This window comes from Chiloscyllium punctatum, chromosome 50 (genome assembly GCF_047496795.1).
Source record: "Chiloscyllium punctatum isolate Juve2018m chromosome 50, sChiPun1.3, whole genome shotgun sequence".
Taxonomy (NCBI): Eukaryota; Metazoa; Chordata; class Chondrichthyes; order Orectolobiformes; family Hemiscylliidae; genus Chiloscyllium; species Chiloscyllium punctatum.
Genome location: NC_092788.1, coordinates 12,429,630 through 12,500,601, shown reverse-complemented (window position 1 = coordinate 12,500,601; position 70,972 = coordinate 12,429,630). Strand labels below are relative to the sequence as shown.

The window sequence follows — 70,972 nt, the reverse complement described above, 5'->3', positions numbered from 1 at the left end:
GTGGGTAACTGATGCTGGGTTACAGATCAATGCACTGGGGTGGTGTACACAGTCCTACATGCTGGGAGGGTAACTGCTCCTGGTTTACAGATCAATGTACTGGGGTGGTGTACACAGTCCTACATGCTGGGAGGGAAACTGCTCCTGGGTTACAGATCAATGCAGTGGGGCGGTGTACACAGTTCTATATGCTGGGAGGGTAACTGCTCCTGGGTTACAGATGAATGCACTGGGGTGGTGTTACACAGTCATACGTGCTGGGAGGGTAACAGCTCCTGGGTTACAGATCAATGCACTAGTGTGTGGTACACAGTCCTACAGGCTGGGAGGGTAACTGCTTCTGGGTTTGAGATCAATGTACTGGTGTGGGGTACACAGTCCTACATTCTGGGAGTGTAACTGCTCCTGGGTTTCAGATCAATGTACTGGGGTGGTGTACACAGTCCTACATGCTGGGAAGTGAACTGCTCCTGGATTGCAGATCAATGCACTGGGGTGGGTTACACAATCCTACATGCTGGGAGGGTAACTGCACCTGGTTTACAGATCAATGCACTGGGGTTGGGTACAAAGTCCGACATGCTGGAGGGTAACTGCTCCTGGGTTACAGATCAATGTACTGGGGTGGGGTACACCGTCCTACATGCTGGGAGGGTAACTGCTCCTGGTTTACAGATCAATGCACTGGCTTTGGGTACACAGTCCTACATGCTGAGAGGGTACCTGCTCCTGGGTTACAGATCAATTCACTGGGGTGGTGTACACAGTCCTACGTGCTGGGAGGGTAACTGCTCCTGATTTACAGATCAATGCACTGGGGTGGGTTACACAGTCCTACATGCTGGGAGGGTAACTGCTCCTGGTTTACAGATCAATGCACTGGGGATGGGTACACAGTCCTACATGCTGGAGGGTAACTGCTCCTGGGTTACAGATCAATGTACTGGGGTGGGGTACACCGTCCTACATGCTGGGAGGGTAACTGCTCCTGGTGTACAGATCAATGCACTGGCTTTGGGTACACAGTCCTACATGCTGGGAGGGTACCTGCTCCTGGGTTACAGATCAATTCACTGGGGTGGTGTACACAGTCCTACATGCTGGCAGAGTAACTGCTCCTGGTTTACAGATCAATACACTGGGGTGGTGTACACAATTCTACATGCTGGGAGGGTAACTGCTCCTGGGTTACAAATCAATGCACTGGGGTGGTGTACACAGTCCTACATGCTGGGCGGGAAACGGCTCCTGGGTTACAGATCAATGCACTGGGGTGGTGTAACGCAGTCCTACATGCTGGGAGGGGAACAGCTCCTGGGTTACAGATCAATGCACTAGGGTGTGGTACACAGTCCTACTGGCTGGGAGGGTAACTGCTTCTGGGTTTCAGATCAATATACTGGGGTGGGTTACACAGTCCTACATGGTGGGAGGGTAACTGCTCCTGGTTTACAGATCAATGCACTGGGGTTGGGTACACAGTCCTACATGCTGGAGGGTAACTGCTACTGGGTTACAGATCAATGTACTGGGGTGGGGTACACCGTCCTACATGCTGGGAGGGTAACTGCTCCTGGTTTACAGATCAATGCACTGGCTTTGGGTACACAGTTCTACATGCTGGGAGGATACCTGCTCCTGGGTTACATTTGAATTCACTGGGGTGGTGTACACAGTCCTGCATGCTGGGAGGGTAACTGCTCCTGGGTTACAGATCAATGCACTGGGGTGATGTACGAAGACCTACATGCTGGCAGGGTAACTGCTCCTGGTTTACAGATCAATGTACTGGGGTGTTGTACACAGTTCTACATGCTGGGAGGGTAACTGCTCCTCGGTTACAAATCAATGCACAGGGGTGGGGTACACAGTCCTACATGCTGGGAGGGAAACTGCTCCTGGGTTACAGATCAATGCACTGGGGTGGTGTAACACAGTCCTACATGCTGGGAGGGGAACAGCTCCTGGGTTACAGATCAATGCACTAGGGTGTGGTACACAGTCCTACATGCTGGGAGGGTAACTGATCCTGGGTTACAGATCAATGCACTGGGGTGGTGTACACAGTCCTACATGCTGGGAGGGAAACTGCTCCTGTGTTACAGATCAAGGCACTGGGGCGGTGTACACAGTTCTATATGCTGGGAGGGTAATTGCTCGTGGGTTACAGATCAATGCACTGGGGTGGTGTTACACAGTCCTACATGCTGTGAGGGAAACAGCTCCTGGGTTGCAGATCAATGCACTAGGGTGTGGTACACAGTCCTACAGGCTGGGAGGGTAACTGCTTCTGGGTTTCAGATCAATGTACTGGGGTGGGGTACACAGTCCTACATGCTGGGAGGGTAACTGCTCCTTGTTGACAGATCAATGCACTGGGGTGGTGCACACAATCCTACATGCTGGGAAGGGAACTGCTCCTGGATTGCAGATCAATGCACTGGGTTTGGGTACACAGTCCTACATGCTGGGAGGGTAACTGCTCCTGGTTTACAGATCAATGCACTGGCTTTGGGTACACAGTCCTACATGCCAGGAGGGTACCTGCTCATGGGTTACAGATCAATGCACTGGGGTGGTTAGACACAGTCCTACATGCTGGGAGGGTAACTGCTCCTGGGTTACAGATCAATGCACTGGGGTGATGTACGCAGTCCTACATGCTGGGAGGGTAACTGCTCCAGGTTTACAGATCAATGTACTGGGGTGGTGTACACAGTCCTACACGCTGGGAGGGCAACTGCTCCTGTGTTACAGATCAATGCACTGGGGTGGTGTACACAGTCTTACATGCTGGAAGGGAAACTGCTCCTGGGTTTCAGATCAATGCACTGGGGCGGTGTACACAGTTCTATATGCTGGGAGGGTAACTGCTCCTGGGTTACAGTTCAGTGCACTGGGGTGGTGTAACTCAGTCCTACATGCTGGGAGGGTAACTGCTCCTGGGTTACAGATCAATGCACTAGGGTGTGGTACACAGTCCTACAGGCTGGGAGCGTAACTGCTTCTGGGTTTCAGATCAATGTACTGGCTTGGTGTACACAGTCCTACATGCTGGAAGGGTAACTGCTCCTTGTTGACAGATCAATGCACTGGGGTGGTGCACACAATCCTACATGCTGGGAGGGTAACTGCTCCTGGTTTACAGATCAATGCACTGAGGTGGGTTACAGAGTCCTACATGCTAGGAGCGTAAGTGCTCCTGGTTTACAGATCAATGCACTGGGGTTGGGTACACAGTCCTACATGCTGGGAAGGGAACTGCTCCTGGATTGCAGATCAATGCACTGGGGTGGTGCACACAATCCTACATGCTGGGAGGGTAACTGCTCCTGATTTACAGATCAATGCTCTGGGGTGGGTTACACAGTCCTACATGCTGGGAGGGTAACTGCTCCTGGTTTACAGATCAATGCACTGGGGTGGTGCACACAATCCGACATGCTGGGAGGGTAACTGCTCCTGGTTTACAGATCAATGCACTGAGGTGGATTACAGAGTCCTACATGCTGGGAGCGTAAGTGCTCCTGGTTTACAGATCAATGCACTGGGGTTGGGTACACAGTCCAACATGCTGGGAAGGGAACAGCTCCTGGATTGCAGATCAATGCACTGGGGTGGTGCACACAATCCTACATGCTGGGAGGGTAACTGCTCCTGATTTACAGATCAATGCACTGGGGTGGATTACACAGTCCTACATGCTGGGAGGGTAACTGCTCCTGGTTTACAGATCAATGCACTGGGGTTGGGTAAACAGTCCTACATGCTGGAGGGTAACTGCTCCTGGGTTACAGATCAATGTACTGGTGTGGGGTACACCGTCCTACATGCTGGGAGGGTAACTGCTCCTGGTTTACAGATCAATGCACTGGCTTTGGGTACACAGTCCTACATGCTGGTAGGGTACCTGCTCCTGGGTTACAGATCAATTCATTGGGGTGGTGTACACAGTCCTACATGCTGGGAGGGTAACTGCTCCTGGGTTACAGATCAATGCACTAGGGTGTGGTACACAGTCCTACAGGCTGGGAGGGTAACTGCTTCTGGGTTTCAGATCAATGTACTGGGGTGGGGTACACAGTCCTACATGCTGGGAGGGTAACTGCTCCTTTTTGACAGATCAATGCACTGGGGTGGTGCACACAATCCTACATGCTGGGAGGGTAACTGCTCCTGGGTTACAGATCAATGCACCTGGGCGGTGTACACAGTTCTATAGGCTGGGAGGGCAACTGCTCCTGGGTTACAGATCAATGCACTGGGGTGGTGTAACACAGTTCTACATGCTGGGAGGGTAACAGCTCCTGGCTTACAGATCAATGCACTAGGGTGTGGTACACAGTCCTACAGGCTGGGAGGGTAACTGCTTCTGGGTTTCAGATCAATGTACTGGGGTGGGGTACACAGCCTGACATGCTGGAAGGGTAACTGCACGTTGTTGACAGATCAATGCACTGGGGTGGTGCACACAATCCTACATGCTGGGAGGGTAACTGCTCCTGGTTTACAGATCAATGCACTGGGGTGGGTTACACAGTCCTACATGCTGGGAGGGTAACTGCTCCTGGTTGACAGATCAATGCACTGGGGTGGTGTACATAGTCCTACATGCTGGGAGGGTAACTGCTCCTGGGTTACAGATCAATGTGCTGGGGTGGTGTACAAAGTCCTACATGCTGGGTGGGTAACTGATCCTGGGTTACAGATCAATGCACTGGGGTGGTGTACACAGTCCTACATGCTGGGAGGGAAACTGCTCCTGGGTTACAGATCAATGCACTAGGGCGGTGTACACAGTTCTATATGCTGGGAGGGTAACTGCTCCTGGGTTACAGATCAATGCACTGGGGTGGTGTTACACAGTCATACGTGCTGGGAGGGTAACAGCTCCTGGGTTACAGATCAATGCACTAGTGTGTGGTACACAGTCCTACAGGCTGGGAGGGTAACTGCTTCTGGGTTTGAGATCAATGTACTGGTGTGGGGTACACAGTCCTACATTCTGGGAGTGTAACTGCTCCTGGGTTTCAGATCAATGTACTGGGGTGGTGTACACAATCCTACATGCTGGGAGGGTAACTGCTCCTGGGTTACAGATCAATGCACTGGGGTGGTGTAACACAGTTCTACATGCTGGGAGGGTAACAGCTCCTGGCTTACAAATCAATGCACTAGGGTGTGGTACACAGTCCTACAGGCTGGGAGGGTAACTGCTTCTGGGTTTCAGATCAATGTACTGGGGTGGGGTACACAGCCTGACATGCTGGAAGGGTAACTGCACGTTGTTGACAGATCAATGCACTGGGGTGGTGCACACAATCCTACATGCTGGGAGGGTAACTGCTCCTGGTTTACAGATCAATGCACTGGGGTGGGTTACACAGTCCTACATGCTGGGAGGGTAACTGCTCCTGGTTGACAGATCAATGCACTGGGGTGCTGTACATAGTCCTACATGCTGGGAGGGTAACTGCTCCCGGTTTACAGGACAATGCACTGGGGTGGTGTACACAGTCCTACAGGCTGGAAGGGTAACTGCTCCTGGGTTACAGATCAATGTACTGGGGTGGTGTACACAGTCCTACATGCTGGGTGGGTAACTGATCCTGGGTTACAGATCAATGCACTGGGGTGGTGTACACAGTCCTACATGCTGGGAGGGTAACTGCTCCTGGTTTACAGATCAATGTACTGGGGTGGTGTACACAGTCCTACATGCTGGGAGGGAAACTGCTCCTGGGTTACAGATCAATGCACTGGGGCGGTGTACACAGTTCTATATGCTGGGAGGGTAACTGCTCCTGGGTTACAGATCAATGCACTGGGGTGGTGTTACACAGTCATACGTCCTGGGAGGGTAACAGCTCCTGGGTTACAGATCAATGCACTAGTGTGTGGTACACAGTCCTACAGGCTGGGAGGGTAACTGCTTCTGGGTTTGAGATCAATGTACTGGTGTGGGGTACACAGTCCTACATGCTGGGAAGTGAACTGCTCCTGGATTGCAGATCAATGCACTGGGGTGGGGTACACCGTCCTACATGCTGGGAGGGTAACTGCTCCTGGTTTACAGATCAATGCACTGGCTTTGGGTACACAGTCCTACATGCTGGGAGGGTACCTGCTCCTGGGTTACAGATCAATTCACTGGGGTGGTGTACACAGTCCTACGTGCTGGGAGGGTAACTGCTCCTGATTTACAGATCAATGCACTGGGGTGGGTTACACAGTCCTACATGCTGGGAGGGTAACTGCTCCTGGTTTACAGATCAATGCACTGGGGTTGGGTACACAGTCCTACATGCTGGAGGGTAACTGCTCCTGGGTTACAGATCAATGTACTGGGGTGGGGTACACCGTCCTACATGCTGGGAGGGTAACTGCTCCTGGTGTACAGATCAATGCACTGGGTTTGGGTACACAGTCCTACATGCTGGGAGGGTACCTGCTCCTGGGTTACAGATCAAATCACTGGGGTGGTGTACACAGTCCTACATGCTGGCAGAGTAACTGCTCCTGGTTTACAGATCAATACACTGGGGTGGTGTACACAATTCTACATGCTGGGAGGGTAACTGCTCCTGGGTTACAAATCAATGCACTGGGGTGGGGTACACAGTCCTACATGCTGGGAGGGAAACGGCTCCTGGGTTACAGATCAATGCACTGGGGTGGTGTAACGCAGTCCTACATGCTGGGAGGGGAACAGCTCCTGGGTTACAGATCAATGCACTAGGGTGTGGTACACAGTCCTACTGGCTGGGAGGGTAACTGCTTCTGGGTTTCAGATCAATATACTGGGGTGGGTTACACAGTCCTACATGGTGGGAGGGTAACTGCTCCTGGTTTACAGATCAATGCACTTGGGTTGGTTACACAGTCCTACATGCTGGAGGGTAACTGCTAGTGGGTTACAGATCAATGTACTGGGGTGGGGTACACCGTCCTACATGCTGGGAGGGCAACTGCTCCTGGTTTACAGATCAATGCACTGGCTTTGGGTACACAGTTCTACATGCTGGGAGGATACCTGCTCCTGGGTTCCATTTGAATTCACTGGGGTGGTGTACACAGTCCTGCATGCTGGGAGGGTAACTGCTCCTGGGTTACAGATCAATGCACTGGGGTGATGTACGAAGACCTACATGCTGGCAGGGTAACTGCTCCTGGTTTACAGATCAATGTACTGGGGTGTTGTACACAGTTCTACATGCTGGGAGGGTAACTGCTCCTCGGTTACAAATCAATGCACTGGGGTGGGGTACACAATCCTACATGCTGGGTGGGAAACTGCTCCTGGGTTACAGATCAATGCACTGGGGTGGTGTAACACAGTCCTACATGCTGGGAGGGGAACAGCTCCTGGGTTACAGATCAATGCACTAGGGTGTGGTACACAGTCCTACAGGCTGGGAGGGTAACTGCTTCTGGGTTTCAGATCAATATACTGGGGTGGTGCACACAGTACTACATGCTGGGAGGGTAACTGCTCGTGGTTTACAGATCAATGTACTGGGGTGGTGTACGCTGTCCTACATGCTGCGAGGGTAACTGCTCCTGGGTTACAAATCAATGCACTGGGGTGGGGTACATAGTCCTACATGCTGGGAGGGAAACTGCTCCTGGGTTACAGATCAATGCACTGGGGCGGTGTACACAGTTCTATAGGCTGGGAGGGTAACTGCTCCTGGGATTACAGATCAATGCACTGGGGTGGTGTAACACAGTCCTACATGCTGGGAGGGTAACAGCTCCTGGGTTACAGATCAATGCACTAGGGTGTGGTACACAGTCCTACATGCTGGGAGGGTAACTGCTCCTTGTTGACAGATCAATGCACTGGGGTGGTGCACACAATTCTACATGCTGGGAGGGTAACTGCTCCTGGTTGACAGATCAATGCACTGAGGTTGGGTACGCAGTCCTACATGCTGGGAGGGTAACTGCTCCCGGTTTACAGATCAATGCACTGGGGTTGGGTACACAGTCCTACAGGCTGGAAGGGTAACTGCTCCTGGTTTACAGTTCAATGCACTGGGGTTGGGTACACCGTCCTACATGCTGGGAGGGTAACTGCTCCTGGTTTACAGATCAATGCACTGGCTTTGGGTACACAGTCCCACATGCTGGGAGGGTACCTGCTCCTGGGTTACAGATCAATTCACTGGGGTGGTGTACACAGTCCTGCATGCTGGGAGGGTAACTGCTCCTGGGTTACAGATCAATGCACTGGGGTGATATACGAAGTCCTACATGCTGGGAGGGTAACTGCTCCAGGTTTACAGATCAATGTACTGGGGTGGTGTGCACAGTTCTACATGCTGGGAGGGTATCTGCTCCTCGGTTACAAATCAATGCACTGGGGTGGGGTACACAGTCCTACATGCTGGGAGGGAAGCTGCTCCTGGGTTACAGATCAATGCACTGGGGCGGTGTACACAGTTCTATAGGCTGGGAGGGTAACTGCTCCTGGGATTACAGATCAATGCACTGGGGTGGTGTAACACAGTCCTACATGCTGGGAGGGTAACAGCTCCTGGGTTACAGATCAATGCACGAGGGTGTGGTACACAGTCCTACATGCTGGGAGGTTAACTGCTTCAGGGTTTCAGATCAATGTACTGGGGTGGTGTACACAGTCTTACATGCTGGGAGGGTAACTTCTCCTGGTTGACAGATCAATGCACTGGGGTGGTGCACACAATCCTACATGCTGGGAGGGTAACTGCTCCTGGTTGACAGATCAATGCACTGGTGTCGGTTACACAGTCCTACATGCTGGGAAGGGAACTGCTCCTGGATTGCAGATCAATGCACTGGGGTTGGGTACACAGTCCTACATGCTGGGAGGGTAACTGCTCCTGGGTTACAGATCAATGCACTGGGGTGGGGTACACAGTACTACGTGCTGGGAGGGTAGCTGCTCCTGGGTTACAGATCAATGCACTGGGGTGTTGTACACAGTCCTCCATGCTGGGAGGGTAACTCCTCCTGGGTTACAGATCAATGTACTGGGGTTGGGTACATAGTCCTGCATGCTGGGAGGGTAACTGCTCCTGGTTTACAGATCAATGCACTGGGGTAGGATGCACAGTGCAACATGCTGGGAGGTTAACTGCTCCTGGGTTACAGATCAATGCACTGGGTTGGGGTACACAGTCCTACATGCTGGGAGGGTAACTGCTCCTTGTTTACAGATCAATGCACTGGGGTGTGGTACACAGTCCTACATGCTGGGAGGGTAACTGCTCCTGGGTTACAGTACAATGCACTGGGGTGGGGTACACAGTCCTACATGCTGGGGGTGTAACTGCTCCTGGGGAACAGATCAATGTACTGGGGTGGGGTACACAGTCCTACAAGCTGGGAGGGTAACTGCTCCTGGGTTACAGAGCAATGTACTGGGGTGGGGTACACAGTCCAACATGCTGGGCGGGTAACTGCTCCTGGTTTACAGATCAATGTACTGGGGTGGAGTACACAGTCCTACATGCTGGGAAGGGTACTGCTCCTGGATTGCACATCAATGCACTGGGGTGGTGCACACAATCCTACATGCTGGGAGGGTAACTGCACCTGGTTTACAGATCAATGCACTGGGGTGGGTTACACAGTCCTACATGCTGGGAGGGTAACTGCTCCTGGTTTACAGATCAATGCACTGGGGTTGGGTACACAGTCCTACATGCTGGAGGGTAACTGCTCCTGGGTTACAGATCAATGTACTGGGGTGGGGTACACTGTCCTACATGCTGGGAGGGTAACTGCTCCTGGTTTACAGATCAATGCACTGGCTTTGGGTACACAATCCTACATGCTGGGAGGGTACCTGCTCCTGGTTTACAGATCAATGTACTGGGGTGGGGTACACAGTCCTACATGCTGGGAGGGTAACTGCTCCTGCGTTACAGATCAATGCACTGGGGTGATGTACGCAGTCTTACATGCTGGGAGGGTAACTGCTCCTGGTTTACAGAACAATGTACTGGGGTGGGGTACACTGTCCTACATGCTGGGAGGGTAACTGCTCCTGGTTTACAGATCAATGTACTGGGGTGGTGCACACAGTCCTACATGCTGGGAGGGGAACTGCTCCTGCGTTACAGATCAATGCAGTGGGGCGGTGTACACAGTCCTACATGCTGGGAGGGTAACTGCTAGTTGGTTACAGATCAATGCACTGGGGTGGTGTAACACAGTCCTACATGCTGGGAGGGTAACAGCTCCTGGGTTACAGATTAATGCACTAGGGTGTGGTACACAGTCCTACAGGCTGGGAGGGTAACTGCTTCTGGGTTTCAGATCAATGTACTGGGGTGGGGTACACAGTCCTTCATGCTGGGAGGGTAACTGCTCCTTCTGTCAGATCAATGCACTGGGGTGGTGCACACAATCCTACATGCTGGGAGGGCAAGTGCTCCTGGTTTACAGATCAATGCACTGGGGTGGGTTACACAGTTCTACATGCTGGGAGGGTAACTGCTCCTGGTTGACAGATCAGTGCACTGGGGTGGTGTACACAGTCCTACATGCTGGGAAGGGAACTGCTCCTGGATTGCAGATCAATGCACTGGCTTTGGGTACAGAGTCCTACATGCTGGGTTTGTAACTGCTCCTGGTTTTCAGATCAATGTACTGGGGTGGGGTACACAGTCCTACATGCTGGGAGGGTAACTGCTCCCGGTTTACAGATCAATGCACTGGGGTTGGGTACACAGTCCTACAGACTGGAAGGGTAACTGCTGCTGGGTTACAGATCAATGCACTGGGGTGAAGTACGCTGTCCTACATGCTGGGAGGGTAACTGCTCCTGGTTTACAGATCAATGTACTGGGGTGGTGTACACAGTCCTACATGCTGGGAGGGAAACTACTCCTGGGTTACAGATCAATGCACTGGGGCGGTTTACACAGTTCTATAGGCTGGGAGGGTAACTGCTCCTGGGTTACAGATCAATGCACTGGGATGGTGTAACACAGTTCTACATGCTGGGAGGGTAACAGCTCCTGACTTACAGATCAATGCACTAGGGTGTGGTACACAGTCCTACAGTCTGGGAGGGTAACTGCTTCAGGGTTTCAGATCAATGTTCTGGGGTGGGGTACACAGTCCTACAGGCTGGAAGGGTAACTGCTCCTGGGTTACAGATCAATGTACTGGGGTGGTGTACACAGTCCTACATGCTGGGAGGGTAACTGATCCTGGGTTACAGATCAATGCACTGGGGTGGTGTACACAGTCCTACATGCTGGGAGGGTAACTGCTCCTGGTTTACAGATCAATGTACTGGGGTGGTGTACACAGTCCTACATGCTGGGAGGGTAACTGCTCCTGGGTTACAGATCAATGCAGTGGGGCGGTGTACACAGTTCTATAGACTGGGAGGGTAACTGCTCCTGGGTTGCAGATCAATGCACTGGGGTGGTGTTACACAGTCCTACATGCTGGGAGGGTAACAGTTCCTGTGTTACAGATCAATGCACTAGGGTGTGGTACACAGTCCTACAGCCTGGGATGGTAACTGCTTCTGGGTTTCAGATCAATATACTTGGGTGGTGTACACAGTCCTACATGCTGGGAGGGTAACTGCTCCTGGGTTAGAAATCAATGCACTGGGGTGGGGTGCACAGTCCTACATGCTGGGAGGGAAACTGCTCCTGGGTTACAGATCAATGCACTGGGGCGGTGTACACAGTTCTATAGGCTGGGAGTGTAACTGCTCCTGCGATTACAGATCAATGCACTGGGGTGGTGTAACACAGTCCTACATGCTGGGCGGGTAACAGCTCCTGGGTTACAGATGAATGCACTAGGGTGTGTTACACAGTCCTACAGGCTGGGAGGGCAACTGCTTCTGGGTTTCAGATCAATGCACTGGGGTTGGGTACACAGTCCTACAGGCTGGAAGGGAAACTGCTCCTGATTTTCACTTCAATGCACTGGGGTGGGGTACACAGTACTACGAGCTGGGAAGGTAGCGGTTCTTGGTTTACAGATCAATGCACTGGGGTGGGGTACACAGTTCTACATGCTGGGAGAGTAACTGCTCCTGGTTTACAGATCAATGCACTGGGGTTGGGTACACAGTCCTACATTTTGGAGGGTAACTGCTCCTGGGTTACAGATCAATGCACTGGGGTGGGGTACAGAGTCCTACACGCTGGGAGGGTAACTCCTCCTGGGTTACAGATCAATGTACTCGGGTTGGGTACATAGTCCTACATGCTGGGAGGGTAACTGCTCTTGGTCTACAGATCAATGTACTGGGGTGGGGTACACAGTCCTACATGCTGGGAGGGGAACCGCTCCTGGTTTACAGATCAATGTACTGGGGTGGTGTACACAGTCCTACATGCTGGGAGGGAAACTGCTCCTGGGTTACAGATCAATGCACTGGGGCGGTGTGCACAGTTCTATATGCTGGGAGGGTAACTGCTCCTTGGTTACAGATCAATGCACTGGGGTGGTGTAACACAGTCCTACATGCTGGGAGGGTAACAGCTCCTGGGTTACAGATCAATGCACTAGGGTGTGGTACACAGTCCTACATGCTGGGAGGGTAACTGCTCCTGGTTTACAGATCAATGCACTGGGGTGGGTTACACAGTCCTACATGCTGGGAGGGTAACTGCTCCTGGTTGACAGATCAATGCACTGGGGTGGTGTACACAGTCCTACATGCTGGGAAGGGAACTGCTCCTGGGTGACAGATCAATGCACTGGGGTGGGGTACACAGTCCTACATGCTGGGAGGGTAACTGCTTCTGGTTTACAGTTCAATGCACTGGGGTGGGGTACACAGTCCTACATGCTGGAAGGGTAACTGCTCCTTGTTGACAGATCAATGCACTGGGGTGGTGCACACAATCCTACATGCTGGGAGGGTAACTGCTCCTGGTTTACAGTTCATTGCACTGGGGTGGGTTACACATTCCTACATGCTGGGGGGGTAACTGCTCCTGGGTTACAGATCAATGTACTGGGGTGGGGTACATAGTCCTGCATGCTGGGAGTGTAACTGCTCCTGTTTTACAGATCAATGCACTGGGGTGGGGTGCACAGTGCTACATGCTGGGAGGTTAACTGCTCCTGGGTTACAGATCAATGCACTGAGGTGGGGTACAAAATCCAACATGCTGGAAGGGTATCTGCTCCTGGGTTACAGATCAATGCACTGGGGTGGTGTGCACAATCCTACATGCTGGGATTGTAACAGCTCCTGGGTTACAGATCAATGCACTGGAGTAGTGTACTCAGTCCTACATGCTGGGAGGGTACCTGCTCCTGGTTTACAGATCAATGTAGTGGGGTGTGGTACACAGACCTTCATGTTGGGAGGGTAACTGATCCTTGTTTACAGATCAATGCACTGGGGTGGTGTACACAATCCTACATGCTGGAATGGTAACTGCTCCTGGGTTACAGATCAATGCACTGGGGTGGTGTACTCAGTCCTACATGCTGGAAGGGTAACTGCTCCTGGTTTACAGATCAATGTACTGGGGTGGCGTACACAGTCCTACATTCTGGGAGGGTAACTGCTCCTGGGTTACAGATCAATGCACTGGGGTGCTGTACACAGTCCTACATGCTGGGATGGTAACTGCTCCTGGGTTACAGATCAGTGCACTGGGGCGGTGTACAGAGTCCTACATGCTGGGAGGGTAACTGCTCCTCTTTTACAGATTAATTCACGGTGATTACTGCATTGTTCGCTGTGGTGGTCAGACTTACTGGTTAAGGTTCATAGATAATGAAATTGTGTAGTCCGTGCATCTCCACATACTGGATGGTTATTTCTTTCAGGTTCACATCTTAATGCACTGCTGTGGTCTGTACAGCTTCACGTCCTGGACAGATATCTAGTCCGGGTTTATAGATCAATGCACTGCTGTGGTCTGCACAGCTCCCCGTATTGCTGTGTAGCAGCTTTGAAATGCTGAATGTTCCCTTCCATTTCCTGTGTAACAGGTATGAGAGATTAATAGATCTACTCCAATCGCTGAGGACCAGCCTCCAATGGCCAAATGACCTCATTCTGTTCCTGTTTAAACTCTTGATGGGCTGAATAGCCTGCTTCAGTATCGGTGCAGTTGTGAGTGGTGCTGAATATTTTGAAACCATCAGTGAATAGCCCACTTCTGACTTTATGATGGAGGGAAGGCCATTGATGCTGCGGCTGTTACTAGCCCACAGTGCCTCATGGATGGCCAGTTTCCATGTGCTCAGCCCTTTCGAAGTATGTCCTACTTCACAGGAGGGAGTGCCACATCACACAGTGAGCAGTACGCTTAATATGATTTATCTCTCCATCCCGGAGGCTCGCAGTCTCATTCGTGATGAAGGTCTGCTGCCCGAAACGGTGATTTTCCTGCTCCTCGGATGCTGCCTGACCTGCTGTGCTTTTCCAGCAACACACTAATCTTGAGTATGTCAAATATGGGGCTGAGACTTTCCCTCCACCAGGACTGTGTGCTGGCTGCTCCTACAGATACTGTCAGGGACAGATCCATTTGGGACATGGAGTTTGGTGAGAATGTTTCCCCCAGTCTGGCTGTTGTGTGTTGAAGCCTGTCCCTGCTCAGGCAGCGGTGGGACTGTGGGGGCACTCTTAGTGATGGACATTGAAGTCCCACACCCAGAGGATGGTCTGAGTCCTTATCACTCTCAGTGCTTCCTCTGATTTGTTTCCAAGAGGATGGGTGGGGGGGCAGGCGATAACCATCCTCAGGCGACTTCTTTGACCATGATCTGCTACCTTGAGATTTCCTGGGTTTTGGAATCAAAGTTGGGGATATGCAGGGTAACTCCTTCCCTAACCATCCCAGGGTGTCCCCACTACTGGTGGGTCTGTCCTGCCGGTGGGACAGGATATACCCAGGGATGGTGATGGGGCTTCATGAAACATTATTGGTGAGCACGGTGGCACAGTGGTTAGCACTGTTGCCTCACAGCGCCAGAGACCCGGGTTCAATTCCAGTCTCAGGTGACTGTCTGTGTGGAGTTTGCACATTCTCCCCATGTCTGCGTGGTTTTCGTCTGGGTGGTCTGGTTTCCTCCCATAGTCCAAAGATGTGCAGGTTAGGTGAATTGGCGATGGGAAATTGTCCGTAGTGTTGGTGAAGGGGTAAATGTAGGGGAATGGGTCTGGGTGGGTTGCTCTTCGGCGGGTCAGTGTGGACTTGTTGGGCTGAACGGCCTGTTTCCACACTGTAAGTAATCTAATCTAATCTAAATTACCCATCAGGCCTGATCCTGTGAGTATGACGGTGTCAGACTGTTTCCTGACTGGGAGTGTGGTGCTGGAAAAGCACAGCAGGTCAGGCAGCATCCGAGGAGCAGGGGAATGAACGTTTCAGGCATAATCCCTTCATCAGGAATGAGGCTTGTGGGCCGGGGAGCTGAGAGATAAATGGGAGGGTGCTGGGGCTGGGGCTGGGGCTGGGGCTGGGGTAAGGGAGCTGGGAATGTGATCGGGAGACGGAGGTGGGGGAGAGGTGATAGGTCAGAGAGGATGGGGGAAGGTCATGGACAGGTCAAGGAGTTCCCCGGAACGTTCTGTCCCTGACATTCTATAACAGCCATTTCCTGGAACGTTCTGTCCCTGACATTCCATAACTAACATTCCCCGGAACGTTCTGTCCCTGACATTCCATAACTAACATTCCCCGGAACGTTCTGTCCCTGACATTCCATAACTAACATTCCCCGGAATGTTCTGTCCCTGACATTGTTTGTGAACGGCCGGACGTCAGTGAATTGAACAAACAATGAGATCCCGTTCCAGGGAGAAGGAGACACTGTTCCGAAGGACCCTCAGGCAGTTAAAGGGGTGAATACGTTTTCCCTGCGTTTACCTTTCTCCAAGACACAGGATCGACCACAATTTAGACCAAAATACAGAAATTCTCAAACTCCGTTTGTCTTCAGGAAACTGGGAGAGAATCCTTCAGGACAGCAACGTTCCCACCCTCCGTATTAGGAACTGGGAAGGAGTGACCTGTGTCTGTTCGCGAGTGAGTGAGAGTGTGGGAATGTTCTAGAAACCATCTGTCCTTATGGATGTGTCTCTGTGTGTTCGAGGAGGGAGGATTTCTTGTGGTTTATGTCACATTTTTGTCAGTAATTCCGACATTCCCATTTGTTATTCCAGCTCCAATTATTTTAATAAATCCCTGAATACAGGGACACATTTGAAAATCTCACTGGGTCCCCGATCAAACGGGTCCCTTTGCCTCCAGGCTGATGGATAATGGGTTTGTTTTCCTTCCTCACAGTTAACGGAGTGACCATCTACGTCCTGCTTTATAAAGATTGTGGATTGTCTCCATGTGTCAGACGTTACCTGGGGGCCATGGCAGCGGCGGATCTCCTGGTCATTATCCTCGACCTGATCCTGAGACACATTCCCATTGTTTATGATGAACAGTTTTATTTCCTGTACTCCGTCCCCGTGTGTAATATCCACGCCGTCCTGCTATATGCAGCCACTGACTGCTCTGTCTGGTTCACCGTCACTTTCACCTTTGATCGGTTTGTGGCCATTTGTTGCCAGAAGCTGAAAAGTAAATATTGCAGTGAGAAAACGGCGGCTGTGGTTCTGGGAGCAGTGACTGTGCTGAGCTGTTTAAAGAACATTTTCTGGTACTTTATGTTCATGGCTCGGTATCGGCTGATGAACGAGCCCTGGTTTTGTGATGCAACATTCGCTGTTCTATCCTCCAGTGTCTGGGTCACAATCGAGTTCCTCCACCACATTCTAACCCCGTGTGTCCCATTTCTCCTGATTCTGCTGCTCAATGTTCTCACCGTCAGACACATTTTAGTGACCAGCAGAGCCCGCAGGAGACTCCGCGCTCACACCAATGGGGACGCTCAGTCTGACACTGAAATGAGAAACCGAAAAAAATCCATCATTTTACTGTTTGTGATCTCGGCCAATTTCATCCTGTTATGGTCAACGTTAATGCTGTTTTCTATATGGACCCGGATGTATGAAATTGGGTATCAGTCTGTGTATCTCGATGCCTTTGTTCAGGAATTGGGCTTCATGCTGCAGCTCCTCAGTTGCTGCACAAACACCGCGATTTATGCCGTGACCCAGACTAAGTTCAGGCAGCAGCTGAAGAATGTGCTGAAATATCCCTTCACCCGAATCCATCCATCAATCAAATTCCCTCATTAATCACACCATCCGGGATTTTCTCATTTCAGTTCAGTGTTTCAGCGATGGAGCAGCCTGTCGCTATGGTAACAGACTGAGGGTAGCGCTGGTTTGTCCATCCTTATCCCACAGGGGGGTTACAGGGAAACATTTCAATGTTTCTCACAACTCAGGGGCCAGTGAGAAAAGGCACCATCCCACTGACTGGATCCATCACTTCCATTTGTAACCAATAACAATGTTGATTAAATCGTGCCGAGCAGCAGAGTGACCGATGTTGTTGTGTGTCTTTGTGTTGGAGAAGCTGAGCTGGAGAGAGACAGACTCAGCCCCAAGTCCTGGTCCTCAGGGAAGGGGAGGGCACCACGCCCTGAGCTCAGGAGCTGGGTTTAACTCCCTCTGTCCCCACACTGCAGCCTGGCCTCCCCATTTCCTCACCCCCACTTTTCCTCCTCAATTCTCTCCCTCTCTCTCTTTCTGCACACTCTCTCTTTCTCACCACCTCTCCCTTTCACTCTCCCTGGTCCCCTCTCAGACATCCCCCCCAACCCCGGTTTCTCCACCTGCCTCCACTATTCTTTCTGCTTCACTCTCCCCTTTCTCTCACACCCCCAACATGAATTTCTCCACCTGCCTCCATTCTTCTCTCTCCCCCTCACCCTCACTCTCTCTCTCCTGCCGTCTCTGTCTCCCTCCTGCAATTCCGTCTCTACCCCCATTTTCCCCGAACTCCTACATCCCGCATCTCTCTATCGTCTCACCCCCACCCCCCACACGCAGCCTCAACACCACCCCCAGTCTCTGGGTCAGAGTAAGAGGGAAGGACCAGGGAGATCGGACTATGTCAGATCTAGAAGAAGGGTGGGAGAGAGATTCAGTCAAAGAGAAACGATGGGAGGTGGGGAGAGAGAGAGAAACGGAATTCAGGGGATCGAGAGTAAGAGAAGGTGGAGAAAGAGTGAAGGAACAGGGAGAGAGAGAGCAAGAGAGAAATAGGGTGAGAGGGGGAGAGAGAGAGAGAGAGAGAGAGGGGAAGAGATAATAAAGAGGGGCGAGAGAGCAGGGGAGAGAGAGTGGCCAGAGAGAGTGGGTAGAGAGAGTGCGGAGAGAGAAAGTGGGGGAGAGAAAGAGGTGAAGGAGAGAGAGGGGAGAGAGAAAGGGGAGAGAGCGCGGAGAGAGAGAGGGAAGAGAGAGCAGATAAAGGGAGAGGGAAATGAGCGAGAGGGGAGAGAGAGTGGGAGAGAGAGGAGGGAAGAAAGAGGAGGGGGAGAGTGGAGGGGACAGGAGGGCGTGAGAGAGGAGTGGGGGTAGAGAGAAGAGGGTAGAGAGAGGGGGTTAGAGAGAGGGTGAGGAGAGAGTGGGGTAGAGAAAGGGGCATAGAGGGAGGGGCATAGAGAGAGGGGGTAGAGAGAAAGGAGAAGACGGGGGAGAGAGTGAGATGGGCAAAGAGAGGGCTGGGGAGAGAGACAGGGGAGGGAGAGGATGGGGGAGAGAGAGAGGGTGGGAGAGAGAGGGGAGGCCGAGGGAGTGGAGGGTGAGAGAGGGGGCGGGAGAGAGAGGGGGAGGGAGAGTAAGATGGGAGGGAGAGTAAGAGGGGAGGGCGAGAGAGGGGATGGAGAGAGAGGGGAGGGACAGGGAGAGGGGAGGGAGAGTGAGAGGGGAGGGAGATTAAGGGGAGGGAGAGTGAGAGGGGATGGAGAGTGAGAGGGGAGGGCGAAAGAGGGGAGGGAGAGAGAGGGGAGTGGGTGAGAGGGGAGGAAGAGTGAGAGGGGAGGGAGAGTGAGAGGGGAGGGCAGGAGAGAGGAGAGGGAGAGAGAAAGGAGGGAGAGAGAGTGGAGGGGAAGGCGAGAGTGAGGGGAGGCGAAAGAGAGAGGGGAGGGCGAGATAGAGGGTAGGGCAGGGGTGAGGGTGAGAGGGGGGAGGGCGAGAGAGGGGGAGGGAGAAAGAGAGCGGAGGGTGAGAGAGAGGGGAGGGAGAGTGAGAGGGGAGGGAGAGTAAGAGGGAAGGGAGAGTAAGGGAAGGGAGAGTGAGAGGGGAGGGAGAGTGAGAGGGGAGGGTGAGAGGGGGAGGGAGAGCGAGAGAAGAGCGAGAAAGAGAGGGGAGAGAGAGTGAGAGGAGAGGGAGGGTGAGGGGGAGGGAGAATAAGAGGGGAGGGAGAGTAAGAGGGGAGGGCGAGAGAGGGGATGGAGAGAGAGGGGAGTGGGAGAGAGTGGAGGGAGAGTGACAGGGTGGGGAGAGTGAGAGGGGATGGAGAAAGAGAGGGGAGGGTGAGTAAGAGGGAAGGGAGTGTGAGAGGGGAGAGAGAGTGAGAGGGGAGGGCGAGAGGGAGGGAGAGTGAGAGGAGAGGGTGAGAGACAGGAGGGAGGGAGGAGGGAGGTAGAGAGTGGAGAGCGAGAGTGAGAGGGGAGAGAGCGGGTGGGATGGAGACGGGAAGGAGAGGGGGGAGAGTGAGAGGAGGGTGAGAGAGGGGAGGGAGAGTGAGAGGGGAGAGCGAGAGAATGGAGGGGAGGGTGAGAGAGATTAGAGGGAGAGTGAGAGGGGATGGAGAGAGGTGAGGGCCAGAGAGGGGAGGGTGGTAGAGCGGATGGTGAGAGTGGGGAGGACGAGAGAGGGGAGGGAGAGAAAGGGGAGGGCGAGAGAGGGGAGGGAGAGAGAGGGGAGGGAGAGAGAGGGGAAGGAGAGAGAGGGGAGGGAGAGAGAGGAGAGGGAGAGTGAGGGGAGGGAGAGAGAGGAGAGGGAGAGAGAGGGGAAGGAGAGAGAGGGGAGGGAGAGAGAGGAGAGGGAGAGTGAGGGGAGGGAGAGAGAGGAGAGGGAGAGTGAGAGGGGAAGAAGAGTGAGAGGGGAGGGAGAGAGAGAGGGGAGGGAGAGAGAGGGGAGGGAGAGAGAGGGGAAGGAGAGAGAGGAGAGGGAGAGTGAGAGGGGAAGAAGAGTGAGAGGGGAGGGAGAGAGAGAGGGGAGGGCGAGAGAGATGCAAGGAGAGAGAGAGGGGAGGGAGAGAGAGAGGGGAGGTCGACAGAGCGGAGGGAGAAAGAGGGATGAGAGAGTGAGAGGAGAGGGAGAGTGAGTGGGAGGCAGAGTAAGAGGGGAGGGAGAGTGAGAGGGGAGGGAGAGTGAGAGGGGAGGGAGAGAGGGGAGGGATGGAGACGGTAGGGAGGGAGAGAGAGGGGAGGAGGAGTGAGGGGAGGGTGATCAATGAGAGGGTGAGAGAGATGGAGGGAGAGTGAGAGGGAAGGGAGAGAGAGGGGAGGGAGGGTGAGATGGGAGGGCAAGAGCGAGGGGAGAGAGAGTGAGAGGGGAGGGCAAGAGAGGGGAGGGAGAGTGAGAGGGGAAGGAGAGTGAGAAGGGAGGGTGAGAGAGGGGAGGGAGAGAGAGATGGGAGGGCGAGAGAGGGGAGGGATAATGAGCGGGAGAGTGAGAGATGGGTGGGAGGGAGACAGGTGGGAGACAGAGGGGAGGGAAAGTGAGAGGGGAGGGAGAGAGGGTAGGGATGGAGACAGGAGGGAGAGAGAGGGGAGGAAGAGTGAGGGGAGGGTGAGAGATGAGAGGGTGAGAGAGAGGGAGGGAGAGTGAGAGGGGAAGGACAGTGAGAGGGGAGGGCCAGAGCGAGGGGAGGGAGAGAGAGAGGCGAAGGTGAGAGAGGAGAGGGAGAGAGAGAGGGGAAGGAGAGTGAGAGATGGAGGGAAAGAGAGAGGGGAGGGCGAGAGAGATGGAGGGAGAGAGAGGGGAGGGAGAGAGAGGGGAGGGAGAGAGGGGAGGGATGGAGACGGTAGGGAGGGAGAGAGAGGGGAGGGAGAGAGAGGGGAGGGTGATCAATGAGAGGGTGAGAGAGAGGGATGGAGAGTGAGAGGGAAGGGAGACAGAGGGGAGGGAGGGTGAGATGGGAGGGCAAGAGCAATGGGAGAGAGAGTGTGAGGGGAGGGAGATTGAGAGGGGAAGGACAGTGAGAGGGAAGGGCCAGAGCGAGTGGAGGGAGAGAGAGAGGCGAAGGAGAGAGAGGGGAGGGAGAGTGAGAGGGGAAGGAGAGTGAGACTTGGAGGGAAAGAGAGAGGGGAGGGAGAGAGAGGGGAGGGAGAGAGGGGAGGGAGCTTGAGAGGGGAAGGACAGTGAGAGGGGAGGGCCAGAGCGAGGGGAGGGAGAGAGAGAGGCGAAGGAGAGAGAGGAGAGGGAGAGTGAGAGGGGAAGGAGAGTGAGAGGGGAGGGAGAGAGAGAGGGGAGGGAGAGAGAGATGGAGGGAGAGAGAGAGGGGAGGGAGAGAGAGGGGAGGGAGAGAGGGGAGGGATGGAGACGGTAGGGAGGGAGAGAGAGGGGAGGAGGAGTGAGGGGAGGGTGAGAAATGAGAGGGTGAGAGAGAGGGATGGAGAGTGAGAGGGAAGGGAGAGAGAAGGGAGGGAGATTGAGATGGGAGGGCAAGGGCGAGGGGAGGGAGAGTGAGACGGGAAGGAGAGTGAGGAGGGAGGGTGAGAGAGAGGAGGGAGAGTGAGTGGGGGAGGGGAGGGCCATAGCGAGGGGAGGGAGTGAGAGGGGAGGGTGAAAGAGGGGAGGGAGAGAGAGTGGGGAGCGCGAGAGAGAGGGGACGGAGAGTGAGAGGGGAAGGAGAGTGAGAGGGGAGGAAGAGTGAGAGTGAAGGGCGAAAAGAGGGGAGGGCGAGAGTTGGGGGAGGGAGAGAGAGTGGGGAGCGCGAGAGAGAGGGGAGGGAGAGTGTGAGGGGAAGGAGAGTGAGAGGGGAGGAAGAGTGAGAGGGGAGGGCGAGAGAGAGGGGGAGGGCGAGAGAGGGGGAGGGGAGAGTGAGGGGAGGAAGAGTGAGAGGGGAGGGGCGAGAGAGAGGGGAGGGAGAGTGAGAGGGGAGGGAGAGAGGGTAGGGATGGAGACGGGAAGGACAGAGAGAGGAGGGAGAGTGAGGGGAGGGCGAGAGAGGAGAGGGTAAGAGAGAGGGTAGGGAGAGTGAGAGGGGAGGGAAAGTGAGAGGGGAGGGGCGCGAGCAAGGGGAGAGCGAGAGAGGGGAGGGACAGTGAGAGGGGAAGGAGAGTGAGAGGGGGAGGGGAGAGAGAGTAAGGGGAGGGAGAGTAAGGGGGAGGGAGAGTGAGAGGGGAGGGAGAGTGAGAGGGGAGGGCGAGAGCAAGGGGAGGGGTGGGAGAGGGGAGGGACAGTGAGAGGGGAAGGAGAGTGAGAGGAGGAGGGAGAGTGAGTGGAGGGGAGGGCGAGAGAGAGGGGAGGGAGAGTGAGTGGGGAAGGAGAATGAGAGTGGAGGCAGAGAGAGGGGAGGTTGATAGAGGGGAGGGTGAGAGAGGGAAGGGCAAGAGATGGAGGGGGAGAGAAGGGAGGGCGAGAGAGAGAGAGGTGAGCGAGAGAGGGGGTTGAAAGAGAGGGGAGGGGTGAGAGAGAGGGTAGGGAGAGTGAGAGGGGGAGGGAGAGAGGGAGGGATGGAGACGCGGGACGGAGAGAGAGGGGAGGAAGAGTGAGGGGAGGGCGAGAGAGGGGAGGGAGTGCGAGAGGGGAGGGCAAGAGCGATGGGAGGGAGAGTGAGAGGGGAGGGAGAATGAGAGGGGGAGGGCGAGTGACACAGGAGGGATAGTGAGAGGGGAGAGTGAGAGAGGGGAGGGAGGGAGACGGGAGGGAGAGAGAGAGGAGGGAGAGTGAGAGGGAAGGGAGAGTGAGAGGGGGAGGGCCAGAGCGAGGGGAGGGTGAGAGAGGGGAGGGCGAGAGAGGGGAGGGCGAGAGAGAGAGAGGTGAGTGAGAGAGGCGGTTGAAAGAGAGGGGAGAGTGAGAGAAGGGAGGGAGGGAGACGGGAGGGAGAGAGAGAGGAGGGAGAGTGAGAGGGGAAGAGAGAGTGAGAGGGGAGGGCCAGAGTGAGGGGAGGGTGAGAGAGGGGAGGGCGAGAGAGGGAGGGCGAGGAGAGAGAGAGGTGAGGCGAGAGAGGCGGTTGAAAGAGAGGGGAGGGTGAGAGAGAGGGAGGGAGAGTGAGAGGGGAGGGAGAGTGAGAGAGGAGGGATTGAGACGGGAGGGAGAGAGGTGAGGGCCAGAGAGGGAGGGTGGTAGAGCGGATGGCGAGAGTGGGGAAGGCGAGAGAAGGGAGGGAGAGTGATGGGGAGGGATAGTGAGGGGGAGGGAGAGTGAGAGGGGAGGGATAGTAAGAGGGAAGAGTGCGAGAAGGGAGGGAGGGAGACAGGAGGGAGAGAGAGGGGAGGGAGAGTGAGAGGGGAGGGAGAGAGGGGAGGGATGGAGACGGGAGGGAGAGAGGGAGGGAGGGAGAGTGAGAGGGGAGGGCAAGAGAGCGGACAGAGGTGCGAGAGGGGAGGGCAAGAGCGAGGGAGGGAGAGTGAGAGGGGAGGGAGAATGAGAGGGGAGGGCGAGTGACACGGGAGGGATAGTGAGAGGGGAGAATGAAAGAAGGGAGGGAGGGAGAGAGAGAGGAGGGAGAGTGAGAGGGGAGGGCCAGAGCGAGGGGAGGGTGAGAGAGGGGAGGGCGAGAGAGAGGGGAGGGTGAGAGAAAGGGGAGCGTGGGAGAGGGGAGGGCGAGAGATGGGAGGGTGAGAGAGAGGGGAGGGAGAGAGAGGGGGAGGGTTAGAGAGGGGGATGGAGAGTGAGAAGGGAGGGCGAGAGAGGGGCGGGCGAGAGAGATTGGAGTGAATAGAGAGGGGAGGGCGAAAGAGGGCAGGGAGAGAGAGAGGGGAGGTAGAATGAGAGTGGAGGGAGAGTGACAGGGGAGGGAGAGAGATTGGAGGGCGAGAGAGAGGGGAAGGCGAGAGAGAGGGGAGGGCGAGAGAGAGAGGGGAGGGGTGAGAGAGAGGGGAGGGTGAAAGAGAGAGGGGAGGGTGAGAGAGGGGAGGGCGAGAGAGAGGGGAGGGCGAGAGAGAGAGGAGGGTGAGAGAGAGGGGAGGGTGAAAGAGAGAGGGGAGGGTGAGCGAGAGGGGAGGGTGAAAGAGAGAGGGGAGAGTGAGAGTGCGGAGTGCGAGAGAGCGGAGTGTGAGAGCGCGAGTGGAGGATGAGAGAGGGGGAGGGCGAGACAGAGGGGTGAACGAGAGAGGGGGTGAGAGAGAGGGGAGGGCGAGAGAGAGATGGAGTGCGAGAGAGAGGGGAGGGCAAGAGAGAGCGACAGGGAGAGAGAGAGGGAGGGCGAGAGAAGGCGACAGGGAGAGAGATGAGAGAGAAAAGGGTGCAAGAGCGTGATTGAGAGGGTATGAGAGATCGAATGAGGGAGAGAGTTTACGATAGAGATGGGGGAGCAAGGGGGAAGACTGAGAGAGAGGGAGGGGATAATTGAGTGACAGAGACAAGAGACAGAGAGACAGAGAGAGGTGGGGGTGGGAGAGAGAGGGGTGTAGAGAGAGACAGAGAGAGGGGAGTAGAGAGAGAGAGGAGGGGGATAGAGAGAGGGAGAGAGGGAGAGAGGGGACAGATACGAGAGAGTGTCTGACAGAGAGAGAGAAAGAGAGACAGTGAGCGAGCAAGAGAGATGGTTGAGAGAGAGAGAGAGAGAGAGAGAGACCGGGATAGAGAGAGAGAGAGAGAGAGAGAGAGAGAGAGAGAGAGAGGACTGCAGAGAAAGAGAGGTGGGAGAGTGAGAGAGAGAGGCTGTGAGAGAGAGAGAGAGTGAGAGAAGGGAGAGCAAGATAGAGAGACGGGCCAAGTGAGAGGTAGAGAGTTGAGAGAGGGGCGAAAGAGAGAGAGGTCGCAAGAGGCGGAGGGAAGGCCGAGAGAGACAAAGACAGACCGAGACAGAGGGGTGAGAGATGAAGAGAGGGTGCGAGAGCGATGAGGCAAGAGCGAACGGGGGAGAGAGGTGGCGAGAGAGAAAGAGAGAGGCAAGAGAGAGAAGCAAGAGAGAGAGGCGAGAGAGAGAGCGAAACTGATGGGAGAAAGACAAGAGCGAGACAGATTGAGAGAGGAGAGAGAGGCGGGTGATAGAGGGAGGGATAGAGAGAGAGAGGGAGAGAGTGACTGAGAGTGGGGTGAGACAAGGGTAAGAAAGAGTGAAAAAGAGAGAGAGAGAAAACGAGACAGAGAGGGAGAGAGGTGAGAGTGAGAGAGCAAGAGAAAGGACAAAGGCAAGGGTGGGAGAGAGGGAGAGTGTATATGGAAGAGAGGGTGAGGGAGAGAGGGAGAAAATGAGTGAGAGAGAGCAAGAGAGGGACGACAGAGGGGCGAGAGAGGTGCGACAGAGAGAGAAAGGGGGAGAGAGAGGAGTGAGAGAGAGAGAGAAAGAGGAGAGAGGGGGAGAGAGAGGGACAGAAACTGCGAGGGGGAATAGAGAGAGGGATAGAGAGAGAGCACAAGCGAGCGAGGGGGACCAAGCAAGTGAAAGAGAGACGGGGAGAGCGAGAGAGAGGAGGACAGAGAGAGAGAGATGGGGACAAGCGAGAGACAGAGTAATGAGAGAGAGGGGTGCAAGAGAGAGGAGGAGGTGGGGGGGGAGGACTGAGAGAGAGAGAGAGAGAGAGAGAGACGGAGAGAGAGAGCAACAGACAGAGAGAGAGAGAGAGAGAGAGAAAGAGCAAGAGTGAGAGAGAAGAGTTGAAAGAGGGAGGGAGGGCAGAGAGAGGGAGACAGAGAGACAGACAGACAGACAGAGCACAAGCAATAGAGAGAGAGCACGAGTGAGAGAGAGCGAGCAAGAGAGAGAGTGAGATGAGACAGAGAGGGAGGCAAGAGAGAGGGAGAGAAGGAGGGAGAGAGAGACCGTGAGAGCGTAAGGGAGGGTGAGAGGGTGAGAAAGAGCGAGCGAGATGAAGAGAGCGAGAGGAAGAGTGAGAGAGAGAGAGGGGCAAAGAGAGGGATAGAGATAGAGCGGGAGAGAGAGAGAGGAAGAACAAGAGAGAGAGGATGCGAGCGAGGGACAGAGGGATGAGAGAGAGAGAGGGCACAAGAGCGAGACAGAGGCAGGTGAGAAAGGGAGGGAGAGCTGAGAGAGCTGAGAGAGACAGAGAGACAGAGAGACAGACGGTGTGAGAGAGATAGAGGGGGCGAGAGAGAGATAGAGGGATGAGAGAGAGGGAGAGAGGGGCAAAAGACACAGACAGAGGCAGCAAGAGAGGGAGGGAGAGCTGAGAGAGCGAGAGTCCGGGAGACAAAGAGACAAAGTGAGAGAGAAAGAGGGGCGGTGGGGGCGGAGGCAAGAGGGGGATGGAGAGGGGGAGGGAGCGGGAAGGGGGCAAGCGAGATGGCAGAGAGAGAGGGCAGAGAGAGTGGGGGAGAGAGAGGGGAGAGAGAGGGGAGAGAGAGGGGAAAGAAAGAGGGGGAGATTGGTAGAGAGAGTGGGGGAGAGAGAGGGGGAGAGAGAGGGGAGAGAGAGGGGAAAGAAAGAGGGGGAGAGAGGGTAGAGAGAGTGGGGAGAGAGGGGGAGAGAGAGGGTGAGAGAGAGGGGAGAGAACGGGTGTAGAGCGGGAGTGAGATTTTGGGGAGAGGGTGGGGGAGAGACAAGGAGAGAGAGGGGGAGAGAGAGGGGAGGAGAAGGGGGAGAGAGAAGTGGAGAGAGGGGTGAAAGAGAGGGGGAGAGAGAGACGGGGAGAGGGAAGGGGAGAGAGAGGGGAGAGAAAGGGTGTAGAGAGGGAGTGAGAGTTTGGGGAGAGAGTGGTGGAGCGACAGGGAGAGAGTGGGAGAGAGAGAGGGGAGGAGAGAGATAGGCGTGAGAGAGCGAGGGTGAGAAAGAGAGAGAGTGAGTGAGAAAGAGAGCGTGGGTGAGAGAGAGGAGGGTGAGAGAGGGGTTGGGGGTGAGAGGGGTGTGAGAGAGAAGGGGTGAGAGACAGAGGGGGGTGGGACAGAGAGAGAGAGAGAGAGACAGTGTGGTGAGAGAGTGACATGGGAGACAGAGAGGGTGAGAGAGAGAGAAAGAGAAGGTAAGAGAGAGAGAGGGGTGAGAAAGAGGGAGAGTGAGTGAAACAGAGAGAGTTTAAGTGAGACAGAAAGAGCGTGAGTGAGAAAGAGAGAGCTGGTGAGAGAGAGGAGTTTGAGAGAGAGGGGGGGTGGGGGTGAGATGGGGATGAGAGATAATGGGTGATGGAGAGAGTGAAAGTGGGGAGGGGGAATAGGGAGAGTGGAGTGAGAAGGAGAGGGTGTGAGAGAGAGTGGGGTGAGCGAGAGGGGTGAGCGAGAGGGGTGAGAGGGGGAGGAGTTAGAGAGAGAGCGCGGGGTAAGAGAGAAAGGGTGTGAGAGGCGATGAGAGAGAGGGGTGAGAGTGAGGGCGTGAGAGATTGAGGGTGTGAGAGAGTGAGGGGCTGAGAGAGTGAGGGGGTTTGAGAGAGAGAAGGGGGTGAGAGAGAGTGAGGGGTTGAGAGAGTGGTGTGAGAGAGGGGGCCGAGAAAGGAGGGGAGAGAGGAGGGGAGAGAGCGGGAGAGGGGGCAGAGGGAGAGTGAGAGGGGGAGGATTGGGGGCAGAGAGAGAGGGCGCAGAGAGAGGGGAGAGAGATGGGGAAGAGAGAGGGGAGAGAAGGGTGAGAGAGAGGGAGGGAGAGAGAGGGGGAGAGAGGGGGGAGAGAGATGGGAGAAGAGGAGGAGAGAATGGAGGAGATGGGGAGAGGGAGAGAGAGGGGAGAGAGGGGGGTGAGAGAGAGTTGTTGAGAGAGAGTGTGTGAGAGAGAGGAAGTCCAGAAAAGAGCGGGTGAGAAACAGGGGTGTGAGAGAGAGAAGGGGGTGTGAGAGAGAAGGGGTGTGAGACAGAGGGAGTGGGAGAGAGAGGGAGATGTCGGCTAAGAGAGAGAGAGAGAGTGGGGTGAGAGAGTGAGATGGGAGTGATAGAGAGAGGGTGTGAAAAACAGGGGGAGAGAGGGTGTAGAGAGTGGGGTCAAGAGAGGGGGTAGAGAGAGGGGAGAGAGAGAAGGGAGAGAGTGTGGGAGAGAGAGGGGGTGAGAGAGAGGGGGTGAGAGAGAGTGGGTGAGAAAGAGAGAGAATGTGAAAAAGAGAGTGGGAGAGAGAGAGGTGTTGAGAGAGAAGGGTGGGTGAGGGGGTGAAAGAGAGAGAGTGAGAGAAAAAGAGAGAGAGTGAGAGAAAAAGAGAGAGAGTGTTGAGAAAGAGAGAGTGTGAGTGAGAAAGAGAGAGCAGGTGAGAGAGAGGGGGTGAGAGAGGGGTGTGGGGTGAGAGGGGGTGAGAGACAGAGGGGGTTGGACAGAGAGAGAGAAACTGTGGTGAGAGAGAGAAGGTGAGAGAGTGAGATGGGAGTTAGAGGGGATGTGAGATAGGGCAAAGAGAGAGAGGGAGTGAGAGACAGGGAGTGTGAGAGAGCGGGGTGAGAGAGCGAGGGGTGAGAGAGAGAGAGAGAAGGATGAGAGAGAGAGGATTGAGTGAGAGGGAGGTGGGAGAGACTGGGGTGTGAGAGAGAGAGGGGTGAGAGGGTGAGAAGGTGGAAGGGAGGGGGTGTGAGATAGAAGGGGGTGTGAGAGAGAGAGGGGGTGAGAGACAGTGGGTGTGAGAGAGACGGGGATGTGAAAGAGAGTGAAGGAGATGGGGAGAGAGGGGGTGAGAGAGAGGGGAGAGAGGGGTAGGGAGAGGGGGAGAGAGGGGGGTGAGAGAGAGTTGGTGAGAGAGATTTGTTGAGAGAGAGGGTTGTGAGAAAGGGGGTGAGAAACAGGGGTGTGGGAGAGAGAAGGGGTGTGAGAGATAATGGGTGTGAGACAGAGGGGGTGAGAGAGAGAGAGAGATGACGGTTAAGTGAGAGAGAGAGTGGGGTGAGAGAGTGGGGGGTGTGAGACACAGGGGGAGAGAGGGAGTAAAGAGTGGGGTGCAAGGGAGGGAGGGGAGGGAGAGAGTGGGAGAGAGAGGAGTTGAGAGAGAGGGGGTGAGAAAGAGGGGGTGAGAAAGAGAGAGTGAATGAAAAAGAGAGAGAGTGTAAGTGAGAAAGAGAGAGCGTGAATGAGAAAGAGAGAGTGGGTGAGAGAGAGGGGGTGAGAGAGGGGGGTGGGGTGAGCGGGGTATGAGAGAGAAGGGGTGTGAAACAGAGGGAGTGGGACTGAGAGAGAGAGAGTGTGGTGAGAGAGAGAGGTGAGAGAGTGAGATGGGAGTGACGGGGGTGTGAGAGAGGGCTAAGAGAGAGAGGCAGTGAGAGAGATGGAGTGTGAGAGATAGAGGTGAAAGAGCGAGGAATGAGAGAGAGGGGTTGAGAGAGGGGTTGAGAGAGGGGGGTGAGAGAGAGGGAGCGAGAAGGAGAGAGAAGGGAAGAGAAAGAGGCAGAGAGATGGTGGGAGAGAGGGAGGGGGTGAGAGAGCGAGGATGTGTAAGAGTGTGTGTGAGAGAGAGGGGGATGTGAAAGAGATTGGGGTGGGGGAGAGAGGGGTGATGGAGAGAGAAAGGAGAGAGAAAGAGGAGGTGAGAGAGAGATGGATGTGAGAGAGAGGGGGGTGAGAGAGAGAGGGGTGAGAGAGTGGTTGAGAGAGAGGGGTTGAGAGAGAGAAGGGGTGTGAGAGAGAGTAGGAAGGTGAGAGAGAGGGGAGTGAGAGAGACGGGGGTGAGAGAGAGAGGGGTGAGAGAGAGTTGACGAGAGAGAGGGTTTGAATTAGAGGGGGGAGAGAGGATGAGAGAGAGAGGGGTTGAGAAAGATGGGTTGAAACAGAGAGGAGGTGAGGGGGAGGACTAAGAGAGAGAGATGGAGATAGAGCGACAGACAGAGAGAGATATAGAGCAAGAGTGAGAGAGAAGAGGTGTGAGAGGTATGGTGGACTGAGAGAGATGGAGGGAAAGAGACAGACAGAAAGAGCATGAGCAACAGAGAGAGAGAGCGAGCACGAGCGAGAGAGAGTGAGCGAGAGAGCGTGAGATAAGAGAGGGAGGAAGGCAAGAGGAAGGGAGAGAGGCAGGGAGAGAGAGAGAGCGTGAGAAGAGGGTGAGAGAGTGAGAGAGAGAGAGCACGAGGAAGAGAGCGAGTGGAAGAGTGAGAGAGAGAGGATGCGCGAGAGAGAGAGGGGGTGAGAGAGTGGTGCGAGAGAGGCAGGCGAGAGAGGAGGGGAGAGAGGGGGCGAGGGAGCGGGAGGGAGAGGGGCGGGATTGGGGCAGAGAGACGGCACAGAGAGGGGGGAGACAGATAGGGAAGAGAGAGGGGGAAAGGAGGGGGAGAGTGGGGGAGTGAGATGGGGAGGAGAGGGGGAGAGAGTGAAGGAGATGGGGGAGAGAGGGAGTATGAGAGAGCCGAAGAGCGAGAGGGTGAGAGAGGGGGGTGAGAAACAGGGGTGTGAGTGAGAGAAGGGGTGTAAGAGAGAATGCGTGAGAGACAGAGGGGGTGGGAGAGAGAGAGAGACGATGGCTGAGAGAGAGAGAGTGGGGTGAGAGAGTGAGAGTGGGGTGTGAGAGAGGAGGTGTGAGAGACAGGGGGAGAGAGGGGGTAAAGAGTGGTGGGCAAGAGAGAGGGTAGAGAGAGGGGAGGGAAAGAGTGGGAGAGAAAAAGGAGTTGAGAGAGCGGGGGTGAGAGAGAGAGGGGGTGAGAAAGAGAGAGAGGGTGAGAGGGGGTGAGAGAGGGGGGTGGGGTGAGAGGGGGGTGAGAGAGAAGGGGTGAGAGACAGAGGGGTTGGGACAGAGAGAGAGACTGTGGTGAGAGAGAGAGTGAGATGGGAGTGAGAGGGGGTGTAAGAGAGGGCTACGAGAGAGAGAGTAAGAGAGAGGGAGTGTAAGAGAGAGGGGTGAGAGATGGAGGGGTGATAGAGAGTGGTTGAGAGAGAAGGTTGAAAGAGAGAAGGGGTGAGAGAGAAGGAGGGTGAGAGAGAGGGGAGTGAGAGAGAGGGGGGTGAGAGAGAGAGACGGTGGAAGAGAGGGGGTGTGGGAGAGAGAGGGGGGGAGAGAGCTGGGTGAGAGGGTAGTGAGAGGGAGAGGTGGGAGTGAGTGACAGAGAAGGGGTGCGAGAGAGAGGGGTGATAGAGAGAGGGGATGAGAGAGGGAGCGAGAAGGAGAGAAAGGGGATGAGAAAGAGGCAGAGAGTTGGTGGGAGAGAGGGAGGGGCTGAGAGAGCGAGGGTGTGTGAGAGTATGTGTGAGAGTGTGTGTGAGAGAGGGGATGTGAAAGAGATTAGGGTGGGAGAGAGAGGGGTGACGGAGAGAGAGGGGAGAGACAGAGGGTGTGAGAGAGGGATGGATGTGAGAGAGAGAGACAGGGGTTGAGAGGGGGTGGTGAGAGAGAGAGGGGGTGTGAGAGAGAGGGGGTTAGAGAGAGAGGGGAGAGAGAAGGGTTGAGAAAGATGGGCTGAAAGAGAGAGGAGGTGAGGGGGAGGACAGTGAGAGGGAGAGAGAGAGAGCGACAGACAGAGAGAGAGAGATAGAGCAAGACTGAGAGAGAAGAGGTGAGAGTGGTAGGTTGGACTGAGAGAGAGAGAGAGTGAGACAGACAGAGAGAGCATGAGCGACAGAGAGAGAGAGAGCACGAGCGAGAGTGAGCGCGAGTGAGACAGACCATGAGATGAGAGCGAGAGGGTGACAAGAGAGAGTGAAAGAGGCAGGGAGAGAGAGAGAGAGCGTGAGAAGAGGGTGAGAGAGTGAGAGAGACCGCAAGAGGAAGAGAGAGAGCGGAAGAGTGACAGAGAGAGGATGCGAGAGAGAGGGGTGTAAGAGAGAGGTGCGAGAGAGGGGGCTGAGAGAGGAGGGGAGAGAGGAGGGGAGACAGGGGGCGAGGGAGGGTGAGTGGGTGGGATTGGGGGCAGAGAGACAGCACAGAGAGGGAGGAGAGAGGGGGCAGAGAGGGGGGAGAGAAAGGTGAGTGAACTGGAGAGAGAGGAGGAGAGAGACGAGGGAGAGAGAGGGGGAGAGAGAGAGGGGGGAGAGAGGGTTTGAGAGAGAGGTGTTGAGGGAGAGGGGGTGAGAGAGAGGAAGTGAGGGAGAGGGGTGAGGAAGAGAGGTGTGAGAGAGAGAGAGAAGGGGTGTGAGACAGAGGGGGTGGGAGAGAGAGAGACGTGGGGTGAGAAAGAGAGTGAGTTGAGAGAGTGAGAGTGGGGTGAGAGAGTGAGATGGGAGTCAGAGAGGGGGGGTTTGAGAGACAGGGAAGAGAGGGGGTAGAGATTGGGGACAAGAGAGGGGGTAGAGAGAGGGGAGAGAGAGAGGGCAGGAGAGAGGGGAGAGAGAAGGGAGAGAGGGGAGAGAGAGAGAGGGTTTGAGAGAGAGGGGGTGAGAGAGAGGGCGTGAGAAAGAGAGAGAGTGAGTGAAAAAGAGAGAGAGTGTAAGTGATAAATAGCGAGCATGAGTGAGAAAGAGAGCGGGTGAGAGAGAGGGGGTGAGACAGAGGGGGGGATGAGAGGGGGTTGAGAGAGGAGGGGTGCGAGACAAGGGGGGGGACAAAGAGAGAGAGACTGTGGTGAGAGAGAGGGGATGTGAGAGAAGGCTAAGAGAGAGAGAGAGGGAGTGAGAGAGGGGTTGAGAGAGTGGGGTGAGAGAGCGAGGGGGATTGAGAGAGAGGGTTGGTGGTGGGAGCGAGAGGGGTGAGGGAGAGAAAGGGTTTAGAGAGAGGGAGGTGGGAGAGAGAGGGGGTGAGAGAGAGAGCTGGCTGAGAGGGCAGTGTGATGGAGAGGTGGGAGTGAGATGAGAGAGGTAGGGTGAGAGAGAGGGGTGTGAGAGGGGTAGAGAGGGGGAGAGAGAGAAGGGGAGAGAGAGGGTGGAGAGAGAGGGGAGAGAGAGGGGGAGAGAGTTAGAGTGGTGAGAGAGAGAGGGATGAAAGAGAGAGTGGGTTGAGTGAGGGGGTGAAAGAGGAGGGTGAGGGAGGGGGAAGAGGGAGGGGAGTGAGAGGGGGCGGTGTGTGAGGGAATGTGTGGGGGATGGGGGTGGGAGAGGGGGTGGGAGAGGGGGATGAGGGAGGTGAGGGGGAAGATAGAGGGGCTGTGAAAGGGGGATGGGAGAGAGAGAGAGGTGTGTGAGAAAGAGCTGGGTGAGAGGGTGGTGAGGGGGTGCTGAAAGAAAGGTGGGTGAGAGAGAGAGTGGGGTTGAGAGAGAGACGTTGGTGAGAGGGGGGATGAGAGAGAGGGGAGGGTGAGAGAGAGGGGTATTGAGAGAGAGAGAGAGATGGGAGTGAGAGAGAGAGGGTGTGAGAGAGGGGAAGAGAGAGAGAGAGGGTGAGAATGAGGGGGGTGAGAGAGAGAGGGGGTTAGAGAGATGGAGTCAGAAGGAGAGAGAGGGAATGAGAAAGGGATAGAGAGAAGGTGGGAGAGAGGGTGGGGGTGAGGGAGCGAGGGTGTGTGTGAGTGTGTGTGAGAGAGAGAGAGTGAGAGAGGGGGGTGAGAGAGAGGGGGAGAGAGGGAGGGTTTGAGAGTGGGAGGGTGTGAGAGAGGGACGGGATGAGAGAGGGAGTGTGTGAGAGAGAAGGGTGTGAGAGAGAGGTGAGAGAAAGGGTGAGAGAGAGAGGTGGGGGAGAGAGAGGGGAAGAGAGAGTGGGAGAGAAGGTTAGAGAGTTAGTGTGGTGAGAGGGAGAGGGATGACAGAGAGAGGAGGTTGAGGGGGTGTAAGAGGAGGGTGAGGGGGGTGAGTGGGGGAGGTGCGTGAGGGAGTGTGTGGAGGATGGGGTGGAAGTGGGGGGTGAGAGAGGGGGGTGAGGGAGGTGGGGGGGGAGATAGCGGGGTTTTGAGAGGGAGATGGGAGAAAGAGAGGTGTGTGAGAGAGCTGGGTGAGAGGGCGGTGAGGGGGGGGCTGAGAGAGAGAGAGGTGGATGAGAAAGAGAGTGGGGGTGAGAGAGAGAAGTTGGTGAGAGAGGGGGGATGAGAGAGAGCGGAGGGTGTGAGAGAGGGAGATGGGAGTGAGAAAGAGGGTGGTAGAGAGAGGGGAAGAGAGAGAGAGAGGTTGAGAACGAGGGGGGTGAGAGAGAGAGGGGGTGAGAGAGAGGGAGTCAGAAAGAGAGAGGGGATGAGAAAGAGAGTGGGGGTGAGAGAGAGAAGTTGGTGAGAGAGGGGGGATGAGAGAGCGCGGAGGGTGTGAGAGAGGGAGATGGGAGTGAGAAAGAGGGTGGTAGAGAGAGGGGAAGAGAGAGAGGTTGAGAACGAGGGGGGTGAGAGAGGGGGTGAGAGAGAGGGAGTCAGAAAGAGAGAGGGGATGAGAAAGAGATAGAGAGAGGGTTGGAGAGAGGGAGGGAATGAGAGAGAGAAGGGTAGGAGAGAGAGATGGTGTGAGAGAGCGGGTGAGGGGGTAAGAGAGCGCGGAGGTTTGAGAGAGAGAGGTTGAGAGAGGGTTTGAGAGAGAGAAGAGGGGTGTGAGAGAGAGAGTGAGAGAGAGAGGTGTGAGAGAGGGGATGTGAGAGACATTGGGGTGGGAGAGAGAGGTGGTGACAGAGAGAGAGAGAGAGAGAGTGTGAAGGGTTGAGAGGGGGAGTGAACGAGGGGTGTTGAGAGGTGAGGGTTGAGAGAAGGTGGTGAGAGAGAGGGGTTGAGCGAGGGGGTGAGAGAGAGGGTGAGACAGAGGGTGTGAGAAAGAGAAGGGTGAGAGAGAGGGGTGAGGGAGAGAGGGGTTGTGAGGGGGGGTGAGAACGAGGGATGTGAGGGGGGGTTGAGAGAGAGGTGTGAGAGAGAGAGGGTTCGTGAGAGAGGGAGAGAGAGGGGGTGGGACAGATGGGGAATGGAGAAAAATGGGGTGGGAGAGAGAGGGAGAGAGAGAGAAGGGTGAGAGGGAGAGTGAGTGAGAAAGAGGGGAAGTGGAAGAGAGAGAGGGGTGGGAGAGAGAGTGGGGTGAGAGAGAGTGGGGTGAGGGAGAGAGTGGGGTGTCAGAAAAAGGGGGAGAGACAAAGTGGGAGTGAGAGTGGGTCAGAGAAAGAGTGGAGGTAAGACAGAGAAGGGGTGGGAGAGAGGGCGTGGGAGAGAAAGGGGTGGGAGAGAGACGGTGAGAGGGAGATGGGGTAAGAGAGAGAGGAATGAGAAACAGACAGAGAGAGGGTGGGAGAGAGGGAGGGAATGAGTGAGAGAAGGATAGGAGAGAGAGAGATGGTGTGAGAGAGCGGGTGAGGGGGTAAGAGAGCGCGGAGGTTTGAGAGAGAGAGGGGTTGAGAGAGGGTTTGAGAGAGAGAAGACGGGTGAGAAACAGAAGGGGTGAGAGAGGGGGGTGGGAGAGAGAGTGGTTGAGAGAGAGGGGTGGAGAGAGGAGGCGTGAGAGCGAGGGGTGTGAAGGGGGTGAGAGCGAGGGGTGAGAGGGAGAGGGTTCGAGAGAGAGGGAGAGAGAGAGAGATGGGGATGGGAGAGAGAGGGGTGAGAGAGAGAGAGAAGGGTGAGAGAGAGAGACGGTGAGAGTGAGATGGGGTAAGAGAGGGAGTGAGAAGGAGAGAGGGGGTGAGAAAGAGACTGGGAGAGAGGGTGGGAGTGAGAGAAAGAGAAAGGTAAGAGAGAGGGGGTGTGAGAGAGAGTGGGTGAGGGTTTAAGAGAGAGAGGAGGTTTGAGAGAGAGAGACGGGTGAGAGACAGTGCGGGTGAGGGGGCGAGAGGGGGTGAGATATGGGGTTGATCGAGAGAAGGGGGGTGAGAGAGCGGGGGGCTGAGAAAGATAGAGAGGGAGGGTGAGAGAGAGAGGGGGTTTGAGAGAGCGAAAGAGAGCGGGCGAGAGAGAGAGAGGGGATGAGGGGGTGAGAGAGAGTGTGAGAGAGAGAGGGTGAGAGAGAGGGAAGGGGGTGAGAGAGTGGGTGAGAGAAGGGTGAGAAAGAGAGAAGGGGAGAGAGAGAGAGGGCTGAGAAAGAGAGAGAAGGGGAGAAAGAGAGGGGGTCAGAGAAAGAGTGGATGTGAGGGGTGTGGGAGTAGGGGTGAGAGAGAGGTGGTGAGAGAGCGGGGATGAAAGAGGGCAGGGGGAGGGAGAGGGGGGCTGAGAGAGAGAGAGGGTGAGAGAGAGAAAGGGTGAGAGAGAGAGGGGTTGAGAGAGAGGGGTTGAGAAGAGGGGTTGAGAGAGAGGGGATGAGAGAGAGAGGGGGTTTGAGAGTGAGAGGGATTGAGAGAGAGGGGAGTAAGAGAGGGGGTTGAGAGAGAGGGTGTGAGAGAGAAAGGGGTTCGAGAGAGACGGGATGGGGGAAGAGATGGGGATGGGAGAGAGACGGGTGAGAGAGAGAGAGGGGTTGAGAGAGAGGGGTTGAGGGAGGGGTTGAGAGAGGGGTGAGAGCGAGGAGTGAGAGAGAGAGGGTTCGAGAGAGAGGTTTTGAGAAAGAGTGGTTGAGATGAAGAGGGGGTGGGAGAGAAATGGGGATGGGAGAGGGGGTGAGAGAGAGAGTGGGGTGAGAGAGAGAGTGGGGTGAGAGAGAGAGGGGGTGAGAGGGAGAGGGAGTGAGAAAGAGAGGGAGTGGAAGAGAAAGAGAGAGGGTGAGAAACAGGTGGTGGAAGAGAGAGAGGTGCCGGAGAGAGAGTGGGGTGAGAGAGAGAGTGGGGTGAGAGAGAGAGAGGGGGTGAGTGAGGTGAGGGAGAAAGGGGGACAGACAAAGTGGGATCGAGAGTGGGTGAGAGAAAGAGTGGAGGTGAGACAGAGAGGGGGTGGGAGAGAGGGGGTGGGAGAGAGGGGGTGGGAGAGAGGGGGTGGGAGAGAGAGAGGGGGGTGGGAGAGAGGGGGTGGGAGAGAGAGGGGGTGGGAGAGAGGGGGTGGGAGAGAGGGGGTGGGAGAGAGAGAGGGGGAGAGAGAGAGGGGGTGGGAGAGAGAGGGGGTGGGAGAGAGGGGGTGGGAGAGAGAGAGGGGGAGAGAGAGAAATGGGAGAGAGAGAGAGGGGGAGAGAGAGAGAAATGGGAGTGAGATGGAGTAAGAGAGAGAGGGATGAAAACTAGACAGAGAGAGGGTAGGAGAGAGGGAGTGAGTGAGAGAGAGAAGGGTATGAGGGAGAGGCAGTGTGAGAGAGAGCGGGTGAGGGGGTGAGAGAGAGCATGTTTGAGAGTGAGAGGGGTTGAGAGAGAGGTGTTGAGAGAGAGAAGAGGGGTGAGAAAGAGAAGGGGTGAGAGAGAGGGGTGAGAGAGAGGGGGATTGAGAGTAGGGGTTGAGAGCGAGGGGTGTGTGGGGGGTTGAGAGCGAGGGGTGAGAGGGAGAGGGGTTGAGAGTAGGGGTTGAGAGCGAGAAGAGGGGTGAGAAAGAGAAGGGGTGAGAGAGAGGGGTGAGAGAGAGGGGGATTGAGAGTAGGGGTTGAGAGCGAGGGGTGTGAGGGGGGGTGAGAGCGAGGGGTGAGAGGGAGAGGGGTTGAGAGAGAGGTGTTGAGAGAGAGAAGAGGGGTGAGAAAGAGAAGGGGTGAGAGAGAGGGGTGAGAGAGAGGGGGATTGAGAGTAGGGGTTGAGCGCGAGGGGTGTGAGGGAGAGGGGTTGAGAGTAGGGGTTGAGAGAGAGAAGAGGGGTGAGAAAGAGAAGGGGTGAGAGAGAGGGGTGAGAGAGAGGGGGATTGAGAGTAGGGGTTGAGAGCGAGGGGTGTGAGGGGGGGCGAGAGCGAGGGGTGAGAGGGAGAGGATTCGAGCAAGAAGGGGAGAGAGAGAGATGGGGATGGGAGAGAGAGGGGTGAGAGAGAGAGAAGGGTGAGAGTCAGAGACGGTGAGAGTGAGATGGGGTAAGAGAGGGAGTGAGAAGGAGAGAGAGGGGATGAGAAAGAGACTGGGAGAGGGTGGGAAAGAAGGAGTGACTGAGAGAAAGAGAAGGCTAAGAGAGAGAGGGGGCGTGAGAGAGAGCGGGTGAGGGCTTAAGAGAGAGAGGAGGTTTGAGAGAGAGAGGGGGGTGAGAGACAGAGCGGGTGAAGGGGCGAAAGGGGGGTGAGATATGGAGTTGAGAGAGATAGAGAAGGGGGATGAGAGAGAGGGCCTGAGAAAGAGAGAGAGGAATGAGAGAGAGAGGGTGAGAGAGAGAGAGGGATAAGGGGGGTGAGAGAGAGGGTAAGAGAGAGAGAGTGAGAGAGAGAATGGGGTGAGTGAGAGAGCGGGTGAATGAGAGAGAGGGGATGAGGGAATGAGAGAAAGGGTGAGAGAGAGAGAGACGGGGGTGAGAGAGAGGGTGAGAGAGAGAGAGTGGGGTGAGAGAGAGTGGGTGAGTGAGAGAGAGGGTTGTGACAGAGAGAGGACGATGTGAGGGGGTGTGAGAGAGAAAGGGGGAGAGAGAAAGGGGAGGAGAGACAAAGGGGGAGACAGAGTGGGTCAGAGAAAGAGTGGAAGTGAGACAGAGAAGGGGTGGGAGAGAAGATGTGGGGGAGAGAGAGAGATTGAGAGAGAGGGTGAGAGTGAATTGGGGTGAGAGCGAGAGGGAGTGAGAAAGAGAGAGGGGAGGAGAAAGAGAGAAGGTGGGAAAGAGGGAAGGAGTGAGAGAGAGAGGGTAAGAGAGAGAGATGGGCTGAGAAAGAGAGAGGGAGTGAGAGAGAGGGGGTGAGAGAGAGGGGGATTTGATGGAGTGAGAGAGCGGGTGAGAGAGAGGGGATGAGGAGGTGTGTGAGAGAGAGGGTGAGATGAGAGGGTATGAGAGAGAAGAGGGTGAGAGAGAGAGGAGGTGAGAGAGTGGGTGAGAGAGAGAGGGGTGAGAAAGGGAGAGAAGGGTGAGAAAGAGAGAGGAGGAGAGAGAGAGGGCTGAGAAAGAGAGAGGTGGTAGAAAGAGAGGGGGTCAGAGAAAGAGTGGATGTGTGGGGGGGTGAGAGAGGGGGTGTGGGAGAGGGAGTGGGAGAGAGGGAGAGTGGGGGTGAGAGAGAGGTTGGTAAGAGAGCAGGGATGAGACAGAGGAGGGTGAGACAGAGTGGGGATGAGAGAGAGAGATGGGAGTGAGAGAGAGGGGGGTGAGAGAGAGGGGAGTGAGAGAGAGGGGGGTGAGAGAGAGGGGAGTGAGAGAGAGGGGGGTGAGAGAGAGGGGAGTTGAGAGAGAGGGTGTGAGAGAGAAAAGGGTTCGAGAGAGACAGGGTGGGAGAGAGATGGGGATGGGAGAGAGAGGTGTGTGAGAGAGAGAGAGAAGGGTGAGAGAGAGAGTGGTGAGAGAGAGGGGGGTGAGATAGAGAGGGAGGGGTGGGAGAGAGAGTGGAGTGAGAAAGAGAGTGGGCTGAGAGTGACAGCGGGTGAGTGAGAAAGAGGGATGAGAGATGGGAAAGAGAGAGGGGTGAAAGAGAAAGAGAGAGGGGAGAGAGAGATATGGTTTGGAAGAGCGAGAGAGAGCAGGTGAGAGATAGAGGGGATGAGGGAGGTGAGAAAGAGGGTGAGATGAGAGGGTGAGAGAGAGAAGGGGTGAGAGGGAGAGCGGGTGATGTGAGGGGGGTGAGAGAAAGGGAGAGACAAAGGGGAGAGAAAGAGTAGAGTTAGAGAGGGGGGGAGAGAGGGTGTGGGATTGAGAGAGAGGGGGTAAGAGAGAGAGGTGGTTTGAGAGAGCGAGAGAGAGCAGGTGAGAGAGAGAGGGGTGAGGGGGGATCAAAGAGAGAGAGTGAGAGAGAGGGGTGTGAGAGAGAGGGGAATAAGAATAAGAGAGATTGGGGTGGGAGAGAGAGGGGGTGACAGAGAGAGGAGTGAGTTGGGAGAAAGTGAGGGGTTGAGAGATGGGGGTTGAGAGAGGGGGATGAGAGAGAGGGGGGTTGAGAGAGGAGGGTGAGGGAGAGAGGTGGTGAGGCAGAGGGTGTGAGAGAGAGAGAGAGGGGTGAGAGAGGGGCAGTGAGAGAGATGGGGTTTGGGAGAGAGGGGGTGAGAGAGAGAGGGGGTAAGAGAGAGAGGGGGTGAGAGAGAGAGGGGGTGAGAGAGAGGGGTGTGAGAAAGGGTAGTGAGAGAGAGGGGATGAGAGAGAGAAGGAGTGAGAGAGAGGGGTGTGAGAAAGGGGTAGTGAGAGAGAGGGGGGTGAGAGAGGGGGTGGTGAGAGAGAGCGGGGTGAGAGAGAGGGGGAGAGAGAGAGGGTGAGAGAGAGTAGAGGTGAGAGAGAGAGTGGGTATGAGAGAGGGGGGAGTGAGAGAGAGGGGGTTGAGAGAGAGGGGCAGTGTGAGAGAAGGGTGAGAGAGAGAGGGAATGAGAAAGAGAGAGGGTGGGAAGAGGGGGAGAGAGGGGGTGAGAGATGGGGTGAGAGAGAGAGGGGAGAGAGTGACGGGTTGAGAGAGAGTGATGGGTTGAGAGAGAGAAGAGGGTGAGAGAGAGAAGGAGTGAAAGCGAGGGTTGAGATGGAGAGGGGTTGAGAGGGAGGGGGGTGAGAGAGAGGGGCTTTGAGAGAGAGGGTGTGAGAGACAAAGTGGTTCGAGAGAGACAGGGTGGGAGAGAGATGGGGATGGGAGAGAGAGGAGTGAGAGAGAGAAGGGTGAGAGAGAAGTGGTGTGAGAGAGAGAGTGGTGAGAGAGAGGGGGTGGGAGAAGGAGAGGGGTGAGAGAGTGGACTGAGAGAGAGTGGGGTGAGAGAGACAGCGGGTGAGTGAGAAAGAGGGGTGAGAGAGAGGGGTGTGAGAGAGAGGGGTGAGAGAGAGATCGGGTGAGAGAGAGACAGGCTGAGAGAGAGAGAGAGGGTGAAAGAGAGTGGGTGAGAGAGAAGGGGTGAGAGAAAAGGGGTGAGAGAGAGGTGAGAGATAGTGAGGGGTGAAAGAGAGAGAGGGGTTAGAGAGAGAAGGCCTGAGAGAGAGGAGGTGAGAGAGACTGGGTGACAGAGAACTGGTGAGAGAGAGGGAGAGAGAGAGATTTGTGTTAGAGAGAGGGATAAGAGAGAGAGGGGTGAGAGAGAGAGAGAGGGATGAGAGAGAGGGGTGCGGTAGAGAGAGTGGTGGAAGTGAGAGCGGGTGAGAAAGAGACAGGGGGTGACAGAGATACAGGCTGAGAGAGGGGGGAGGGAGAGAGTGGGTGAGAGAGAGGGGGTGAGAGAGAGAGGAGTGAGGGAGAAAGAGGGGTGGAAGAGAGAGCGGGTGAGAAAGAGACAGTGGGTGACAGAGAGACAGGCTGAGAAAGAGAGGAGGTGAGAGAGAGAGAGGGCCTGAGGGAGAGGGGGTGAGTGAGAGGGGGTGACAGAGAAGGGGTGAGAGAGAGAGGTGTGTGTGAGAGAGAGGGGTGAGAGAGGGGGTGTGTGAGAGAGATCAGGGTGGGAGAGACTGGGGAGAGAGAGGGGGCTGAGAGAGAGAGAGGGCTGAGAGAGAGGGGGTGAGAGAGAGGGGTGTGAGAGAGATCGGAGTGGAAGAGAGAGCGGGTGAGAAAGGGGGGGTGAGAGAGAGACAGACTGAGAGAGGGTGAGAGAGAAGGTGAGAGAGAGGCGTGAGAGAGAGGGGATGAGAGAGGGGGTAAGAGAGAGTGAGTGGAAAGAGAGTGAGGGGTGAGAGGGTGAGGGTGAGAGGGGCGATGAGAGAGATCGGGGTGGAAGAGAGAGCGGGTGAGAAAGAGAGAGGGGGTGAGAGAGAGTGGAGGAGTGAGAGTGGGTGAGAGAGGGGTGTAGAGAGTGGGAGAGTTGGGGAGTGATGGAGAGATGGGGAGGGGTGAGAAAGGGGTGAGAGAGGGGTGTGAGAGAGAGGTGAGAGAGAGGGGGGAGAGAGAGGGGGGAGAGAGAGGGGTGGGGAGGGGAATGAGAGAGGGGTGTGAGAGAGGGGTGAGAGAGAGTGGAAGAGAGAGAGGGGGAGAAGGGGGAGATAGAGGGAGGTGAGAGAAAGTGGGTGAGAGAGAGGCGGAAGAGAGAGGGGGAGAGAGACAGGGGGAGGGAGAGGGGTGAAAGAGAGGGTGAGAGAGAGTGGGAGAGGGGGAGAGAGAAAGGGGGTGAGAGAGGGGGTAAAGAGAGGGGGGGAGAGAGGAGGGAGAGAAAGGGGAGAGGGTGAAAGGGGGAATGAAGCGATAGGGTGAGAGAAAGGGGGTGAGAGGGGGAAGAGAGCACGAGAGGGGCAGAGAGAGAGGGTAAGAGAGTGAGAGGCGGGAGAGAAACAGGGTGAGAGAGATGGGTTGAGAGTGCGAGGGGGTGTGAGCGAGAGAGAGAGGGGGGCAAGAGAGAGAGAAAGGTGCAAATGAGCAGGAGGGAGGGGATGGAAATGAGACAGAGAGTTTGAGAGCGAGAGAGCGCACGAGAAGGGGACAAAGAGAGAGAGAGCGAGCGAGAGAGAGAGAGAGATAGCGAGGAGGCAGAGCGTGATAGGGAGAGATAGAGGGCGATCCAGTGACAGAGGGATGAGAGAGAGAGGGATGGGAGGGGAGAGAGATGTCGGGTGAGAGAGAGAGTTTGGGTGGAGAGTGAGTGAGGGGGTGAGAGAGAAAGAGAGGGTGAGAAAGAGAGAATGAGAGTGAGGGGGTGAGAGAGAGAGAGTCAGAGAGAGATGTCTCAGGGAGGACCAGTCCAGCAGAGGTGAAAGCAGGTCCCTCACAAGATGATGTGAATGAAGCCTAGAATGTAGCTGTTCCTTCCCCAGCTCTGTGTCCATGTCCTGTCTTCCAGGTCTGAATACAGAAGGTCACTAACCCCTCCCTGTGCTCTTCACTGTGAGTGATCTTACCGACTGCAGGATTTACTGAAGGCTCCAGACCTCCCTCTTCATGTCTCTCTGACTGACCAACCGTCTTTGATGTGGTTATGGACGAGACAAGAGTTAGGAATTCGGCTGAGACAGGAACATCCAGATGACCTACAGGAGAAAGAGAAACAGACAGAATGGGAAATTAGACTGATGCAGTGAAGGTTACACATGGAGAATGGCACTGAGTCCACAGAGATCTGGAAAATCCCTGTCTCCATCCCTGGCCTGTGCTGCTGTGTCTCTCTGGAGTGGAGAATTCTGTTGGCTCAGGATCTGGAGTAGCTGCAAGAGTGAGAGACGCTGACAGAGGCAGCAATCAGACCCACACAGTGAGGGATACCACATGGAGAGAGACTGAGTGATATCACCAGAGTGCAGGAATGTATCAGGATCACACAATGGTCATGATAAAAGGGTTGTGATTCATGGTGCACGGGGATCAGTACTCAGTGACGGTTGACCTACGAGTGGGACAGGTGATGGCCTCGTACTATTCTCACCCGACTGTTCATCCAGATGTTAATGCCAGTGTCCAGTATAACCCATCTAACTGCTTAATATCCTTTTAGGAAGGAAATCTATTGTAGACAGCGGGTCTGGCCTACACATGATCCAGACCCAGAGCGATGGGGTTGACTCTAAACTGCTCTCTGTAATGATCCAGCAAGGCACTCAGCTCAAGGGCAGCTCGGGGTGGGCATGCGATGCTGGCCAGCAAGAGACAGCAACATCCCATGAGTGAATTAAACACAACACTGCTGGGAGCAGTGTCCTGGTCAATCATGTCGCTAAGCTTATGGGCAGGACTTTAAACTGACAGAGAGGATGCAGGGCCAGGGTTCAGGTGAAAGGAGCTTTCCAAATTCAAACGGAAAAGGCAATGTAGCTGAAGACAAGCAGAAAGGAACAGAAAGAGACAGAGTTTAACTGAAACTGTACATCAGTGAATTGGACTGTGACAAGAAATTGTGGAAAGAGTCAATTGTAATGTTCTTTTTTGGACTGGATAAAGTCTCTGCAATAAGGTGGATGGACTGGGGCACAGAGATAAATGAGATTTAGTGGTGACAGGGTGAACAAAAGGTGGAACATGAATATTCTATTGTCCACCTCCTTGAGGGATGTCAGGGAGTGCAGGATGGGTAACCCTGACAGTAATGGGGAACAAAGGCATTACAGAGAAAGCATTGGGCCTCAGATGATGAAGCTGAATCAGTCTGAATGCAGATTCTGGGTAACACGTGTTAAAAACACAAGCAGGAGAACAGTTTAGAGGCTGCCTAACAGCATTTCATTGCTCAACCCTGTTACACATTCCAATGAATTCCTGTGTAATACAAAGGCACTGTGATAATTCTGGGAGACTTCAGTCTTTGTATAATCTGGGACAGTCACATCGGCAAAAGGGATGTTCTCCGAACTCCTCTTTGGATGTTTCTGTCAGTGTTTCTTTGAATAACACATTGTGCAAACGGCCAGGGAGGTGACTATGTCAGACCGTTGGGTGATGACGCTGAGGGAAGGAGTAATGTCCCACTGAGATATCCTCTGGGAAATTGTAGTGTCGTGGAATTCAGTGAGATGAAGAATTGTTAAAGTGACCATAAAGCACATCCTGCAATCACAACCAAAGCCATTGACATGTGTTTGAGAGGAGAACTGACCAAGGTAAACAGGGGAAACAGTGAAGTGTATGGCTGGTAATGGACAGTGGAAAACATTCACAGTCAGAGAGATGGACAGCACAGAAACAGGGCCTTCGGTCCAACTCATCCACACCACCCACATATCCTAACATAATCTCATCACATTTGCCAGCACTTGGCCCAAATCCCTCTCAACCCTTCCTGTTCGTACACCCATCCAGATGCCTTTTAAATGCAGTAATTGTACCAGTCTCCACCACTTCATCTGGCAGGTCATTCCATACACGCAACACCCTCCACATCAAAACGTTGTCCCTTAGGTTCCTTTTATATCTTTCCCCACTCATCCTGAACCTAGGCCCTCCAGTTCTGGACTACCCCACCCCAGGGAAAAGACCTTGTCTGTTAAACCTAACCATGCCTCTCATGGTTTTATAAACCTCAATATGGGTTACCCCTCGGCCTCAGACATTCCAGGGAAAACATCCCCAGACCATTTCACCTCTCCCTTTAGCTCAAATCCTCCAATCCTGTCAGCGTTTGTGCAAATCTTTTCTGAACCCTTTCAATTTACACAACATCATTCCAATAGGGAGGAGACTAGAATTGCACGCAATATGCCAAAAGTGACTTATCCAATGTCCTGTACAGTCACAACATGACCTCCCAACTCCTCTACTCAATGCACTGATCAGTAAACACAAGCATAACAAACTCCTTCTTCACTATCCTATCAACCCACGATTCTCCTTTCAAGGAACAATGAACTTGCACTCCAAGGTCTCTTTGTTCAGAAACACTCCCTGGGACCTTACCATTAAGTGGATCAGTCCTGCGAAGAGTTGCTTTCCCAAAATGCAGCACCTCCCATTTATCTAAATGAAGCTCCATCTCCCACCCCTCAGCCCATTGGCCCATCAGTTCACCATCCCGTTGTAATGTGAAGTAACATTCTTCACTGTCCACTACCCCTCCAATTTTGGTGTCATCTGCAAACTTAGTAACTATACCTGCTGTGTTCACATTCAAATCATTTATATAATTAATGGAAAGTAGTGGACGCAGCACCGATCCTTGTGGCACTCCACTGGTCACAGGTCTCCAGTCTGAAAAAAACACCCTCCACAACCACCCTCTGTGCCAGTTCTGTATCCAAATGGCTGGTTTTCCCTGTATTCGGTGAGATCTATCCTTGCTCTCCAATCTCCCATGTGGAAACATTTCGAATACCTTACTGAATTCCATGTCGCTCACATCCACCTCTATGCCCTCATCAATCCTTTTGTTACTTCTTCAAAAAATATCTTGAGCCATGATTTCCCACGTACAAAGCAATGCTGACTATCCCCAATTAGACATTGCCTTTCTGAACACATGTAATTCCTGTCCCTCATGTATCCGTCTCTCAAGTGCCCACGACTGACGACAGGCGAACCAGTCTGTAGTTCCCTGGCTTGTCCTTACCACCCTTCTTAAACAGTGGCACCATGTTAGCCCAACCTGCAGTCTTCTGGTACCTCACCTGTGAATATCGATGATACAAATATTTCAGTAAGAGGCCCAGCAATCACTTCTCTAGCTTCCCACAGAGATCGAGATTACACCTGATAAGGTCCTGGGGATTTATCCACCTTTAACCATTTCAAGACATCCAGCACCTCCTCCTCTGTAATGTGGACATTTTGCAAGATGACATCATCTCTTTCCCAATGCTACTTCTCAAACCATCATTCTATTCGATATCTTCCATGTCCTTCTCTACAGGAAATACTTGTTCAGTTCCTCCCCCATCTCCTGCAGCTACACGTGCAGGCTGTCTTGATCATTGAGGGGCCCTATTCTCTCCCTAGTAACCCTTTTGTCCTTTTTGGATTTATAAAAACATTTTGGATTCTCCTTAAATCTATTTGCCAAAGCAATCTCATGGCCCCTTTTTGCCCTCCTGATTTCCCTCTATCCCTAAACAACACTGCACTCACCCCCTCCCTGACTGATCCCTACCCAACACTGCAATCTCCCCCTCCCTGACTGATCCCTACCCAACACTGCAATCTCCCCATCCCTGACTGATCCCAGCCAACACTGCATTCTCCCCCACGACTGATCCCAACCCAACCCTGCAATCTCCCCCTCCCTGATTGATCCCTACCCAACACTGCACTCACCCCCTCCCTGACTGATCCCTACCCAACACTGTAATCACCCCTTCCCTGACTGATCCCTGCCCAACACTGCACTCACCCCCTCCCTGACTGATCCCTGCCCAACACTGCAATCTCCCCCTCCCTGACTGATCCCTACCCAACACTGCAATCTCCCCCTCCCTGACTGATCCCTACCCAACACTGCAATCTCCCCCTCCCTGAATGATCCCTACCCAACACTGCAATCTCCCCCTCCCTGACTGATCCCTACCCAACACTGCAATCTCCCCATCCCTGACTGATCCCAGCCAACACTGCAATCTCCCCCACGACTGATCCCAACCCAACCCTGCAATCTCCCCCTCCCTGATTGATCCCTACCCAACACTGCACTCACCCCCTCCCTGACTGATCCCTACCCAACACTGTAATCACCCCCTCCCTGACTGATCCCTGCCCAACACTGCACTCACCCCCTCCCTGACTGATCCCTGCCCAACACTGCAATCTCCCCTCCCTGACTGATCCCTACCCAACACTGCAATATCCCCCTCCCTGACTGATCCCTACCCAACACTGCAATATCCCCCTCCCTGACTGATCCCTACCCAACACTGCAATCACCCCCTCCCTGACTGATCCCTACCCAACACTGCAATATCCCCCCTGACTGATCCTTACCCAGCACTGCAATCACCCCCTCCCACGGAAAAAAAATAACTAGAGAGAAAATAGGACCCTTCAAGGACCAAAGTGGACGTGTGTGCAGAATCAGAGGAATTATTTCCCCTCTGTGTTGACCTTGGAGAAGGACATAGAGGCTTGGGAACTTGGGCAAGTTAGTGATGATCTCTTGGTGTCAGTCCATATCACAGGAGAGGATGTGTTGAATGCATTAGAATGTATGAAGTTGGATAAATCTCCTGGACCTGACCAAACATATCCAACAGCACCTCAAGAGGCGAGGGAAGTTCTTGTGGAGTCCCTGCTGATCTTTTTGCCTCACTGTTAGCCACGGGTGAGGTCCCGGAAGACTGGAGGACAGCATATGTTGCGCCCTTATTCAAGAATGGCTGCAAAGATAAACCTGGGAACTATAGATCAGTAAACCTAACATCCGTGGTAAGTAAGTTACTTGAGAAGATGCTGAGAGATTAGATAGACATGCATTTGGAAATACAACATTTGATTGGGAGTAGTCAGCAAAGCCTTGTGCATGGGAGACCATGCCTCACAAATTAGTCAGCGTTCTTTATTGAAGTGATCAGGAAGTTTGACGAGGGCAGGCCAGTACATCTTGACTCTACAGATTTCAGGAAGGCCTTTGATAAGGTTCCACATGGTACCTTGCTCTGGAAGGTTAGATCGCATGGAATCTAGGGGGCGTTGGCAAGCTGGGTACACAATTGGCTTGATGGTAGGAAGCAGAGGGTAACAGTCAGACTGGAGGCCTGTGACTCGTGGTGTGCCTCAGCGGTCATAGAATCATAGAATCCCTCCTCTGTGGAAACAGGCCCTTTGGCCCAACAAGCCCACTGGCCCTCTGAAGATTATTTCACTCAAACCCATTCACCTACTTTATTACTCTGCATTTACCCCTGACTAATGCAACTTACTTACACATCCATGAACATTCTCGGCAATTGAGCATTGCCAATTTACTTGACCTGCAGATCTTCGGATTGTGGGAGGAAACCGGTGCACCCAGAGGAAATCCACGCAGACATGGGGAGAACATACAAACTCAGTTGGTGTGGCATGGTGGCTCAGTGGTTGGCACTGCTTCCTCACAGCGCCAGGTACCCAGGTTCGACCCCAGCCTCGGGTGACTGTGTGGAGTTTGCACATTCTCCCTGTGTCTGTGTGGGTTTCCTTTGGGTGCTCCGGTTTTCTCCCCATTCCAAAGATGCGCAGGTCAGATGAATTGGCCAGGCGAAATTGCCCATATTGCTAGGTGCATTTGTTAAGGGTAAATGTTGGGTAGGGAGAATGGATCTGGGTGGGTTACTCTTCAGCAGGTCGGTGTGGTTTGTTGGGCCAAATGGCCTGTTTCCATACTGTAGGAAATCTAACCCTAACAGAATCTAACCCACACAGACCATCCAGTGAGGTTTGGAATTGAATCCAGATCCACGTTGCTGTGAGGCAGCAGTGCTAACCACTGAGCCATTGTGCCGCGCAGCTGGTCAGTGCTAGGCCCATTGCTGTTTGTCATCTATATCAATGATTTGGATGAGGATGTTTAAGGCATGATTAGAAAGTTTTCAGATTACACTAAAATAAGTGAGGAAGGTTCTCAGCAATTGAACATGACCTTGATCAGCTGGGGAATTGGGCTGAGAAATGACAAATGGAGTTTAATACTGACAAGGGCGAGATCTTACATTTTGGAATGTCACATCAAGACAGGGGTTTCATGGGGAATGGTAGGGCCTGAAGGAGTGCAGTGGAACAGAGGGTCCTTGGATTCCAGGAGCACGGCTCTCTGAACTCAGGGAGACAGGGCAGTGAAGAAGGCTTTTGGCACACTGGGCCCTTCACCAGTCAGGGCATGGAATATCGAAGTTAGGAAGTTCTGTTGTAGTTGTGCAGGATGTTGGTGAGGCCGCACTTGGAATATTGTGTTCAGTTTTACCCACCTTGCTATAGGAAGGATGTTATTGTACTAGAAAGAGGACAGAAAAAATTTACAAGGATGTTGCCAAAACTCAACTAGACAGATAAAGAGAGAGGTTGGACAAGCAAGGACATTTTCTTTCGTGTGTAGGAGACTGAGGGGTATCCTTATAGAGGTGTATAAGGTCATGGGAGGCATGGATAGGGTGAATGCACTCAGTCTTTATCCAAGGCTTGGGGAATCAAGGATGATAGGGCATCAGTTTAAGGTGAAAGGGGAAGATGAAAAGGGAACCTGAGGGACAATGCTTTTACCCAGGGGGTGGTACACATACGGAATGAACTACCAGTGCAAGTGGTCGAGGAGGATACATTTAAGAACAATTAAAATGCACTTGGACAAATACATAGAGAGGAACGTATTGGAAGGATTTGGTTCAAGTGCATGGAAACGGGGTTAGTCTAGATGGACCAGTTTGGGCCAAAGAGCCTGTCTCCATGCTGTAGAACTCTATGACTCTATGAGTATACCCAGGTGTCCCATAATACAGAAGCGACCAAAGCAATAGGAACACGAGCCGGGACAAATGTGAAACAGTCCTGCAGAATTTCACAGGAAGCCAGCTTGGCCTTGCAGTGAAGGGTTCCTGGTACAGGAGCTGTGGTGAGATGCCCATAGAGAACCGGGGAAGGAAGCTGGAAAGCTCACTCCACTGCCGATAGCCTGGAGGACCCCCAGCTGGGATAAGGGAGCTGGGATCCGGTCACCCCAGGGAAACCTACAGGCTGTGACAGAGCTTGGTCTCTGACACAATGAGCAGGACAGAAGGTTGCAGGAACATGGGACTACTCCAGTTCCAATTGGGAAGAGCCCAATCCAGTGAAAGGAGGGTCTCTGGGGATGGGGAGGCAGCCTCAGGTTACATTGACAATCTGGAAGGACAGTGTATGAGTTCCAAACAGCTGCATGGGTCCTGTACACCTACAACACGGAGCAACACACATCAGGCCCTAGTAGGGGGTGTCAGGAGCAAATACAATCCCTAGGGAACTAGGAACCATCCCAGAATGGGATAATGTGTGCCTTTGGGGTTCTACCTCCCCAGGGAGATAATGACAGTCCCCACACTGACACATCCACACCCGCTCACAGATGGGGACTCCCACTGCCTTGTTCTCAGGTAACTGCATCTTTTGCCCCCAGCCCTGACCCACAGACGGACCCAGATTCCATGAATCATGTGGTTACCCAGTGTAAAGCAGCTTATGGTCTCACTCCGTACACAACAGCCATTCCAGGCACCCAGCTGGTGGGCAGCACTAAAAAGGCCACTCTCTTTGATCCTGTCACAAACCCAGATACATTTTTGGATGAGATAGACCGACAGTCTGTCATACACGGACTGGATGCTGACAAACAAACTAAATTAATCACCATGTGACTTTATCCACCAGGCCATTCAGCCCTCCCTGAGGGACAACAGTGAGGGAGGGACATCCATGATGAAATGAAGGCAGCAGTCCTCACTGCTCGAGAAAAGTCCCATCCCGGATTAGTGACAAACAGCGTAAATATTTGTTCCAGGAGAACACCCACACTAACATGTCTCACTGTCAGTTACAGCAGCTCACCAAGGGCTGGGTTAATGACAGCTGTAAGGACACTTTCGGTGGGGCACTGGGCCGGGTGCGAGGGATTCCAGTTATCCCAAGTGATAATGTTAGGATGGGGATCTTTGAAGACGAACGTATCGGAATTATATTAAAAAAGGTACTTGGATGGGTTATCATGATTCCCTCCCACATGCTGTGGAGATAGAGGGGACATTGACAGGGACCACACTTACGTAAATAGAGAATAGACAATAGACAATAGACAATAGATGCAGGAGTAGGCCATTCAGCCCTTCAAGCCTGCACCGCCATTCAATATGATCATGGCTGATCATTCCCAATCAGTATCCTGTTCCAGCCTTATCTCCATACCCCTTGACTCCACTATATTTGAGAGCTCTATCCAATTCTTTCTTAAATGAATCCAGAGACTGGGCCTCCACTGCCCTCTGGGGCAGAGCATTCCACACAGCCACCACTCTCTGGGTGAAGTAGTTTCTCCTCATCTCTGTCCTAAATGGTCTACCCCGTATTTTAAAGTTGTGTCCTCTGGTTCGGCACTCCCCCATCAGCGGAAATATGTTTCCTCCTGCCAGAGTGTCCAATCCTTTCATAATCCTATACGTTTCAATCAGATCCCCTCTCAGTCTTCTAAACTCAAGGGTATACAAGCCCAGTCGCTTCAGTCTTTCCGTGTAAGGCAATCCTGCCATTCCAGGAATTGACCTCGTCAACCTACGCTGCACTCCCTCAATAGCCAGAATGTCTTTCCTCAAATTTGGAGACGAGAATTGTACACAGTACTCCAGGTGTGGTCTCACCAGGGCCCTGTACAGCTGCAGAAGCACCTCTTTGCTTCTATACTCAATTCCTCTTGTTATGAAGGCCAGCATGCTATTAGCCTTCTTCACGACCTGCTGTACCTGCATGCTTGCCTTCATTGACTGGTGGACAAGAACACCCAGATCTCTCTGAACAGCCCCTTTACCTAATTTGATACCATTGAGGTAGTAATCTGCCTTCCTGTTCTTGCCACCAAAGTGGATAACCAGACATTTATCCACATTAAACTGCATCTGCCATGCATCTGCCCACTCACCTAACTTGTCCAGGTCATCCTGTAATCTCCTAACATCCTCATCACATTTCACCCTACCACCCAGCTTTGTATCATCAGCAAATTTGCTAATGTTATTGCTGATACCATCTTCTATATCATTTACATATATTGTAAAAAGCTGCGGTCCCAGCATGATCCCTGCGGTACCCCACTGGTCACTGCCTGCCATTCTGAAATGGAGCCGTTAATCACTACCCTTTGTTTCCTATTAGCCAACCAATTCTCTATCCAATCTAGTACTTTGCCCCCAATACCGTGCGCCCTAATTTTACTCACTAACCTCTTGTGTGGAGGAACAGGCCAGACCATGGCATTCCCATCGCCTGTCATTAACGAATTCGGCTCCTCTCACATCAAGCTGTGGTCCTAACCACACTCACCTTGATATATCTCGGGATACCGGTGGTTAGGATTGCAGGCTGTAACAGATGGGTACGATCATGGTGAATAATGCCTGGATACACCCCCAGGGACTGGAAGGTAGATGGAACTCCCCGGGTGATCACCTTAGTTTCCTTCATTTGCAGTGTTTGAGTGTTCCTGGCTGGGCCCAGTATTGATTGCCTGTCCGTAGCTGCTCGGGAGCTGGTTTTGGTGGTGAGCTGCACATTGAACTGTTGCAGGTGGTGGACCCACACTGTCCTTCGGGAAGGAATTCCTGGAGTTTGAGCCAGGAGGTCCCATTCCCTTGCATTTATTCTGCTCACCGGATGTTGGCTATGCATCACAATTCTGTATGGATTCTCAGAACAGAATATGTTTTGTCGAAACAGTTAGGAGAGCCACAGTCACTCAGTGGTGAGCACTGTCACCTCACATCGCCAGAGACCTGGGTTTGATTCCACTCCTGAGCGACTGTCTGTGTGGAGTTTGTACATTCTCCCTACATCTGTATGGGTTTTCTCCCACTGTTCAATGGTGGGCATTTTTGCCAGATTGCCCGTAGTGTCGAGGGATATTCAGGTTAGCTGGAATAGCCATGGGAAATGTAGGGTTTCACAGATATCATCAGGGGATAGATCTGAGTTGGATTCTCTTCAGAGGGTCATTGTGGTCTCGATGGGCTGAAGGGCCTGTTTCTGTTCTGTAGGGATTCTATGATATCACTTCTCAGCCATATGATAATCGGTTTGACCAATGTACAAAATGGCTTTCGCTCAAACAGCAGGCTACTCTGACAACAAACATAACCAGCTTTTAAAATTAGGTTTGTAATTCATTGTATAAGCTTCTTTCTATTCAAAAGACTGGGTGGGGGAGGGGGAATGGGTGAAATGTTGCTGCCTCCTTGCTAAAACACAGGTAGACAGACAAGAGATGCTGGGTATATTGGACAAGTTATACTCCCAAATCACAAAAGCCAGACAGCAGCCAGATGGTTATCCCATCAGCATAATGTCAAAGGCAACAGTTCCCCTGGGCAGATATATCCCTAACAACGTCTCCACCAAATAAAGGAGGGCGCAGACAGGAAGGTACCGGGTCCTGCTACACAAAGAAACTAACAGGAACAAGCCATCCAAATGATTAGCAACTCTTCAAACTATGAACTGATTCTCCGAATTGGCCAGAAGTATAGAAAGTTCTGGGAAACCATCCAGAAATGAACAAAACCAGGGATCACCTGCGGACTGATCTCTTGAATTTTCTGGAGGCTTTCTGAGGTGACCAACATGGCAAGGGACAGAGACCAGCTCACCATCCAGAGAGAGGGAGAGAGAGAGGGAGAGAGAGACAAGCTGAAGGAAACCTCAGGAGCATGGGAGAGAGGGAGTGTGAAAAACCATTGAGAGAGAGAGAGCTGGAACCAACTGGAATACTGAGTGTCACCCCTTCAGTCTGTCCATGCTTCAACGCCTGTTTGTCTCAGTCTGACTTCCCCTTCTCTCTTTGTCCTTCTCTCTCCCTGTCTGTCTCTTTCTCTCAATCTGCCTTTCTCTCACACCCTCCCTCTCACTGTCTGTCTCTGCCCCATCTTTCTCTCATCCCCCTTCTCCATCCCCACTCGCTCTACCTCTCTCTCTTTTTCTCACCCTCCCTTTCTCTTTTTCTTCATTTCAGACCTGAAGGTGCCCACCCAATTTTGACCCCGCTAAAAACATTTGCCCCTCATTTTAACTCTCCTCCCAAATTTATTCCCTTCCCCAAATACCTTCCCTCCCAAATGTCTACTGTGCCCCCCTCAAATATTTCGCTGCCCCCACTCCCTGAGGCAGAGGGAGTTGAGTGGAAAATTTTGGAGCTGGAAAAGCCCAGCAGGTCAGGCCTGAACCATCGACTCTCCTGGCTGACCCGCTGTGCTTCCCCAGCTCCACACTTTGTAACTCTGACTCTCCAGCATCTGCAGTCCTCACTTTCTCACACAGGTAAATGAGTCTGGGTTGACTGACTCGCCTGAGACGATTTTAATGTACAGCAAGATCCCAGTCCGAGAATTACAGAAGGTTTACATCACAGATGGAGTCCTTTCTGCCCATCATCCCCCCTCACCCATTAAATGATCCTGGTCCTGTTCAGGATCCTCAGGATTGGCCCCTGAATGGCCTCATTGACTATCCTTCCTGTGGAGACCTCTTCACAACCCTGTCTCAGATTTTGCATCACATGCTATCTCTCCCTCCATCTCTCTCTGACAACAGCCCCTCCTTTCTCCACCAACCCCAAAACTCCATCAAACCCTCCCCCTGTCTCTGGCTGTCCCACTTCCTCCTTGTCTCCCACTCTCCCCCTTCCAATGCAGACTCACAGCCCCTGGGCTGGAGGACATAGTGCAGAGGCTAACTCACATTTTGACTGACTGCAGTAATGCACAGCAAGATCCCACTCTGAAACCATCACCAAGTACACACACTGTCCTTCTCCCTCCATATACGTCCTTCTCACTCTCTCTCTCCCTGTCTCTCTCACTCTGTCCTTTTCTCACGCCACCTCCTTGACTCTCACTGCCCATCTCTCTCTCCACTTTCTCCATCTCCAATCTCTCCATGTCTCTCTCTCTTTTTGTCACTCTCCCTTTCTCTTTCTCTTTTTCTCTCTTCCAGACGCATTCAGAAAAGTACTTCATGTTCGTCCCCTACTGTGGGGGTAAAACCTGGGAGAGAGCAGGCACTGAGGCAAGTTCTTCCCAATGCCCCTTCCTCCAGTCACTGGGACAGAGCAGAGGGGTCCAGGGAGAAAGAGGGAGAGAAACTACAGGAGAGAAAGAGAGATGGATGGACAGACAGTGAGAGGGAGGGAGAGAACAAGAGAAAGACAGGCAGGCAGAGGGGGGTAGAGGAAGTGAGAAGAACTGAGAAAGAGCAGGACAGAGACAGACAGAGAGAGAGAGAGAGAGAGAGAGTGAAACTCCAGGAAGAGAAATACAATGTCAGACAGATACAAGGTGAAAATGGGGAGAGAAAGACAGGGAGAGAATTTCAGGCAGACAGCAAGACCGAAATCCCAGGGAGAGATATAGGACAGAGAGAGAGAGGAGTAACAACAGCAGAGAGATAGAGCTGAGAGAGTGGGGTGGTAGTGGGGGCTGTGATGTGGCTAGGATGATGTACAGACAGCAATAGCAAGATCCCACAGAGCTGACAGACAGATGCAGAGGGAGATGAGCAAGGTGTTAGTTTTGTGAAAGACTGAATGATTAAGCATTCCTGAAAAACCTGGTGAGGTGACAAAGGAGGAAGGGAATCTACTGGGAAATGTAAACAGGACAGAGATGTGAAGGATGGTGAGAGAGAGGGATTGAAGGAAAGATGTGAAAGAACGCAGAAATAGACATGAGAGCTGCAGAGAGAGAGGGAAGCAGTGAAATCTGTGGGAACAGATCCCTCTCTAGCATTTTGCTCCTTTGTCTCTCCCCGTTCCCACAAACAGCCTCAATCCCACAATTCGTGTGTGTGTGTGTGTGTGTGCTCTCGTCTGATGATTCCTCATGGTAGAATAATTTGATGGTCTGTCTCTATGTTGTCCTAATTTCAGCTCCCAAATCAAATGTTGAATCATCCACGATCCTATTGAATAGTAGAGCAGGCTCGATGGGCTGAATGGTCTCCTCCTGTTCCTATTTCAGATGGTCTTATGTCCTTAACACCACCTCCCAGCTCTTGGCCCCCACACTGGAGGTTATGATTCCACAAGGCCCTGATCTGTAGAGTGCTGCACTCTTCCGTGAGTCTCGGAGGGAACCAGCCTGATTTGGATTGGAGTTGCAGCCTCTCAGTGAGAAGTGAAATCTCCTGGAGATTCCCCTCAGTCTCTCACTGTAAGGTGGAGCAGGCCAGTCCCGGGGAAGCAAACAGCAGGCCAGGTCTGCCCTGTCCTCCAGCTCCATTTCAGAAGGCCACATGGGAGGGGCTTGGTTCCTTCATCAGCTTCCCGTACTCTCACTTCTGGGTTAGGGTGGGGGCCGAATGGCCTTGCTCCTGGATCCTATTGAGGTGCAGGCTGGCTATGATTGGGTTATACAGGGCATGTCCCTGGAGTGAAGTCAGTTAGGTCAGTTGGCAGGTCAGTTGGTTTATAATGTAGAGTAAAACCAATAGCGTGTGTTCAATTCCCACACCAGCTGGGGTTACCCTGAAGGACTCTCCTTCCCAACCTCTCCCCTCAGTTGGGCCATGGTGACCCTCTGATTAAATCCCCACCAGACCCCACTCTGTACTGAGGAGCTGTCCCATGCTCTGGTAAGACTACGGTGACATTACATTGGTTTGTACCTGGGGCACTGTGTTCAGGACTAGTCACTGCATTGCCAGAGGGATGTTAGTGTGTGGGGAAGGTTTACTGGATGAATCCCCACTGGAATGAACAGCACTCTCTTTCCCCCAGTTAATTCACTCTTGTAGCCTTTGTGTCTTTGGAGACACGAGGACCAATTCACCTGAAACAGCAGCTGGATTTTATATTCATAAGATTGGCTAGCACACACACACACACACACACACACACACACATACACACACACACACACACACACACACACACACACTCCCTCAAACACACACACATACACACACACACACACTCTCACATGAACATGCACTTTCTCTCTCGCGCACACATATACAGACACACAGTGATATATATGCATCCACTCTTTCACACACACAAACACGGGCAGTCTCTCTCTCTCTATCTCTCTCTGTCTCTCTCTCTCTCTCACCCACACACAAACACATACATACACACAGCTGTCAAGGCATGGTTGAGGTATTGCTGGAGAAATGATTTCTCTGACGACTGAGCCCTGATCTCACATGATGACTGCTCCAGGGGGACAGACAGCAGCTACAGATGGACTTGTTGGATCTTCCTGTGCACCACCTCTTGCATCGACAGCATTAGTCTGTTTGGGTGCCTGCTTTTCTAAAACGTCTCCAAGCAACAAGTGACAATAGATTGATGAAAGTTTTCCTCCAAACCATGTTTCAGACACATGCTGCTGTTATTTTTCACCGATTGTTTAAAATGATCTGAATCTTCTGAAATGGGGAGTGGCTTCCATTTCAAATTACAACACCAGAGTGCCTCGGGGACCCTGAGGAAATGATCAGGAAATTGCATCTGTTCCTTTCTATCCTCTGCACTCTGTACCACGAGATAGTGCTCCCTCAGTACCTCAGATAGTGCTCCCTGAATAACCCAGATAGTTTTACCTCAATACGTCAGATAGTGCTCCCTCAATGCCTCAGATAGTGCTCGCTCAGTACCTCAGACAGTGCTCCCTCAGTACCTCAGATAGTGCTCCCTCATTACCTCAGATAGTTCTCCCTCAATACCTCAGGAAGTGCTCCCTCAATACCTCAGATATGTTTCCCTCAGTACCTCAGATATTGCTCCCTCAATACCTCAGAAAGTGCTCCCTCAATACCTCAGATAGTTCTCCTTGAATACCCCAGATAGTTCTCCCTCAATACATCAGATAGTGCTCCCTCAGTACCTCAGATTGTCCTCGCATAATACCTCAGATAGTTCTCCATCAGTACCTGAGATAGTTCTCCTTCAATCCCTCAGAAAGTGCTCCCTCAATATTTCAGATAGTTCACCCTCTATACCTCAGATAGTGCTCCCCCAGTACCTCAGATAGTACTCCCTAAATACCTAAGAAATTGCTCCCTCAATAGCTCAGATAGTTCTCGCTCAGTAGATCTAATAATGCTCCCTCAATTCCTCAGATATTTCTCCCTCAATATCTCAGAAAGTGCTCCCTCAATACCTAAGAAAGCGTCACTTTGTTGTGTTTAACACCCAAAGCCCCTTAGACAGTAGCTCCACAAAACATTCACATCCTCAACATTTCAGGATGCAGCCCAGCTCCCCCCTCAGATTGCGTTCAAACCCCTTCAGACTGGAAGGACCCACATCCACCCCTGTCCAAGGTTGGAGCCCAGGTCCCCAGAACATTACTTGTCTCTCTGGATTAATTTTAGAATTCCTACAGTGTAGAAGCAAGCCATTCGGTCCATTGGCTCCACACTGACTGAACAGCATCCCACCCAGACTCACATCCTCTACTCTATCCCTGTAATGCTGCATTTCCCATGGCATCTTTGGGCGGTGGGAGGAAACTGGATCACCTGGAGGGAACCCGCACAGATACAGAGAGAATGTGTAAACTCCACACAGACAGTCACCAGGAGTGAGAATCAATCCACTGAGACACTGTGCTGTCCTCTCTCCTTGGATGCCATGTCATCTAACCTGTTACTAAGCAGTCTCCCATGTGAAACCTTCACATCTGTCTCCTTGGTCATCCCTTCAAAAGCTCTATCAAGTTGGACACATCATTTCCACAAACAAAGCCAAGGTGACCATCCCTAATCAATCCTTGCTTTTCCAAATGCATGCAAATTGTCTCTCAGATTGCCCTCCAACAGCTTACCCACCACTGACCTCAGGCTCACAGCTCCATAGGTCAATGGCTGTCTGTCTGTGTGGAGTTTACACATTCTCTCTGTATCTGTGCGGGTTCCCTCCAGGTGATCCAGTTTCCTCCCACCGCCCAAAGATGCCATGGGAAATGCAGCCTTACTTCAATAATGGCCCATCATTAATCACCCTCCAGTCTTCAGGCACCTCACCCGTTGCCACTGATCGGTCCATCTGACAAGGCCATCTCCATCCTTCTGTAATCTCAGGCTATCATCCTCAGTATTTATCACCCAACCAATCTTCATATCATTCATGAACCCAATGATTAACACTCCACCATTCAAATCTAAATCTTTTCGATCAACCACATCAGCAAGACCCCAACAGTGAGACATGAACAGACAGAGATTTCTAACTGGGCCATCACTGTCTGCTTCCTGTCACTCAGCATTCTGCGCCAAATTCCTTGGATCTTGAGTTTTTATGTTCACTATCAGTTTCCAATATGGATCCTGATAAAAGCCTTACTGACCTCCAAGCAGATGACAGGAAAGTATTGCCCTTATTTACACACGGGGCCACCTCCTTAAAAAGTGCAATCCCATTGGTCAGACCTGACCCCTCCTTAACACAACCATTCTGACTGGTCTTCATGAACTCCAGTCTCTTTAAATGCTGATTAATTCTCTCTCCCAAAATTGCTTCCAACAGACGTCCCACCCACGATATTAGCCTGACTGGCCTGTAGCTGGCTGATATATCTCATGCCCCTTCTTGAATAACAGTACCACATGGTCAGTCCGACGACACCTCTCCTGTGGCCAGACGGGATTTGAAAATGTTTGCAAGTGTACCTGCTCCTTCCTCCATCACCTCATTCGGTAAACTGAGATACATTTCCACCGTCTTTGGAGATTTATTGGGTTGGAAGAAGGCCAGACCACTCAGAACCATCTCTCTCTATATATATATGCTAATTCATTTAATTGTATCACAGAGCATCTCCACGATTTCATATCAACCCTGTCCCAATGAGCTTTGACAAAATGAATCCATTCACTGTAGCCTCTGGGTCCATGCAGAAATTCGCACTGTGTTCCACAAACTACTCCTTCTGTCATTATCAATTCACCCTTAATGACACTGTAAAGTCCTTTCAGATATTTATTTCCTCTCTTAGCATCCCTCTCTCCCAGGCAATTAGCCTGCGATATGATTCGGAGGAGTGTGGATTAGCATTGGGAAGCTCAGAAATAAGGAACACACGACTGTGCTAAGTGTGGGGCAGTGGGATTCATTTGGGATGAGCACATGGAAGCTGAGGAATAAACCTCAGTCCTGCAGCATGAAAATATCCCTTTGAGCTGGCATGTCAGTCACACAAAACAAAAACCCCAACACTGGGAAAAGAGGGTGGTAACCAAATGAAGGCGGTCTGTTTGAACACAGTCTCTGGAATCTGAACGTGGGAATCATTGCTGAGCAGGGTATGTAGGAAGCAGAGGCAGAAATATACTGAACAATTTCTGATACTCCTCTTAGACCACAAGACATGGGAGCAGAAATTAGGCCATTCAGCCCATCTGATAGTGTGGCACTCACTCAGTCCTGACTCTCTTACAATGCAGGTATCCCCCAGACTGACCCTCTGACAGTGCAGCGCTCCCTCAGTAATGATCCTCTGACAGTGAAGCACTCCCTCAGTACTGACTCTCTGACACTGCAGCACTCCCTCAGTACTGACTCTGTGTCAGTGCAAAACTCCCTCAGAACTGACCTTCTCACAGTGCAGCACTGCCCCCAGATTGATCCTCTAACATTGCGGCAATCCCCCATTACTAACCCCCCTGATAGCGCAGCACTCCCTCAGTACTGATCCTCTGACAGTGCAGCACTCACTCAGTACTCACCCTCTCACAGTGCAGCCCTCCCTCAGGAATGACCATTTGACAGTTCAGCGCTCCCTCAGTAATGACCCTCTGACAGTGCAGCGCTCCCTCAGTACTGACCTTCCGACAGTACGGCACACCGCAGTGCTGACTCTCTGAGAGTGCAGCCCTCCCTCAAACTGACCCTCTGACAGTGCAACACTCCCTCAGTACTGACCCTCTCACAGTGTAGCAATCCCTGAGTACTGACCCTCTCACAGTGCGGCGCTCCCACAGTATAGACCCTCTGACAGTGCAGCACTCCCTCAGTACAGACCCTCTGACAGTGCAGCACTCCCAAAATACTGATCCTCTGACAGTGCAACACTCCCTCAGTACTGACCCTCTCACAGTGTAGCAATCCCTGAGTACTGACCCTCTCACAGTGCGGCGCTCCCACAGTATAGACCCTCTGACAGTGCAGCACTCCCTCAGTACTGACCCTCTGACAGTGCAGCACTCCCTCAGTACTGACCCCACAGACAGTGCAGCACTCCCTCAGTACTGACCCTCTGACAGTGTAGCAATCCCTGAGTACTGACCCTCTCACAGTGCGGCGCTCCCACAGTATAGACCCTCTGACAGTGCAGCACTCCCTCAGTACAGACCCTCTGACAGAGCAGCACTCCCTCAGTACTGACCCTCTGACAGTGCAGCACTCCCTCAGTACTGACCCTCTGACAGTGCAGCACTCCCTCAGCACTGACCCTCTGACAGTGCAGCCCTCCCTCAAACTGACCCTCTGACAGTGCAGCACTCCCTCAGTACTGACCCCTCAGACAGTGCAGCACTCCCTCAGTACTGACCCCTCAGACAGTGCAGCACTCCCTCAGTACTGACCCTCTGACAGTGCAGCACTCCCTCAGCACTGACCCTGTGACATTGCAGCACTCCCTCAGTACAGACCGTTTAGCATTGCAGCATTCCTACAGTACTTACTCTTTTATATTCCAGAACTCTCTCAGTACTGACCCTCTGACAGTGCAGCACTCCCTCAGCACTGACCCTCTGACAGTGCAGCCCTCCCTCAAACTGACCCTCTGACAGTGCAGCACTTCTTCAGTACTGACCCTCTGACAGTGCAACACTCCCTCAGTACTGACCCTCTCACAGTGTAGCAATCCCTGAGTTCTGACCCTCTCACAGTGCGGCGCTCCCACAGTATAGACCCTTCGACAATAGCTCTCAACAGTACAGACCCTCTGACAGTGCAGCACTCCCTCGGTACTGACCCTCCGATAACGTGGCATTTTCTCAGTACTGACCCTCCGACAGAGCAGAACTCCCTCAGCACTGACACTCTGACAGTGCGGCACTGCCTCAGTCCTGCACTTCTGATAGTCTGGCAATGCCTCAGGACTGACCCTTTGGCAGTGCAGCAATCCCTCAGGACTGACCGTTTGGCAGAGCAGCACTCCCTCAGTACTGATCCTCTGAAACAACACTCCCTCAGAACTGACACACTGACCGTGTAGCGCTCCCTCAGTAATGATCCTATGAGTGTGCATCACTCTCAGTACTGACCCTCTGGCAAAGCAGCAATCACTCAGTACTGACTGTCCGACACATAGTGTGCAGCTCCCTCAATACTGACGCCCTCACAGTGCGGTCATCCCTCAGCACTGACCCCCTCACAGCGCGGTGATCCCTCAGTACTAATCCCCTCAGAGTGTGGTGCTCCCTCAGTACTGACCCCCTCACATCGCGTAGGTCCCTCAGTACTAATCCCTTCAGACTGCAGTGCTCCCTCAGTTCTAACCCTTTCACAGTGCAGCGCTCCCTCAGTAGTAACCCTCTCACAGTGCGACACTCTGACAGCATGGCCATCCATTAGTACTGACTCTCAGAGAGTGCGCACTTAATCATTACTGAACCTCTCACTGCACAGCAATCCCTCCGTCCTGACTCACTGACAATGCAGCACTCCCTCCACACTGACCCTCTGACAATGCTGCAGTCCCTCCACACTGACGCTCTGACAATGCTGCAGTCCCTCCACACTGACGCTCTGACAATGCTGCACTCCCTCCATACTGATCCTCTGACAATGCTGCACTCCGTCCACACTGACCCTCTGACAATTCTGCACTCCCTCCACACTGACCCTCTGACAATGCTGCACTCCCTCCACACTGATCCTCTGACAATGCTGCACTCCGTCCACACTGATCCTCTGACAATGCTGCACCCCCTCCATACTGATCCTCTGACAATGCTGCACTCCCTCCACACTGACCCTCTGACAATGCTGCACTCCCACCACACTGATCCTCTGACAATGCTGCACTCCCTCCAAACTGACCCTCTGACAATGCTGCACGCCCTCCATACTGATCCTCTGACAATTCTGCACCCCCTCCATACTGATCCTCTGACAATGCTGCACTCCCTCCACACTGACCCTCTGACAATGCTGCACTCCCTCCACACTGATCCTCTGAAAATGCAGCACTCCCTCCACACTGACCCACTGACAATGCTGCACTCCCTCCACACTGACCCTCTGACAATGCTGCACTCCCTCCACATTGATCCTCTGACAACGCTGCACTTCCTCCACACTGACCCTCTGACAATGCTGCACTGCCTCCACACTGACCCTCTGACAATGCTGCACTCCCTCCACATTGATCCTCTGACAATGCTGCACTTCCTCCACACTGACCCTCTGATAATGCTGCACTCCCTACACACTGATCCTCTGATAGTGTGCACTCCCTCAGTACTGACTCTCTGACAGTGTGGCAGTGGCCCTATACTGACCCTCTGACAGTGTGGCCCAATCTCAGGACAAAACCTCTGACAGTTCAGCACTCCCTCAGTACTGACTCATTGACAGGGTAGCACTCCCTCAGTACTGACTCTCTGACAGTGTGGCAGTGGCCCTATACTGACCCTCTGACAGTGTGGCCCAATCTCAGGACAAAACCTCTGACAGTTCAGCACTCCCTCAGTACTGACTCATTGACAGGGTAGCACTCCCTCAGTACTGACCCATTGCCTTGGTCGTGCGCCTCTGACAGTCCAGCAGTGCCTCAGTACTGTCTATCTGACAGTGTAGCACTCTCTCAGTACTGACCCTCTGACAGTGTAGCACTCCCTCAGTACTGACTCTCTGACAGTGTGGAAGTGGCCCTATACTGACCCTCCGACAGTGTGGCCCAATCTCAGGCCAAAACATCTGACAGTACTGCACTCCCTCAGTACTGACCCTCTGACTGTGCAGCACTCTCTCGGTACTGACCATCTGACTGTGCAGCACTCCCTCAGTACTGACTCTCTGACAGTGCAGCACTCCCTCAATACTGACCCTCTGACAGTGCAGCACTCTCTCAGTACTGACCCTCTGACAGTGCAGCACTCTCTCGGTACTGACCATCTGACTGTGCAGCACTCCCTCAGTTCTGACCCTCCGTCAGTGCAGCACTCCCTCAGTACTGATCCTCTGACAGTGCAGCACTCCCTCAGTACTGATCCTCTGACAGTGCAGCACTCCCTCGATACTGACCCTCTGAAATAGCACTCACTCAGAACTGACACTCTCACTGTATAGCGCTCCCTCAGTACTGACCTTTTGATAGTGCATGCTCCCTCAGTTCTGACCCTCTGACAGTGTAGTGCTCGTTCAGTCCTGACCCTCTGATGGTGCAGTGCTCTCAGAATACAGAGCTTCAGACAGTGCGGCATTCCCTCTGGATTGAACCGCTGACAGTGTGGTGCTCCCTCAGTACTGACCCTTTGACAGTGTAGTACTCCTCAGAAATGCCCCTCTGGTAATGCAGCAGTCCCTCACTACTGACTGTCCGATAGTGCAGTGATCCCTCAGTACTCACCCTCTGACAGTGCGGTGATCCCTCAGTACTCACCCTCTGACAGTGCAGCACTCCCTCAGTACTGACGCTCACACAGTGCAGATCTTCCTTCGTACTGACACTCTGACAGTGCAGATCTTCCTCAGTACTGACCCTCTGACAGTGCAGCACTCCCTCAGTACTGATCCTCTGACAGTGCAGCACTCCCTCAGTCCTGACGCTCACACAGTGCAGATCTTCCTTAGTACTGACCCTCTGACAGTGCAGATCTTCCTTAGTACTGACCCTCTGACAGTGCAGCACTCCCTCAGTACTGACCCTCTGACAGTGCAGCACTCCCTCAGTCCTGACGCTCACACAGTGCAGCGCACTCCCTCAGTCCTGACGCTCACACAGTGCAGAAATTCCTCAGTACAGACCATCTGACTGTGTGGCTCTGCCCCCATACCGACCATGTGACAATGTGGTACACCCTCAGTACTGACCCTCTGACAGTGCAGCACTCCCTCAGTACTGACCCTCTGACAGTGCAGCACTCCCGCAGTAGTATCCTCTGACAGTGCAGCACTCCCTCAGTACTGACCCTCTGACAGTGCAGCACTCACTCAGTACTCACCCTCTGACAGTGAAGCCCTCCCTCAGTAATGACCCTCTGACAGTGCAGCACTCCCTCAGTAATGACCCTCTGACAGTGCAGCATTCCCTCAGTACAGACCCTCTGACAGTGCAGCACTCCCTCAGTAATGACCCTCTGACAGTGCAGCATTTCCACAGTACTGACCCTCTGACAGTGTAGCACACCCTCAGTACTGACCAGCTGACAGTGCAACACTCCCTCAGTACTGACCCTCTGACAGTGCAGCACTCCCTCAGTACTGACCCTCTGACAGTGCAGCACTCCCTCAGTAATGACCCTCTGACAGTGCAGCATTTCTACAGTACTGACCCTCCGACAGTACGGCACACCCGCAGTGCTGACTCTCTGACAGTGCAGCCCTCCCTCAAACTGACCCTCTGACAGTCCAGCACTCCCTCAGAACTGACCCTCTGACAGTGCAAAACTCCCTCAGTACTGATCCTCTCAAAGTGTAGCAATCCCTCAGTACTGACCCGCTCACAGTGCGGCGCTCCCACAGTATAGACCCTCTGATAGTGCAGCACTCCCTCAGCACTGACCCTCCGACAGTGCATCTCTCCTACAGTACAGTCTCTCCGATAATGCAGCTCTCAACAGTACAGACCCTCTGACAGTGCAGCACTCCCTCGGTACTGACCCTCTGACAGTGCAGCACTCCCTCTGTACTGACCCTCCGACAGAGCAGAACTCCCTCAGCACTGACACTCTGACAGTGCGGCACTGCCTCAGTCTTGCACTTCTGATTGTCTGGCAATGCCTCAGTACTGACCATTTGGCAGTGCAGCAATCCCTCAGGACTGACCCTTTGGCAGAGCAGCACTCCCTCAGGACTGACCCTTTGGCAGAGCAGCACTCCCTCAGTACTGACACACTGAAACAACACTCCCACAGAACTGACACACTGACCGTGTAAAGCTCCCTCAGTAATGATCCTATGAGTGTGCATCACTCTCTCAGTACTGACCCTCTGGCAATGCAGCAATCACTCAGTACTGACCCCCTCACAGCGCGGTCATCCCTCAGTACTGACCCCCTCACAGTGCGGTCATCCCTCAGTACTGACCCCCTCACATCACGGTGATCCCTCAGTACTGACCCCCTCACATCGCGGTGATCCCTCAGTACTGACCCCCTCACATCACGGTGATCCCTCAGTACTGACCCCCTCACAGTGCGGTCATCCCTCAGTCCTGACCCCCTCACATCACGGTGATCCCTCAGTACTGACCCCCTCACATCGCGGTGATCCCTCAGTACTGACCCCCTCACATCGCGGTGATCCCTCAGTACTGACCCCCTCACATCGCGGTGATCCCTCAGTACTGACCCCCTCACATCGCGGTGATCCCTCAGTACTAATCCCCTCAGAGTGTGGTGCTCCCTCAGTACTGACGCCCTCACATCGCGGTGATCGCTCAGTACAAATGCCCTCATAGTGTGGTGCTCCCTCAGTACTGACCCCCTCACATCGCAGTGGTCCTCAGTACTAATCCCTTCAGACTGCAGTGCTCCCTCAGTTCTAACCCTTTCACAGTGCAGCGCTCCCTCAGTAGTAACCCTCTCACAGTGCGACACTCAGACAGCATGGCCATCCATTAGTACTGACCGTCAGAGAGTGCGCATTTCATCATTACTGACTCTCTCACTGCACAGCAATCACTCCGTCCTGATTCTCTGACAATGCTGCACTCCCTCCACACTGATCCTCTGACAATGCTGCACTCCCTCCGTCCTGATTCTCTGACAATGCTGCACTCCCTCCACACTGACCCTCTGACAATGCTGCACTCCCTCCACCCTGATCCTCTGACAATGCTGCACTCCCCCACACTGATCCTCTGACAATGCAGCACTTCCTCCACAATGATCCTCTGACAATGCAGCACTTCCTCCACAATGATCCTCTGACAATGCTGCACTCCCTCCACACTGATCTTCTGACAATGCTGCACCCCCTACACACTGACCCTCTGACAATGCTGCACTTCCTCCACACTGACCCTCTGACAATTCTGCAATCCCTCCACACTGATCCTCTGACAATGCTGCACTCCCTCCACACTGACCCTCTGACAATGCTGCAATCCCTCCACACTGATCCTCTGATAGTGATGCACTCCCTCCATACTGATCCTCTGACAATGCTGCACTCCCTCCACACTGATCCTCTGACAATGCTGCACTCCCTCCACACTGACCCTCTGACAATGATGCACTCCCTCCACACTGATCCTCTGACAATGCTGCACTCCCTCCGTCCTGACTCTCTGACAATGCTGCACCCCCTCCACACTGATCCTCCGACAATGCTGCACTCCCTCCGCACTGATCCTCTGACAATGCTGCACTCCCTCCACACTGATCCTCTGACAATGCTGCACTCCCTCCACACTGACTCTCTGACAATGCTGCACCCCCTCCATACTGATCCTCTGACAATGCTGCACCCCCTCCATACTGATCCTCTGACAATGCTGCACTCCCTCCACACTGACCCTCTGACAATGCTGCACTCCCTCCACACTGACCCTCTGACAATGCTGCACTCCCTCCACACTGATCCTCTGACAATGCTGCACTCCCTCCACACTGATCCTCTGACAATGCTGCACTCCCTCCACACTGACCCTCTGATAGTGATGCACTCCCTCAGTACTGACTCTCTGGCAGTCTAGCACTCCCTCAGCACTGACCCATTGACAATGTAGCACTCCCTCAGTACTGACCCATTTACAGTGTAGTACTCCCTCAGTACTGACTCATTGACAGTGTAGCACTCTCTCAGTACTGTCCCTCTGACAGTGTAGCAATCCCTGAGTACAGCCTCTCTGACAGTGTGGAAGTGGCCCTATACTGACCCTCCGACAGTGTGGCCCAATCTCAGGCCAAAACCTCTGACAGTACAGCACTCCATCATAACTGACACTATGACAGTACTGCACTCCATCAGAACTGACACTCTGACAGTACAGCACTGCATCAGTACTGACCCATTGACAGTGTAGTACTCTCTCAGTACTGACCCTCTGCCTCGGTCCTGCACCTCTGACAGTCCAGCAGTGCCTCAGGGTACTGTCTATCTGACAGTGTAGCACTCCCTCTGTACTAACCCTCTGACAGTGCAGCACTCCCTAAGTACTGACCCTCTGACAGTGCAGCACTCCCTCAGTACTGACCCTCTGACAGTGTCGCACTCCCTCTGTACTAACCCTCTGACAGTGCAGCACTCCCTCAGTACTGACCCTCTGACAGTGCAGCACTCCCTCAGTACTGACCCTCTGGCAATGAGGCACTCCCTCAGTACTGACCCTCTGATGGTGCAATGCTCTCTCAGTGCAGATCCTCTGATAGGGAGGCTTGCCGTCTGGACTGACACTCTGACAGTGTGGTGCTCACTCAGTACTGACTCTCTGACAGTGCAGCACTCCCTCAGTACTGACCCTCTGACAGTGCAGCACTCTCCCTGTACTGACAATCTGAAATAGCACTCACTCAGAACTGACACTCTCACTGTATAGCGCTCCCTCAGTACTGACCTTTTGATAGTGCATGCTCCCTCAGTTCTGACCCTCTGACAGTGTAGTGCTCGTTCAGTCCTGACCCTCTGATGGTGCAGTGCTCTCAGAATACAGAGCTTCAGACAGTGCGGCATTCCCTCTGGATTGAACCGCTGACAGTGTGGTGCTCCCTCAGTACTGACCCTTTGACAGTGTAGTACTCCTCAGAAATGCCCCTCTGGTAATGCAGCAGTCCCTCACTACTGACTGTCCGATAGTGCGGTGATCCCTCAGTACTGACCCTCTGGCAGTGCAGCACTCCCTCAGTCCTGACGCTCACACAGTGCAGCGCACTCCCTCAGTCCTGACGCTCACACAGTGCAGAACTTCCTCAGTACAGACCATCTGACTGTGTGGCTCTGCCCCCATACCGACCATGTGACAGTGTGGTACACCCTCAGTACTGACCCTCTGACAGTGCAGCTCTTTGACAGTGCAGCGCTCCTTTAGTTCTGACATTCTTACAGTGTAGTGCTCCCTCAGTACTAACCCTCTGAGAATGCACCGCTCCATCAGTATTGACCCTCTGACAGTGCAGCACTCCCTCAGTACTGACCCTCTGACAGTGTAGTGCTCCATCAGTACTAACCCTCTGACAGTGCAGCACTCCCTCAGTACTGACCCTCTGACAGTGCAGCACTCCCTCAGTACTGACCCTCTGACAGTGTAGTGCTCCCTCAGTACTAACCCTCTGACAGTGCAGCACTCCCTCAGTACTGATCCTCTGACAGTGCAGCACTCCCTCAGTACTGACCCTCTGACAGTGCAGCACTCCCTCAGTACTGACCCTCTGACAGTGCAGCACTCCCTCAGTACTGACCCTCTGACAGTGCAGCGCTCCCTCGGTACTGACCCTCTGACAGTGCAGCGCTCCCACAGTACTGACCCTCTGACACGGCAGCACTCCCTCAGTACTGACCCTCTGATAGTGCAGCTCTCCCTCAGTACTGACCCTCTGACAGTGCAGCACTCCCTCAGTACTGACCCTCTGACAGTACAGCGTTCCCTTAGTACTGACCCTCTGACAGTGAAGCACTCCCTCAGTACTGACCCTCTGACAGTGAAGCACTCCATCAGTGCTGACCCTCTGACAGTGCAGCACTCCCTCAGTACTGACCCTCCGATAGTGCAGCTCTCCCTCAGTACTGACCATCTTACAGTGCATCACTCCCACAGTACTGACCCTCTGACATTACAGCACTCCCTAGGTACTGACCCTCTGGCAGTGCAGCACTCCCTCAGGGCTTCATGGTAATTTCAGACATGATAGAGACTGAACCAACAATGTTGGCATCACGAAAGGCTATCATTGTCCTTTTCATCCCACCCTTAACTTCTTCATTACGCTGATTTCAACAGAGGTAAAGAAATAGTCTTAGTGACCATCCACCGTGACCCTGTAATAAAACTTATTTTCAAATGTGGCTTGCATGTAATTCCCACACCCTCTAATAGTTGCCTGGAAGATGGGGGTGAGGTGTACTCTCCTGCTGCAGTCCTTGGGTGTCCCACAGTGATGTTAGGGAGGGAGCTCCAGGAGTTTGACCTGAACCATGTAAAGAGCTCTCTTACTGGAGTGCCTTTTTAAAGTTGGGAAGTTATTATAGACCAGGAGGACCCGAGAGCTGCTGTCTTGTCAGAGAGAGAGGCCTGGTGGGTCACACACCTCAGGTGAGGGGCGAGGTCATGATAGAGATTGAGCCAACAATGTTGGCATCACCAACCTGTTAGCTGTGGTAACTGACCCCCCTTTGTAGCAGAGTGATTCAATCCCTTGAACAGAGCAAGTTTGAGAATTCAACACTAAAATCAATCTGTACGGACGCACTAGAGACCTGAAACATCAATACAGAGATTGCTGAAGAAGCTCAGCATGTCCGGCAGCATCTCTGAAGGGAGAGGGAGAAAGAGACAGAGAGAGAGTTCACCTTTCAATCCAGTGATTTCTGCAGTGTCAGAGGGTCAGTTCTGAGGGAGTATTGAATGATCAGAGGATGCGCCTGTCTTAAAGTCAGTATGAAGGTGCGCCACACTGTGGGAGGGTCAGTGTACGTGCAATGTCTCACTGTCAGTACAGAGGGTCAGTACAGAGGGAGTGCTGCAGTGTCATAGGAACAGTACTGAGGGGAGTCTCACTGTCAGAGGGCCAATACCAAGGGAGTGCTGCACTGTCAGAGGGTCAGTACTGAGGGAGTGCTGCACTGTCAGAGGGTCAGTACTGAGGGAGTGCTGCACTGTCAGAGGATACTACTGCGGGAGTGCTGCGCTATCAGGGGGTCAGTAATGGGGAATAGCTGCAATGTCAGAGGGTCAATCTGGGGGCAGTGCTGCACTGTGAGAAGGTCAGTACTGAGGGAGTGCTGCACTGACAGAGGATCATGACTGAGGGAGCGCTGCACTGACAGAGGATCAGTACTGAGGGAGCGCTGCACTGACAGAGGATCATTACTGAGGGAGTGCTACACTGTCAGCGCATCAGTCTGGGGGATACCTGCATTGTAAGAGAGTCAGGACTGATTGAGTGCCACACTATCAGATGGGCTGAATGGCCTAATTTCTGCTCCCATGTTTTGTGGCCTAAGAGGAA

At 53.5% G+C, this 70,972-nt stretch overlaps 1 long non-coding RNA gene across 1 annotated transcript; it reads right to left on the bottom strand.

The window, feature by feature from the left end:
• Nucleotides 1-16,451: 16,451 nt before the first annotated feature.
• On the bottom strand, nt 16,452-70,335 carry LOC140470129 (uncharacterized). Its single transcript, XR_011956390.1, has 3 exons — nt 70,314-70,335; nt 42,393-42,555; nt 16,452-16,561 (listed from the first exon to the last, which is right to left on the bottom strand). It is a non-coding gene; the product is annotated as an uncharacterized lncRNA (long non-coding RNA).
• Between the last annotated feature and the right edge of the window lie 637 nt (nt 70,336-70,972).